At 46.9% G+C, this 71,068-nt stretch overlaps 2 protein-coding genes, 2 long non-coding RNA genes and 1 other non-coding gene across 6 annotated transcripts; 2 read left to right on the top strand and 3 right to left on the bottom strand.

Annotated features, from left to right (window-relative positions):
• Window positions 1-2,786: 2,786 nt before the first annotated feature.
• trnak-uuu (transfer RNA lysine (anticodon UUU)) lies at window positions 2,787-2,859 on the bottom strand. The gene has a single exon. It is a non-coding gene; the product is annotated as a tRNA-Lys (tRNA).
• Window positions 2,860-25,468: 22,609 nt separating this feature from the next.
• LOC115384921 (uncharacterized) lies at window positions 25,469-26,591 on the bottom strand. The gene is made up of 3 exons (XR_003931001.1): window positions 26,512-26,591; window positions 26,109-26,191; window positions 25,469-26,025 (listed from the first exon to the last, which is right to left on the bottom strand). It is a non-coding gene; the product is annotated as an uncharacterized LOC115384921 (long non-coding RNA).
• A 296-nt stretch (window positions 26,592-26,887) lies between these two features.
• Window positions 26,888-28,389, bottom strand: LOC115384890 (scavenger receptor cysteine-rich type 1 protein M130-like; the record flags this gene model as incomplete). Its single annotated transcript, XM_030087063.1, has 3 exons — window positions 26,888-27,237; window positions 27,313-27,627; window positions 28,278-28,389. Coding segments are annotated over 3 exons (777 nt in total), but the record flags the coding sequence as incomplete, so codon positions are not given.
• Window positions 28,390-38,154: 9,765 nt separating this feature from the next.
• Window positions 38,155-70,626, top strand: LOC115384903 (NLR family CARD domain-containing protein 3-like). 2 transcript variants are annotated; one of them, XM_030087076.1, is made up of 5 exons: window positions 38,155-38,203; window positions 55,332-55,436; window positions 68,245-68,349; window positions 68,506-68,555; window positions 68,694-70,626. In XM_030087076.1, the coding sequence occupies exons 1-5, from the start codon at window positions 38,157-38,159 to the stop codon at window positions 70,508-70,510; spliced, it is 2,124 nt and encodes a 707-aa protein (XP_029942936.1). In that variant the 5' UTR covers window positions 38,155-38,156; the 3' UTR covers window positions 70,511-70,626. The 2 variants fall into 2 exon arrangements, 1 of the variants encoding a protein (XP_029942936.1); XR_003930974.1 differs by lacking the exons at window positions 38,155-38,203; window positions 68,245-68,349; window positions 68,694-70,626 and having other exon boundaries at window positions 55,302-55,436; window positions 68,506-68,628.
• On the top strand, window positions 63,220-66,867 carry LOC115384926 (uncharacterized). Its single transcript, XR_003931006.1, has 3 exons — window positions 63,220-63,333; window positions 64,984-64,985; window positions 66,857-66,867. It is a non-coding gene; the product is annotated as an uncharacterized LOC115384926 (long non-coding RNA).
• Window positions 70,627-71,068: the final 442 nt, after the last annotated feature.

Genomic DNA, 71,068 nt, shown 5'->3' with positions numbered 1-71,068 from the left:
TCTATCTATCTATCTATCTATCTATCTATCTATCTATCTATCTATCTATCTATCTATCTATCTATCTGTGTCTTTCTGTCTTGTCTTCATTTTAAAACAGTCTGCTTCTATATGACATTATATTATATTTTGATAGTTGTATATAAATAGATAAATAGATATGTAAAATTTAACTAAAAAAATAATTAAAAGTATTAATTTAGCCTATTAAAACCGCCAGTTATTAATAATTATTGAGACATAGCAGAAACCGAGCTCTAAACATAGATATATCCATGATTAATTATTATACTATGGCATACAGCATCTTCTAAAATATTATTTTACTCATTATAAACATTGGAAAACGCCAAAAATTGTGGCCTCTATCATGCCTCTTTGAATGACATTTGCAGATTTAAAAAAATGCTTAGTATTGAGCGAACTATGATTCATTTAATGCGCTGAGACTTCACTGCTCCGGTCAAACAGCGGAGCAGAGCGAGGCGGACGACCGGACCAAGATGGCGGCCGCATTTCTCGACAGCGCCCAATCGCGGGAGCGGCCAATGCGGGGTCTACTCTTCATTATGTCTATGGCTGAGAGATAAAATCCCTCTCTGAACATCCCAGAGGATCCGTCCAGTAAGACAGAACGTAGAACTGCTGCCAGCGAAGCTCGTGGGGAAATCCTTCTGTCGTTGGCATAAAGAGTTTCTGAGAGATCACCAAGTGTCTGAAGTGGTTTATTAAAGGATTCTCTCAGGCCCTGTCCACACGGAGCCGAGCTCAGACAAATCCGCACAAATATTTGTACTAAGTCCCCCATCATCCACACGGAGCCAGCGTCTCAGGGCTCTGAAAACCACAAAGTTTGAAGCCGGGTCCCAGAGTGGAAAAATCTAAAGACGCGCCTGAGACGTCTCTGCTGTTACGCCTTTGCCGCGCATATTTATTGAGACGATTGCGTCATCGCCCCGCCTCTACAACAGGAGTGTGGCGGAAGTCCGACAGAACCACAACAATGGCGCTTCAAAATGTCTTTTCAATATCTGTGCAAAATAATAATTGTACCTCGTCGTCTGTCCACACCAAACTTTCCTTAACTTTCGCTCCGGAGGTCGTCGTCTTTGCGTTTGTTTGCAATACAACCTGAATACAACGCGTTTTTATACGCATGCGCACTACCCAACTATTACTGCACTGCAGCGCCGCCAGTGGGCGTGGTTATGTATTACAGCGTTTACATGCGTCTTCAGTTCACGAATGGACGCTTTTTTTTTTTTTTTGCTGACTCTGTCTTTATGCAATTCGTTCTGTAAAATATGAGCGTTTTGGCTCCGTGTGGACAGGGCCTCAGAGAGGGAAGAACAGACGAGAAAGCTGTCGCTCACAGACCTTCTCTGAGTCTCTTCCTCCCAGTCGGGGTTCAGACCAGATACTGACACAAAGCCCTGATAACAGATGGAGTCAGCCAGTCCAAGTTAAACACAACAAAAACACTTAACAATGTCTGAAAAAAACCTTCAGACGACTCCTGCGAAAAGCCACAAGGCTGGTCGAGGCAACCAGAAAGAGAGAGAAATAGTAGCTGTAAAATGTTGGGGTAAAAAAACAATAAAATCATCTGGTAAAACTCATATTTCCCTCAACATTGTAGAAGTTGTTGAAACTCCTTCTCCTCGTCTTCTCTGCCATGATTGAGAGTAAAACTCCAGCGATCAGCAGCTCATTGAGATCAAACCTTCCTGAGGTACTGTGACCATTCCTGGTAGAAAGTGTGTGTGTGGAGGGTGATATGAGGTGAATCCACCTGCACAGCCTTCCAGCTGGACTGGATTTATAAAGGGAAAGAGCTGCATGCTTTATAAACCAGAGGATGTTTCTGCTTTTGGTGCTGGTAGACTATTAGTGTGGATCCTCCACAGTGTGTGATCAGCGAGGCCCCTGGCCTGCAGAGTCCAACATCTGGTTCTTCCTCCTCTGAGTGAGCAGCATGGAGCCGGAGCTCCTTCAGCAGCTGTGTCACGTTGGTAAAGCCAGGTGTGGCTTCGTTCAGCAGTCTGAACCTGTGCTGACGCTACGGGGTTTCCCTCCACGTCACTGGGGGCCGGTCGCTCCTCCACCAACCAGATCATCACTCTGAATCTGAGGAGGGTTTCCACACTCGTTCCCCTCACTTTTAACTGGAATATATCAAAGTAATCACATTGCTACAGTCTGGTGCACAGACTTCTTCTGGACGAAACCTAAAAACCATTGGTAGGAGAGAGCAGTGATAATTGAAGGACTCGTCCGGGAATTGAACCCTGGATCTCTCACACCCTAAGTGAGAATCATACTCCTAGACCAACGAGCCGACACGCTGAATTAAAACGATTCAAGTGATCGTCATGAATCAGTCAGGTGATCAAGACTCCTGACGACATCCTGGCAAAATGAAACGAAAAAAATTAGTCATCAATGACTTGAATGATGGTCAGTTTGACCTCAACCACTTCAAAAAGTCCTCCTGGACATAAACAGGCCCTAAGTGAGCCCAACAGCATGCTGGGAGAGCTGAAGAAGCCACAGTCCTGGGGACTGAGTTCCAGCAGGGGAACAGTTCACCTTCCAGCAGCCACGTCTCTGTCAGGAGCATCACATCCAGCTCATGGGAGTAAAAGAAGTCACAGAGGAAGACTCTCTCAGGAGAATCTCAGAGACTTCTCATACTTGGCAACATCAAGATGAAGCACAGTATTTCACCACGACCTCTGCTATGAGGATTTGTTAGAGAGAACTCAATCAAGTATCTGTCCTGAAAGCACCTGGACAGGGATTTGAACCCTGGACCCTCAGATTAAAAGTCTGATGCTCTACCATCTGAGCTCCCCAGGCCTGACAGCAGGGTCTTGGGTGTCTCTATACCTCTCACTTATGAGTGAGACAGAGCAGACAGCTTTCCTGTCCTCCATGGCGGACAAAGAGGAGCCTTGTCTGACCGACTGACTCTTTTGACCAGAAATGTTTCAGGTTTCTGCCATAAGTTTAATAAGATGATGTACAAGAAGCACTGTCAGAAAAAAATATTTCTCAGCTTTTATTTACATTGAACAAAAAGTGGCATGTGAAATGCCACTGCTGTGGAATCCCTTCAATATCAGATGATGTTCAAACTTTCTGGGTTGAAGCCCGGAGCAGAATGTTAGGAAACTGAGGTCTCAGTCAGAAAGGAGTGTTTTACTGATCCAGACAGTTTGAAGCAGGATCCTGGGTTGACGACCCTCACTGTGGACGGATTGACAGACATTTACTCTTATCTGGTGGAAACACCGGGACACTTTACTCTCCATAGTTTGAAGGTTCTCCTGAAGAACGCTGAAGTGCTTCACGCTCTAGAACACTCTTCTCTTTTACCTGTTATTGCATGTTGTTTTGGGCCACACGGTGGTGCAGTGGTTAGTGCTGGAGCATCACAACAAGAAGGTCCTGGGTTCAAACCCCAGCCAGGGCTCAGGGTCTTTCTGTGTGGAGTTTGCATGATCTCCCTGTGTGTGTGTGTGTGGGTTCTCTCCGGGTACTCCAGCTTCCTCCTGCGGTCCAAAAACATGCATGTCAGGTTAATTGGTCACTCTGAATTGCCCCAAGGTCTGAGTGGATGGTTTCGTCTGTATGTGTCAGCCCCTGCGATAGACTGACAACCTGCCTTCGCCCATCGCAGCTGGGATTGGCTACAGCCCGGAGAAGCAGTACAAAATGAATGTCGTCTTCTTGTATGTGTTTACTGTGAGGTGATCTAACTGTGTTTACTGTGAAGTACTTTGAGCTTTTTAAGTTGTAAATGTGCTGTACATTTGACATTGACACACACACACATACATACTTGTGGTTCTGAAGTATCAATGCAGTGACTTTGTATAATAGTTTATCTATCGCTGTAACCATCTGTCTGTCTATCTATCTATCTATCTATCCATTATGTTCCTGAAAAGCTGTTTTAAACACACATGTGTCAGAACTCGGGCTGTCAGTATCGACGTGTTAATCACGATTAGATTAATTCAGAACACATTAAAAATTTGACTTGCAATTTGATTGCAAGTCTTTTTGTCCCTTCTCTGCACCCGTAGTCGGCTGCTGAAAAGATCTTGTAAATCCAGTTGCACATGAACCATTGTAGTGACTTACTTTGTGCTGATGGCCACACCTCCTCCTAACTTGCTGTGCTCATCATTAGGCCAAGCCTGTGTGACCATCTGTTGGCTTCTCCTCATGAGTCTCTCAGACATTATTTATCTTTTATTTTTATTTTGTGTTTAAATGAGTCAGCTTTCTCATGATAAAGAGCTTTTATAGTTTTCTCATTACAGTTCACAGTAGCAACAGTCCAGCTTGGTGGTCTGTCCATACGAATGTCAAATCCTCCCATTGTTAACAGTGAACCCAGAGCCTTCCACCAACACACACCTACAGCAACCAGACACACAACACAATCAAAGCTTTGACAGTGAATGGAGAAGATCTGCTTCTCAGGAGTTTTGCTCACTGGTTGAGTATACAGGTAGATGGAGCTTCCTGCTGAGCATTGCTGCTTGTCGCACCTCCTCCAGTGCCCATGGGACAGCTGCCGGGTCAGCTGCAGGGTCATCAGCCAGGGACCACCATTCACCAACGTTTCGCCCCTTTAAATCTGGAACGTCTCCTGGTGGCGGGGCGGTGACAGGGACGTCTCCCTGCCACCCCCTGCAGCTGACAGATGGTATCCCCGGCAGCTGCTGTCGGGGTTAGGTGTTCTTTCCCCAGCTCTTGTCTCTCCTCCTCAGCCAGAGCCAAAAACTGCCTTTTTCGGCCTCCTCCGACAGGTCTTTGACCGCCTTCCTCAGTTTCGCTCCAGTTACCCCAGCGTGTCTCAGGAGGCGTGTCATTGATGTCCCCACGAAGCCTCGACATCCGACCTCCACAGGGTAGATGGTGGTCTTCCATTCAGCCTCCTGGCATTCAGCAGCCAGCTCAGAATACTTGGCTCTCTTACGCTCAAAGGCGGCCTCGATCTCTTCTTCTGATGGTACTGTTAGTTCGATGAGGTGCACAACCCTTGCTTCCGTGGACCACACAACTATGTCAGGGCGCAGCGATGTGGTTGTGATCTCGGTGGGAAACTGGAGCTGTGTGTTCAGGTCCACTCTCATATCCCACTCCTGGTCAGGGGAGAAAGGCCTTGGTGTCTCTTTTGGCCTAATATATTTCCCTCCCCCTTCCTTGACAAAGCTGGGGTGGTTCTCTGCTGGTGACGGTTGCCTGCCGCCTTGCCTACACTCTTCCATCACTTCCGCCAGCTTCCTCAGGACCTGGTCGTGGCGCCATCTACAATGGGGGAAATAAGTATTGAAGGCATTAACTGTTTTGTCATTACATTTATTTCCAAAGATGCAATTCATGTGACATTTCTTCCAGACACTGGTATTAACTCAAATAATCCACACATGAAAAGAAATCACAACATTCAAATCCATAAATAGTGATTATGTGGAATTAAGTGCAATAACACAGGAAAAAAGTATTGAACACACCATGGGAAAGCTGTATAGTTTGTCAAGGAAAGGCACCATACCATCTCACACCTGAAAGTAATTAGTCTTTGTACTTCCTATAAGTGCAAACCAACATCAGCTGGGTTAGTGCTAATTGATGGCCCTATAAACAGGTTGTTTTTTCACCAAGTAGTCAAACAAGACACATCTCATGATGGGTAAAAGCAAGGAGCTCTCTCAAGACCTTCGCAGCCTGATTGTTGCTCAGCATCAGAATGGAACTGGTTACAGACTTACCTCAAAGAATCTGAGTATTCCAGTAAGCACCGTTGGGGCCATTATCCGCAAGTGGAAGAAGCATGACCTTATCATCAACAGGCCGCGCACAGGAGCTCCTCGCAAGATTTCTGACCAGGGAGTCAGAAAGATGGTCAGAAGAGTTCTCAAAGAGCCAAGGACCACCCGGAAAGCACTCCAGCAAGACATGGAGGCAGCAGGTACAAGTGTTACAGAGAAAACGATAGGCAATGCACTCCACCGCCATGGCCTCTATGGATGCTCAGCCCGCAAGACTCCGTTCCTCAAAAAACATGTTGAAGCTCGTCTAAAGTTTGCTAAACAGCATCTGGATAAGCCTGTGGAATACTGGGAGAATGTTGTCTGGTCAGATGAGACCAAAATTGAACTTTTTGGCTGTCATACTACACACCATGTTTGGAGGAGAAATGGCACTGCACATCACCCAAATAACACTATACCAACAGTGAAGTTTGGTGGTGGAAACATCATGGCATGGGGTTGTTTCTCATCTCGTGGTACTGGCAGACTTCATATAATTGAAGGAGCAATGAATGGAAACATCTATCGGCAAATTCTTGAGATGAACCTCCTGCCATCCACCAGGATGATGAAGATGAGACGGGGCTGGACCTTTCAACAGGACAACGATCCGAAGCACACGGCAAAGTTGACTCTCGAATGGTTTAAAAAAAAGAAAATCAATGTGTTAGAATGGCCCAGTCAATCACCTGACTTAAATCCGATCGAACATTTGTGGAAAGAACTAAAGATAAGGGTTCACCAGAGGGCACCAAAGAATATTCAGGATTTGAAGACAATCTGTGCGGAGGAATGGGCAAAAATCACACCTGAGCAGTGTGGGCGATTAGTTCATACATACAACAAGCGTCTGGAAGCAGTCATTGCAAACAAAGGCTTCTCCACAAAGTATTAAACGAGTCTCAGATAGTGTGTTCAATACTTTTTTCCTGTGTTATTGCACTTAATTCCACATAATCACTATTTATGGATTTGAATGTTGTGATTTCTTTTCATGTGTGGATTATTTGAGTTAATACCAGTGTCTGGAAGAAATGTCACATGAATTGCATCTTTGGAAATAAATGTAATGACAAAACAGTTAATGCCTTCAATACTTATTTCCCCCATTGTATATCGGCCCTGAGAGAGTGCCACCTTACAGCCTGATAAGATGTGCAACGGGTGTGTTGGGTGTGTTGCAGAGTGGGCAAGCTTCCTCGTTCCCAAACCATTGATGGAGGTTTTGTGGGCAGGGGAGTGTGTCATAAGTTGAGCGAATAAGGAAGCTGAGCCTTGCCTGTGGCATCTTCCACAGATCGGACCAACTGATGTTTCGGCTGACAACTTCCTCCCAAGTTGTCCAGCTTCCTTGTCGGCCAGTGGTAGAGCACATGCTTAGCATGTATGAGGTCCTGGGATCAATCCCCAGCATCTCCAAGCTTTATGTCAGTGTCTGACTGTAAAACCTCAGCAGAGGAACTCACTCCAGCTCAGCATCAACTCTTCCAGCTCTCCACTGACAGTCATTCAGCAGCAGAGCTCTGGAGAAGATCAGTCTTCATTCTGGTTCTCAGGAAGCAGGAACCCAGGTCAACAGTGACTTCAGTCTGGACACTGGGGGACAGTCCCCCCACAGCCGGTCTTCACCCAGCAGCAAATAGTTAATGATGTCTGGAGCTCTGCAGATACAGAGGCCTTGAAAATGACTCAGGTTTAGTGATGTTGGCTAAAAACTTCCTGGTCACAATGTAAAGACTCCTGAGGACACTTTAAAACAGCTCCAAAAGAGGACTGGAGCGGGACTTTAAAGAGCTTTCAGGCATCGGCTTCATTCATTTTCTTTAAAGAGGATATTTCTGTCTGGGCTGAACTCGCCATTAGATCAGGCAGTTGTAAAGTTTCTTCTTCCCCCAACCTCTCAGTATGAACAGTGACCAGGTGGGGGCAGCATTCCGCTGATCCAGCGTCCAGCCTGCCGGAAGTCAGTAGAAGAAGAAGCTGCAGCTGCAGTTGATGCCAGTCCTGGTCTGACACGTGCTGGTCCAACAAGGATCCAGACTCAGTAAAGGTCCAACTCTTTAAACTTTGTGTTCAGAGCGGTTAAAGTGAGTTTTCCAGGAAGCTCCGGATTGATTCCTGTCGGTTTTTAACATCTGCTTTTAGCAGCAGCAGAGACGCTACAGGAAGTGGGGCACCAGTTAACACGGAGACCAGTTAATCCGAAACCCCCGCGAGCAGCGTCCTGCTGCCAGAGGAAGAAAGTGAAGCTCTTGGATTGGAGGAGAAAATAAGTCCTGATAAGGTGGAAATATTGCTGGAAGCTGCTGGAGAAGCTGAACCACAGCCACGGAGCTGCAGCTCCTTCAAAGCCACGTTTCTGGAGGACTTCCGGTGAGCTAGCTGCATGCTAACAGCTAATTAGCACGTGTTGACCTTGAGAATGAAAGCAGTGAGCTGGTGAAGCTGTTTCCAGCCTTAAATCAGGCTGCAGGGAGGTTAAAGTGAAGCAGTGTTGTATATTTAGTGTGTTGATGCTGCTGCTGGCCTCAGTAAACTGCTTTATCAGGATCTACAGACTAGATTCAGTCAGGATGAAGAGAAATGTGAAGAAATGCTGTGAAAATGTGAAATGGTTTGATATGAGCTTCATATGTTGGTGCCGAGAGAAATGTGAGAGTGAATCAGTAGATGTGGAGCAGGGAGTGAATCTTGTTGAGACTGTTCCTCCAGTCAGTCCTGCTCTTCATCATCATCCTCCTCTCCTCAGGCCCTGGATCTCCACTGCCTCCATCCTGGTCTTCATGTCCTCCAGCCCCTTGGTCTCCTCCGTCCTGCTGGGATCCAGGGTGCTGGTAGGAACTTGATGCTCTCAGCAACTGTTCAGATCAGCCTCCTCAATAGAAAGAGCGTCCAGGAGGAAGCAGGGAGTCTCTACCTGGTTCCTGTCTTCTTCTGATCAGCAGCTCTCATTGTGTCTGGAGGATCAGGTCTGGGTCCTCTGTCCATATCAGAGCTCTTTATGTTGACATTAGGGGAGTAAATCCCAGCTTCATCAGCAGATGATATGATGTCCATATTTCTGGATCACCACACCATGTTTGCCCAGATCACAAAGTCTGTCACCAGACGAATTCCACTGGATTCTCCAGCCTGCAGTCGATACGATGCTCATCTCACCATCATTTACATTGATATGAACTCACTGAAAACACTGAAATACCATTGAACCATTTTATTTCTAAGGTCTTTATGGTGTCAGGAGTTAAACAGAGCAAACAGGATTCTTCTGGAGTTAAAAAGAAATGAATCAAATGAAAATAGAGCACTATGGTCTCACATTTCTGATGTTTCAGAGCATTTTTTCTCAGTGAGCTTAAAGAGCCTTGATGAGCTTTCAGTCCTACAGAACAATTCCCATCCTGGAAAACCAGACTCAAAGAGCTTCAAGTCCTCTTTCCATCAATGAAAGCAGGATTTTAGTGGAAAGCTTCACTCATGTTTTAGTGTGTCAAACAGAAGAGTGTTGAGAGAAGTGAGCGGAGATCCCTCCTCACCCTGTTCTTCCAGATGCAGTTCACTCATCCTGCATCAGAGCTACTAGATCCAGGAGCCTCTTCTTCTGGAGGAACTTTTGATTTAGTTCTCAGTCCAAACAAAGTGAGACATTTCAGCTGAGAAGCAGTTGAACAAAGGTAAATCCTTCAGCAGATCCTTTGCAGGTGATGATCAGCAGCTCTTTGGCTTTTACTCTACAGCTGTCTTGTAGTTTTCTTCTCTGGAAGGTTTTTCTTCCAAAAAGCAGCTGATCAACATGTTGAGGAGACAAAACTCTGCTCTGAAGGCACAGTGTCTCCTGGTGCTGAATCCAGGCTCAGAGGGTCCACTGGGACCAGGTTTAGCCAGGAGGGAGCCTCCAGCAGCCTCCCTCCAGGACCAGAGATGCTGAGCTGATAGACTTGGCAGCCTCAGTGTGGGCCAGCTCTCTGGAGGTCTGGACAGTCCGGCTGGGTCCACAGTGAAGGAGGACCAGAGATCCTCAAGGGCCGGAGACTTTTAGAAAGCAGGACATCATCTGACATGACAGAGAAGACAATGTTTTAATCTTTCAGAGGGAAATCTCTGGTTTGTTCACTCCTCACACTGATCAGCTGATTGTTCATGAACTCATTCACTGCTCTCTAACACTGAATCACACACTTCCCACAGAAGGGAAACACACACCTGGTCCAGGGTTTGAACCTGAGACGCCGTCACCAGGTCAGGCTGATCAGCAGCAGAGTGAAGAGCTGGTTCTCAAGCTGTGGCTCTGGGCCCTTCTGCAGGTCATTAAAACAAATGTCAGTATTTTAATCATAAAGCAGCAGCTGATCTGTTCTTCATGAACAACAGTATTTCTAGCAGCAATCCTGAAGCAGAATGTGATCTTAGTGTCTGGTCCCACAGCTCTCAGCCTCGTGTTGGACACTCTGGAAAGTTGATCTCTCTCCTCATCGCTGAGGAACGGCAGCTTCTTGAAGCTGGTGTCTGAGGCAGAGGCTCTCTGCAGGACATATGGCTGCTGGAGCTCCTGGGACATGGTCTGCTTCATCTCTCTGACTGAACCGGAGTCTTCCTCTGAGATCATGCAGCGCTCCAATCACTGAGCTGTGAGAGGAGCAGTCATAGACACTGTGGCTGCTCTTCCTCACATGATGGTCGTGGCTCTTTCCACTGGTCCAGGAGTTGAACCGAGTCTTCAGCTGCTGATGTCTTCTTCACATCGTCTGTCTGGAGGGATTTTATCTGGCGGTCCAGAGGATGTAGCAGCTGGAGAAAGCCGTCATTCTGGACCACACTGTGAGCTCTCATATCTTTACAGATGGAATCTGAAACGGCGTCTGTTCTCCTCAGCGCTCTTTCTGAGGCTCTGCTCAGTGTTTGTGGAGAGAAACTGGTTAAAGCTGGCGTGACGTCGGAGCCAGCATGGGGGTGGAGTCCCTGCTGCTGCTTCAGTTTGTTGTTTCCCGAGTATTTGAACTCCCACTGGCTCTGTTTGCTGACGGCTGAGTTTTGTCTGTGAAGCGTCTTTCCTTCCAAATCCCAAATATTTCCTCACCGCCGCTTTCTCTCACATCCTCCTCATTTGTGTGGACTTGGGGTTGGAGCAGGGCCCCCAGACTGCAGCTGCTGCTCAGAGCCTTGTAGCAGAGCAGCACACTGCTCCACCGGGTCGCCACATGGTAGAGAGCTGCTGGTTCTTCAGCTTCTCTTTGAGGACACTGCTGGCTGTGGTCCTGATGCCATGTGCTTCACTCTCCCAGGAGGCGTGTGACCATCAGGAGCTTCAGACCGGCTGCTGAGGCCAGGTGGACCGTGTGTGTGAAGCAGCAGGTGTGTGTTGAGCTGCTCCAGGACATTGAGCAGGCTGTCAGTCACCAGGACTGGTCTCTGCTCCTCTGAAGCCTCGGTCAGCATCTCCTCCAGACTGACAGCCCTGCTGGAGCTGCAGAGCTTCCTGGAGGCTCTTCTGTTGGTCCGCTGGTCTTGGACAGGATCTCTTGGTGGTGTGGCTGCATGTGGTTCCTCAGGTTGGTCCTGTGTTCCTGTTCCAGGCTCCTTCCTGTCTGCTCCTTTCTGAAGCTGAAATAGTTTCTGATCTCTGCTCTGAGCCACTCTGGCCTTTTCACATCTGGAGCTCTGCTGGTTTCACCGCTACCGCCAGACGCCATGTTGTTCTGAGAGCTGACAGGATCTTCACACTGCGCCTGAGAGAGCTCATGGAGCTGGAGGGGTCAAAGGTCACCCAGAAGAAAAAAAATCAAGATAATATAGCTATGTGTATGGTAAAGCATTAGCAGCTCAGCAGTGTGTGTGTGTGGCTGGTTGGAAGCAGTGGAGGATAGGCTCCGCCCCTCTGACCCCGTGTTGTGTGTGAGCAGGTTCAGAGTGAAAGGCCGGTGTTTCCCACAGTTCCTGTCTCAGACTGGAGGACTTGTGTAGGTGTGTGTCCTGCTGAGGAGGTTGTTTCCTGCTCTGCTGACTGGCTGAGGGCTGTTAGTCCATTGGGAACCATCTTCCTGCAGGTTCCAGCAATGAGGGCCACTAATGTCCACATAATAATAATAATAATAATAATAATAATAATAATAATAATAATAATAAACTATTTGTATAGCACCTTTCAAAATAATTGAGTCACAAAGTGCTTTACACATCATAAACAACAAAGGATAAAAAACAGAACAAAAAAAACACACAACAGGAAAAGAAACAACAGAATCACAGAAAAGCCAGACTGTAGAGATGCGTCTTGAGCTGCTTTTTAAAGGAGTCGACAGTGTCCGCTGATCTTAGATTAACTGGGAGGGAGTTCCAGAGAGTGGGAGCCACTACCTCAAACGCGCCGTCACCTTTAGTTTTTAGTCTTGAGCGAGGGACTCCCAGCAGGCCCTGGTCAGAGGACCTCAGGGACCTGCTGGTAACGTAAGGCTGTAACAGATCTGTGATGTAGAGCGGTGCCTGGCCGTGCAGAGCTCTGTGCGTGACCACAACGATTTTAGATTGTATTCAAGACTTAATGGGGAGCCAGTGAAGAGCAGATAAGATTGGAGTTATGTGGGACCTCCTGGGGTCCTGGTCAGCAGTCTGGCAGCGGCGTTTTGGACCACTTGCAGGCGATCCAGAGACGCTTTGCTGACACAGGTAAACGGCGAGTTGCAGTAATCCAGGCGTGAGGATACAAACGCATGGATTAGCATCTCCATCTCAGCTTGAGACACATTGGGCCTCAGTTTGTCTGTTCCTCAACTGGAAAAAGCAAGAACGAACCAGAAGTTTCACATGTTGATCCAGAGTCAGAGCCTGGTCTGCAGTGACACCTAGAATTTTAACGGAGGGTTTAATCATGGAGGTATGGAGACATAAACCATCTTTGATCCTGGGCACAAGACTGGGAGGAGCAGAGATAAGAAATTCAGTTTTATCAGAGTTTAGCTGCAGAAAGTTATTCGCCATCCAGTTTTTTATCGCTGTCACACAGTCACTTAGAGCTGACAGGGAGGCATTGTGGGGTGTGAAGGAAAAATAAAGCTGATATCATCAGCATAACAATGATAAGAGACACCTTTAAACTGATTATTTGCCCAAGAGGAAGCAAATACAAGGCAAATAGAACTGGACCAAGGACTGAGCCTTGGGGCACACCACAACGGAGAGGTTCAGATGAGGAGGCGAAGTTACCAACTGAGACAGCACAGCTCCTGTCAGAGAGGCAGGAGGAGAACCACTGCAGGGCTGTCCCCGTCACCCCCACCCACTGACCACGTCTCTCTATCAGTATGCCGTGGTCCACTGTGTCAAATGCTGAGCTGAGATCCAACAGCACCACCACCGAACAGCCTCCGGCGTCACTGCGCATCAGGAGGTCATTTGAGACTCTAAGAAGGGCCGTTTCAGCAGAGTGCAGCCTTCGAAAACCTGACTGAAACTTATCACAGATACCGTGATCATCTAGAGCAGTTGTGAGCTGGATCGCGACCACTTTCTCCAAGATTTTTGACAAAAAAGGCAGCTTGGAGATAGGCCTGTAGTTTTGAGGCAGAGAAGAGTCCAGGTTTGATTTCTTGAGCAGAGGCTGAATGACTGCATGTTTGAAACTAGCAGGAACACAACCAGATAACAGAGAGATGTTGATTATAGAGAGCACCGCAGGACCAACTGACCCAAGAACATCTTTAAACAGAGATGTTGGAAGGACATGGAGAGAGCAAGAAGAGGTTTTAGTGTGATTAACCACGTCAGAGAGTTGATGCAGGGTTATAGGGGACAAACTCTCCAGGATGGACCGCCGAGAGAAACAACAGCCAGAGGGGGCTGGAGGGGGGACAATATTTGATCTAATATCATTAATCTGGCCCAAGAAGAAAGAAAGAAAATTGTCACAATCCTTATCAGAGAATATTGGTACTGAGGGTAGAGCTGGGTAACAATATTACCAATAGTCTCAAATAACTTTGGAATTACGCCAGTTATTTGACAGAAGTCTGGAGAAATACGCAGCTCTGGCTTCCTTCACAGCATTATTAAAAGACATTAAAAGTTCTTTTAGAGAAAGATAGTGAACATGCAGTTGAGTGGATTTCCATAGGCGCTCATCCCTTCGACAGTTTCTCCTCAGCGAGCGAATACTGTCATTAATCCAGGGGGCGGGCTTGGTTGCGGGGCGTCTTGTTTTGAATGGGGCCACATCATCCAGAACAATACGGCAATATACATTAAAAGAGTGTACCAAGGTGTCAGCATCACAATTCACATCCGGATCAAAACAAAATGCAGCAGTAAATGTTCCTGCAGAGGGGTGGTTAAGGATGCGAGAGCGTATGGTAGGTCGGCAGGGTAAGGAACCCAGATTAAAAGACAGATGAAATAAAATACAGCTATGACCAGTAATAAAAAGTCCCTCAAGAAATAAAGAATCGATATTCAAACCCAAAGTAAAAACAAGATCCAGAGTGTGCCCTGCATTATGTGTAGGGCCTAATACATGCTGTGTAAGGTTAAAAGACTCTGTGATGTTAATAAAACTAGTGGCAAAATTATTTGAGACATCATCAACATGTATGTTAAAATCACCGACAATGAGAACTCTGGATAGTTTAAGAATGGAAGATAAAAAGTCAGGAAACTCAGACAGAAAAAGTGCATTTGAGCCTGGAGGACGGTACATTAAAACGCAGTAAAATGGATTTTTTACGACCAATTTTAGTCATTTGAAGCTCAAAGGAAGAGAATGATGCAGTGCTCACCGCGCGGCAAACGAAGCGGCTCCTAAACACGGCAGCAAGTCCTCCACCGCGACCGGAGAGTCTGGGCCAGCTGATGAAAGTGTAGCCATTTGGGCAAAGCTCGATGAGGGGGGCAAGATCCATATTCCTCTGCCAGGTCTCCGTCAGGAAAAGAAAGTCCAGATTTTTCACCAGAACAAAGTCATTTAGCACGAAGGATTTGTTTGCTACGGAGCGCGCATTAAGTAGCGCCATTTGAAGACGTGAAAACTCAGCGAGGGAATCCCGAGTCAGAGGGCGCAGATGACGTGGACTCACTCTGCAGCGGCGGGGTAATCCAGACACCGGAGGAGCTGGGTTCAGCTCCCAGGACGTGTCAGGAACCACCGGTCGGAGAACGGAGAATCTGACTGACGCAGCCAGCGGTGACGGGAGATTATTCCACGGAGTGACAGGGGGCATCAGGCCACGGCTCGCTAGAAGTGAACGCCGGTGTTTTCCAGCGACACCTCGCCTCCAGAGCCATCACAGCCTCACCTGAACTCCGGCCCTTCTCCCTCTCCTTCTTCCGTACTTGCGGAAACATTGCTGCTGCAGACCGCTGCTCGGAGCGCCGTCAGCTGACACGAATGGATCAGGTGCCGCGGTTTGCGGATAGCAAGCCCAGGGAGTGGAAACGCCATAATCCACCATGGAAGCCCTGATGAACAGGAGAGTCTGGCGATCGTACACCCGAGCAGCAAATCCGTTGTCGACAAACAGCAGGACGAGCAGGACAATACAAAGAACAGGGAGGAGCTGGAGCTCACGGGAAAGCATGTCTCCATGCTCGGTGTCCAGAGATCATGTCTGCTGGTTCTGATGTTCAGAGGGTCGAACGGCGTCAGTCTGCTCTGCTTCAGCTTCTCCTGCTGGTTACTGTGATTTTAAACAGGAGTTGGTGGAGTCGTAGTGCAGCGTCTTAAAGGGACATGAACACAGCCCGCCTACACAGCTAAAGCGGACTTTTTTTTTTTTTTTTTAAATTACCGAATTTACCGACATGGGCAAAATGACGTCGGTTATCGTAGTAAACTTCAGTCACGATAAATTCTCGGTTTATCGCCCAGGCCTAATTCAGGTGTTGTCTTACTTTGAAGACATGTATTTTCACTTTTGTTTAAAATGTGTATAGAGAAAATTCAGGTAAGGGATACTTACAAAGTTTATTAAACTCAAGTTATGTTTGTCATTTCAGTTTTGAAGACTTCCAAGTGTTTCATACCATCAAGTACCCAAGGATCCAAAACAAAGGTTCATTTCAAAAGACCAGGGAGGTAGTTTTGTTATTTACCTGACAGTTTCGGCAGCTGTCAGCTGTCTTCTTCAGAGAGTCACGTGATGTTGTGGTGACGTATCTTGTCAGCTGATTTATACAGGTTTTGGCGCTATTCTCCCACTCTGAAGAAGACAGCTGACAGCTGCCGAAACTGTCAGGTAAATAACAAAATACCTCCCTGGTCTTTTGAAATGAACCTTTGTTTTGGATTATAACTTGGAAGACCAATGAACCTTTTTGGACTAAGTACCCAAGGAATTAATTAATTTTATTTCAGTTGTTTTAATGGTAGTATTTTCCTATTAACCATCAGGTTTTATCGCTCCTCCGAAAGAATAACAGGCAGTTACTCTTACCAGTTGAAATCAGTAACATAGAAACATAACAGACCAGTTTTAATAAAAGATCTCAGCCTTTATATCAGTACAGACATTATCAAAATAGCTTGAAAGTATCAGCAAAACTCCTATTAGTCCCCTCATTCTGTCTGGCAGAGCTCATATAAGCACTGCATTGAGTTTGCAAAGTATCAAACTAGTCCAGTTTATTATTTGATATTCAAAGACATCAGTGTGTTCTGCTGGTTTTGTGCCATTTAAGTATATTTTATTATGTTTGTTTGGTTTACAATTTCCTTTGTCTGTGTTTTTCCTCATGTATGGTTTAAGCCTAAAACTGGACTAAAACCTGTTTGGTTTTCGTCGACTAAAACTAGACTAAAACTATGAAGTGTAGAAATGACTAAAATGTGACTTAAACTAATAAGCATTTCGTCCAAAAGACTAAGACTAAAACTAAATCAAAATAAGTTGCCAAAAACAACACTGTAGTGGTCAAAATGAGTATTGCATCTGTACTGTAAGACTCTCCATTGACTCCCTGTCCATCATGTGTTATTGCATTCGATTATATTGTGTATTTGTATCCATTCTGTGATTTCTGTTGTATCCATTGCATTTATTCCATATCAATTGTTAAATTCTTTTAAGATTAAAAACACAGTCAGGGATTTGGTTTATAAAGGGCCTCGTGGTGTTATTGATGAGCTGAAAACCAGGTAAATACAGCGTGTTTTCCACGTCAGACACAGGTGTTTCCCCCGTCCAAGGTACGCTTGGCTTGTTTAGGCAAAGAAGACAGCACATCGGTCCTGACTGATCCTTCTTTCAGACTCTCTCTCTCACTGAGTTGCAATTCAACAGCACTATGAGGTATCCACAGGGACACACGTCTGTATTGGATGCCCTCACTGCCTTTACACCAGTTTGGATCATAGGATGACATTTAAAACGTTAATGCAATGGTTAAAGGTGGAAATGAACACGGGTAAAGAAATAATAATATGCATTCCCCACTGGATTTGAACCCACCACCTTGGGTTGCTCGGCCACTGGAGTAGCTGTGCCACCTGGGTCTGAATCCTGGACAGCAGGAAACAAGGGTGATCTGGCGACATCTGCTGGACATTGGATAGAATGCATGTGTACACTGAAAAGAAGGATAACCGAAATACAAGATATCATCACTACATTAAAGACAATTACTCTTAGAAACAGTTAAATTATCTGCCCATGCAGCAAGTGATTTTTACTTCAAAAGGGATCTGAAAATATTATCAAATCAAGAAATAAGTCTCTGTATTTTCAATATATATTAAATCAAGTGAGATGACACATTCTGACTGAAAACAAGGCTTTTGAACTTGGTTAGATTTTGAATTTTTGCTGTTTCTGCAGTGTAATGCAGGAAGAGGCCACCAAGTGTTGTTTGGCCTCCTATTAGACCCTCCAGAAAAACGCAAGCAAAAATTCTTGATTATGCGTACTTAAATCCCAGATTATGTGAGCGAAAATGCTTGATTATGCAAATGAATATACGGGGTTTCTATGCCATTTTATGCGGTAAAATTGCGGACAGTTGTGAAGTATGCTGTGAAATATGCGAAAGGATGCCAGATATGTAGGTTACCCACACACACTCTCTCTCTCTCTCTCTCACACTCGCACGCACGCACGCACCACTAAATCACACTCATTTTATATTAGTTTGTTATTTATTTATCTTAAATTGTTACTCACCAATGCTCATCAATGGAGCGTGTGTGTGTGTGTGTGTGTGTGTGTGTGTGTGTGTGTGCGCATGCGCAACTGCTAAAACCTTTATAAAGCCGTCAATACGGTGTTTCAAATGAACTGGTTTCCTTGCTAACTGGTGACTGACTTCCTTTAGTATTTCCTGCTGCTGCTGCTGCTACAAACCAGTTCTTCCAAAACCCCGGCTCCTCTCCGGTTTCTGGACACTCCTCCTCCGCTAGTTAACTGCTGCGTTCAGGTGACTGGAGCGAGCTGCGGAAAACTGAAACTCCGTCATTCACGTGAAGGCAGCGGTGACAGCTGGACTCAGGAGACACTCAGGAGACACTCAGGAGACACGTGAAGGAAGCGTGGACAATTTGCACAAAGGAGCGGCTCTCATTGTTAACTTAAAAGAACGCTTTCAAACGAACGACTCGTTCATTGAACGTCACAGCACTTCAAGCGAGACCATTTCTCTTTTTTTCGCGGTAAATGTGAGATTATTGCGGGAATTATGCGCCCTTTTGGAATATATGTGGCCCCTGCATAATCAGCGGCAAAAGGGTGATTTATGCGTGAATTCATGCGATCGCATAATCGCGTTTTTCTGGAGGGTCTAACATCCATCCATCCATTTTCTTCTGCTTATCCGGGGCCGGGTCGCAGGGCCAGCAGTCTCAGCAGTGATGCCCAGACTTCCCTGTCCCCAGACTCTTCCTCCAGCTCCTCTGGGAGGATCCCAAGGCGTTCCCAGGCCAGCCGAGAGACATAGTCTCTCCAGAGTGTCCTGAGTCTTCCCCGGGGTCTCCTCCCAGTGGGACATGCCCGGAACACTTCCCGAGGGAGGCGTCCAGGAGGCATCCTAACCAGATGCCCGAGCCACCTCAGCTGGCCCCTCTCGATGCGGAGAAGTAGCGGCTCTACTCTGAGCTCCTCCCTGGTGACTGAGCTCCTCCCCCTGTCTCTAAGGGAGCGCCCAGCCAAGGGAGCCAAGGAAGCGTCTCCGGTGGGCTCACCACCCACCGAGGGAACCGTAGGGGCTGGGTGCAATGTGGATTGGGTGGCAGCCGACAGCTGGGTCTAACATATGGTGGGCAAATGGAAGGATGCTTTGATCCGCGATGAAAGAATTAGGGCACACATTACAGAGTTTGGAAAGACCAAGAAAATAGTCTTTTAATGATTTAAATTACAAGCAAAATAAAACTGCTGAATTCAGACAAAAAGACTGTTAACACAAAACAACCTCTTTACTAAGTCACAACCCAACAAGACTCAACAGCAGCAACAGCTGAGGGTGGGGCCCAGGGGACGGCGCTGCGGGTGGCGTATCCGGTCGGGCCGATAGGGCGGGTCTGTCCAGCCCTGGGAGGATGCTCCTCCACGCCGGTCGTTTTCCGGGCAGTCGCCCAACGGGAGACCAGGAGGAGGAGGAGGAGGAAGGAGGGGGAGGAGGAGGAGGAGGAGGAGGACTCCCGTCCACGTTGGCGGGGGGCTTCCGCGTCGTTGACCGAGTCTTCCTCCTCACCGCTGGAGGCCGGGGTGGTGGAGCGGCTGGAGGAGCTGGCCGATGGGCGCAGCCGACGACCACACGCCTTGCACTTTCCGGCGCCGCGGCTGGCCTTGGCCCCCTGCTGGTGTGCCCTCAGCACCAGGAGCCACACCTGCTGCGGCTCCTGTAGGGGGTTTACTGCTTGTCCTGCTGGAAGTCATCCAGCAGTTTTCCTGCAAAATGAGAAAAGAATGCATGCATCTCATTTCAGTGTAATTCCATTCCAGTACTACGTGTCATTGATGATTGTTCGTCTTGTAGCCTATGTTCTCTGTTTATCCATGAAATGTATGTAGATATGAGAAACTGTCTGTCCTATCTCCTCTTTCTGTCCCCTCGCCTCAACCGGAATAGCAGAAAGCCGCCACCTCTGAGCCTGGTTCTGCAAAGGTTTCTTCCTGTTAAATTCCGTGGCAGCTGTCACCCCCGCTGGGTCTGAAGCTGCTCGTCTGCGTCCCGCTGGTGCTCCTGCTGTCGCTGCTGCTGCTGTCGCTGCATCCACTGCTCCAGCAGCTGCCACTCAGGCAGGAGCTGCTCCAGCTGCTGGTCCCGCTGCTGTCGCTGTGGACAGCTGATTGGAATGGTGAAATGCACCTCAGTGTGTAAGAGAGTCAGAAAGAAGGATCACTGAGGACCGATGTGCTTTTTACTGTGCCTAACCAAGCCACGTGTAATGATGATGGGGGAAATGTGTCTTGTGTGTAAAACACAGTGGCCCTCATTTATCAAACGATCTTTCAAACGGGTGTATATCTGAGCGGTGAGCTCATCGTATGACGGGGCTCGTGCAAGGTTATTATCGTTAACTAAAACTAACTAAGGCCTGACTCACACATCCGCGGTCACTGCGCGGGCACGGGCCGGACGCGTAGATGGCGCGGCGCTGGCGCGGCGCTGGCGCGGCGTGTTCAGGCGTCCCTTTCTCACCAGCGCGGTCTGCGTGAGCGGGTTGTCCGCGGCAACGGGCTACTAATATGTTTGAAGTAATTCCAGAGGCGTTTCGGGAGCGAAAGGATGTTTCTTCCCAAGAGCAGCATCCAGAATCGTGCATCAGCATCGGCAGTCAAAAACACTCAACACAATGCGGCTTCCGTAGCTCCGGCTTAGACCTATAGATATAGATCTCTAGATATGTGTATCTAGACACGCACGCTCCTCTCAACTGCGCCGAATAGTAAATTCAAACGGAACATATATCTGCATATATGACAACGAGGCCCTGTCTTCATTGTTTTCAATGGGACCCGCTCCAAGCCACGGAAAAACAGACGGAGCAGAACACTGGAAAGCCTCTTGTGTAGATCAGTTTGTGAGCAGACATGAGCTCAATACATGCACAGAAAGCCTTGTTGACACGAGATGTGTGTTTATGCCATTGGTTTCAACAGGACGCTGCGCACAGCCCAAGTCCGCGCAGAAAAATAGATTTGATTTCTATTTAGAAACCGCCGCACGGATTTGAACGGGCCACTCGCGGAGCCCACACGTTGTGTGAAAGGACTGATCTGTTTGCATGCAGTTCTGACTTTTCCGCGCAGACACCGTGCAAACCCGGACAGATCCACGCCCGCACAGCCGCGTATGTGTGAATCAGGCCTAAAAAACGAAAACTAAAACTGAAAAAACATTTAACGAAAACTAAATAAAAACTAAAAAGCAAACAAAAAATGATAACTAACTAAAACTTTATTGTGAGTTTACAAAACTACCGTATTGGCCCGAATACAAGACAACTCCGATTATAACACGACCCCTATTTTTCAAAAATCATTTTGGGAAAAACAAAAATAAAAAATGCTGAAGACAATAAGGTCACAAATAAAACAACTTTTTATTATACAATTATTCTAAACTCAAAAACTCACAACTGAGATAACATTTCACGAGATATAAAATGAAAAAATATATTCTCTTTCTCAAAATAAGAAACAATAAGCAACAAATAAGAACCTCAAGGGGTCAAAACTGCATAAGTGATGTTAATAACTTTCCAGGTCCTTCAGCTGAATCAGGCTCTGGTGGTGGACATTCCGTCTTTTTGTCTTTCAGAGACGTATTCACTCACCCTTCTATCAGTCTCTCTGAAGCGTCTCTCAGGACCACGGAAAGCTTTTCTCATAGTGTTAGCATCTGTAGTGTTTTTTCTGTGCTCTCCAATAAGAACGAGGCTCTGCTCCACCAGACCTCCTGGCGGCTTGGCAGTAGTTTGATGACTCTGCTGCGTTGATCACCATCAGTTTAAAGTTGGTATCATAACTTCTCCTCTGCTGTTTGCTCAGTTGTCCAGCGTTCAGCCCCTTTGTTCCAGAGGATCCGCCATTTTTCATCAGATCATTTGATCTCATTTCATCGCTCCACTCGCTCTCTGGTCAGTGATACTTTGGCTCCATCTAGCGGCGCGGATGCGTATTGACCATCTACCGTAAGTCCGTGATTATAACACGACCCCACTTTTGAGGATGCAATTTCTGGAAAAAACATCGTCTTATATTCGGGCCAATACGGTAACTAAAACTAACTTAAAATCTAGACAAAATGCCCTTCGTTTTCGTTTTTCTGAATGTGTTTGTGCAAAAGCCTTTCGGGCTTAAATATAAGTTTAAAGGTATATTCGAGAATTCATACAACATGGCCTATTTGCCATCTTTGGAGCACTGCCATGCGCGGCTCCCTGCATGAGGACTGTGGGAGCACGCACGTCAGCCGCATGTCAGTTTGTTTGTTTACATTCGCGCAACTGGAGCATCGAAGAATGAAAACTGGAATTAAAGGAGAATAGAAAAACACTGTCCAGGTGGAGCATGGATAGGGAGTAGACGCGTCCTGACCAGCTCCTGCACATTGTGTTAAAACACATTTGAGAACTACTTTTGTTGCTTCTTATATGCTCTGAACTTGGTCGGTAAGGTTCACGGCATGACTGGGAAAGGCAGTAAACGCCAGGATCGAGCAGAGAGGGCTCGGCAGACACGGACTACAGAGATGGCTAAAGCTAACCCGCGATCACCACCTGGTAGCAGCGACGACAACGCGGAGGAAGGCGAGCCGTCCCTCTCATCTGTGGTGAGGTTGATTGAAACATTTCGAAACGACTCGTTCCTCTATGGACACTCTCCAGTCCTCCGTTGATTCATTTGGCTCTCGTCTCACGGATGTTGAATCCTCACTTCAAGATATAGATAACAGGGTCAGTGAGCTTGAGGCCAAATGTGAAGCGCTGGGGAAAAGCAACGCCATGCTCCTCTAAAACTGAAGACCTGGAGTCTAGAAGCAGATGCCAAAATCTGAGGATTTTAGGCATCCCAGAAAATATTGAGGGGACTCAGATAACGTCATTCATGTCTGACTTTTTTTCTGAGCTGCTGGGGATCAAAAGCTCCGGGGCCGTGCCAATGTTGGATATTGCCCACCGCTCCCTGGCTGCCAAGCCCAAGGCGGGAGCCCCTCCGCGCCCACTGATCGTCAAGGTGCATCATTTTCACATTAAGCAACAGATCCTCCACCTTGCAAGGGAGAAAGCCCCCCTGCTTTTCCGTGGCCATCAGATGCGCATCTATCCGGATTTTACTGTGGGTGTTGCTAAGCAGAGAGCCGTTTTTCAGTTTCAAAGTATCAGACGAGCAACAGAGTCACGTTATATGAAGGGAGTGCTATAAACAAGATACAGGCAAGGGTGGAAGCACTACAAATCTTTTCACCACCTAAAACAGCGGCGCAAACTGCAGCAGGGAGTTTATAAAGCTGCGCGCATTACTGTCTGTCAGAGTAGAAAAAGAGTGAGAAAATGTATATTGAGTTGATATACTGTTTTCTTGTGCAGGTGGTTGAGGCTGTTCAGAAAAGAAATTGCTACAGGAACAAAAGGAGAGGGTATGTAAAGCTGATGTTTGTATTTGTTTCTTAATCTAAGCACTTTATTTCGTTCTTTCTTTGTTCTTATATAAATGCTGCTCTTACAAGGGGTTGTCATATTTTGTTCTTTGGTAATGTTTCTGTGGATTTGTTAGAAAGGGGAAGAAAATCTGTATTTGCAAATCATGTAGGATTGCTGGCTGTGGAACCTTATCAAGCAACAATTAACTATGCGAAATATCCTGTTTGTGTTAAAACAGTAGCCCTGATCAATGGAAAAAGAAATGGTGATCAGACCAGTTGCTGAAACATGGAGTGCCATGTGTGTCTCCAAACAACACACCAATAAATCCCATTTTGAAACCAGGAACAAAGAAGTACAGATTTGCACAGGATCCGAGGAATAAAAAAAAAAGACAGCGTCATTCCTTTAACTCCGGTTGTACCAGATGTTAATGCTATTTTAGTATCAATAGCAGCCAGAGTGAAATGGTACACAGTTGTGGATTTGTGTTCTGCTGTACACAGGAATACATAGGATTTGTTTAGTTTCACCTTCTGTGACCAACAATATCGCTTTACAAGATTAACGCTTGGGTTTTTTTTCTTTTTTGGACAGTCCGACTGTCTAAGCTGCAGCTGTGAGACAGCAGCTTTCAAAGCTGACATTACCTGCTGACTCGGTTTTGTTTGGCGTACATCAGCAACATCATCATTATTGTCTCTTATACAGAAAATTGAATTTGAGTTTATAAAAATTGTTAACCTGATATTCTGATTTTATTGCAGGCTGTGTCTACGCTTCCTGATTAAGTTTGTGTGACTTTATTTTGAATATTTAGAATGAGACTCTGTCTTTGAATGATTTTACTATTCATTCATACCTTTTCTTGTATTTTATACACTTTATAAAAACCTTCGCTCCTTTTGAGTTTTTTTTATATCAATATATTAGAATTTGGGTGGATGTGAAGGTTTTCCACTGATCACGTTAACTGGGAAATATTAGAGAATTTCACAATGCTTATCACAAAGGACACGACATGTTTCAAAGTTTTGAGAGCAGTAACTTACAATTTCAAGTTAGGAGCAGATTTGGTTATCTTCAGGTCACAAACCGCACAAATGCGCGGTGGACAAACGGTGGACAAATGGCAAGGGGAGGGGTTTATTGGGGCCATAAATCTTACAGTTTGACATATAATATCGAACTAGGTTTTTTTACGAGGAAGGAAGAAAGCTATTCTTCTTTTTATAAAGCGGCAGCTCTCAGAGTCTGAACTGAGCCCTCACCTCATTAATCTGCCTCCTGCAGCGATCACAGGTCAATGGACAATCGTCTGGTGTCTGGTGGGCGACCGTGGGCCCCTCTGTCCAGAGCTCTGGGTTTATTTTAGGTGGCTCAGGCAGGAGGAAGGGGAGAGGAGAGCAGCTGTTGAGTTGCCTTAAAAGATTGAACATTATACATTAAAAAAAGAAAAAGTAAACTTCAATTACCTCTCAGGGGTGAAGAAATGTCTCTCACTTCTGAAGAAGGAACGTTATTCCGCGTACATTTTTTGGTCTCATTCAGAGAAATAACACCACTCCACCGGAGGTTTAACATTTTCACATGGTTTTTATTCACTCAGAGGATTACAGGTTATAACTCAAAACTGATAAAAAGGTAAATTATTTAAAAAAAGAAGAAATCAAAGAGAACTGATTTTGGGTTGGTTCTTCCTGTCTCAAATTTCAGACATGTATTATTTGAACACTGTCAATTTAAGTGAGTGGTTTTTAGTTTTGCTGCTCATAATAATCTGTTGTTAGATTAAAGTTGGTGTCTGGATGACATCTACCTCGGAGGTCAACTCTCTCCAGATTTCAGAAGCTTATCACCCAAAGAGCTCCGAATGGTTCTCTGAGTGAGAGCGAGCACCACCCACCAGAAAACAGGGTCTACTGATAGACTCCGCTCCCACGGACATGTCCTCTGATGCTGTGCACCTGTTTCGTTACCACGGAAACCAACCACAGCCTCAGGTCTCAAAAAAAAAAAAAAAAAAAAAAAGAGAGAGAAGAGAGAAGGAAAAAAACATTGTCAAGAAAAAAACAACACATGCAAGCAGCCCATGTGAGAGCAAGTGAGTTCTTCAGGTCCAGATCAACCACTCAGGACGAAATACAACCTGGTGAGGTTCCATACGGTTCAACTCCTGCTGCAAACCACATCCTGCCTCACCTTGGTGCTGAAAAAGCTAACTTTTGCAAAAGCTATTAAGCTGGATTACAATCACAAAAAAAATATCTCAACAGTTAAACACAGTCAGCCTGAGTGGAGCAGATGATAACATATGATTAAATGAGCACACATGATATGACTTAAAAAATAAATGAAAAAGGAGTAAAAAGGGTAAAAAGGGAGATTAAAAAAAGGACATCCACCGTGGTCCAGTATACGGCAAAACACTTTTTTTTTCTCCACGGTCTTCAGAAGGAAAAGGAACCTTGTTCCACTGTCTGTAGGAACGTGATCAGATTCATCATTTCTGGAAAAAGCTCATAAAAAACCATCTGGTCTTCACAGCAGGAAGGTTCAGAGGACCGACTTCATCCCTCCACTGCACTCCGCTCAGCGTCCGCCCGGTCTGCCGGTCTGCCCCCTGCTGGCCTGCAGAGACATGACGACACAGGAGTGAGGAGAGTCTGGCTCCACCCAGAGCTCCAGAGCATCAGCAGAGAGGAGAACAGTACCTTACAGTACAGCCACAGCGCCCCCTGCAGCAGCAGCAGAGACAGCGGCACCACCACCCATCTGACCACCACAGCTGTTGGATCTGAACACACAGAGAACAATCAGCGTCTGTCTGAGGACTGCTGGGAGTGAGACCATCAGAGTCCTCCATCTGGGCTCCCTCTTGGTCTGGATCAGGTCTGGGTGGCGCTATAGAGACCAAACCCCTCCAGACATGTCTGTCCCTTCCATCTTCCTCCAGCTCTGCTGGCTGGACTCCAAGTCTCTCCCAGACCAAAGCAGAGAGTCCTGGACCCCTCGGGGCCTCCTCCCAGTGGGACCTCCTGCTGGACCTCTAAAGGGGGGAAAACCCACACATGTTCTCTGAAGGGTGGAGTAAAGGAGGAGTCAGCTTCTTCTTACCGAACACAGACAGAGACAGCAGGCGGCTCTCTGAGGAGAAGTTGTGTCCAAAAACATGGAGGTGATAAACACAGCTGTAGTTTCCCCGGTGGGCGGGCTCTGCGGCAGGAAACAGGAAGTGTGCAGAGTGATTGACGGCCGGCTGGGTGGAGTTGTAGGAGGTGTTGGAGGAGGTGAAGGTGAGCTGGAAGGAGCCTCCTGGGTACTGTGGCTGGATGGAGCAGCTGATGGTGAAGGTGGAGCCCCAGACCACCTGGAGCCCCTGCTGCTGGGCCTCAGAGACCCCGAGCATGGGGGAGGAGGACGACACGGAGAGGACTGGATGGAGCAGCAGGTCTGGAACACACACACACACACACACACACACACACACGCGTCATTCACAGAACTTTAACTCTGATTGTGGTGAGTGAGGAACACCACTGATGAACTTACCTGAGCAGGTCAGATTACTGCTGGAGTAACTTTCATAGAGATATGAACACTTCATGAAATCAGACCCAGACTGAAAGCAGTCCTCCATGATCACCACTGTAAGTGTGGAGTTGACTGGAAATGTCTGATCTGCAGACACGGCAGAGCCGCAGTGAAGTTGTGAACAAAAAACAGCTGCTTTCTCCAAAGACCACCACTGGATATATGTTGGTCTCCAAACTCCAGAGCTTATGATCTGCAGAGAACCTGCACAGCGACTGTTTTCTCCCACCAGCCTGGTTTCAGGAAACCCTGAACGAAGAGAAGAGAGAGAGGATGGAGTGAGAGTGAAGAGAAGAGCAGTGGAAGCTGCAGCTCCTCTTCTACCTGAGCAGGTGAGTCCAGCAGCTTTACCAGGTGAGCAGCTGCTTCTAGCTGAGCCTGAACTTCTACAGTCCAGCAGAGCAGACTCATGGCCTCCACACTGGAACTCTGGGCTCCACCTGGGAGTCTGCACGTCTCCATAGAGCGCCCCCTGCAGGACCGAAGGAGCCCCGCAGCCCAGCTCCCGACACACCACCTGTGCATCCTGCAGGTCCAGGTCTGCTTCACACACTGAGGACCAGGTCTGGTCAGACGGGTTAGTCTTCACCTGCAGTCTGCCTGAACAACGACTGGATCCATTCAGCAGCCGCACCCCGTCTGAACACAGGACAGGAGGTCACTGCAGCTACAGCCTCAGAAAACACTGTATCTACAACCAGAAACACTGTAGCTACACTCTCACAGGACAGAAGACAGGATCACAACACAAAACATGTTTTCACAACAGTTTTTTTTCCTGACAGTGAAACTGAGGACAACTGGGATGGAAACATCACACACACACACACACACACACACACACACACTTTCATCTGGTCCTCTTGTTGTTTTGTGTCTATTCTTTATTTCTCTCCTGCTGAGTCTTTATTTAATTCTCCTTTTGATAAATGAATCTGTTTTTTTAACTTGACTCCACAGAAACATGACAGCCTGTGTGTCTGAGCTGCTGGTTTATGTGAACAGATGGAAAATAAAAACCTTGACTCTTTCCTGACTGATCCATCCTGATGTCATGCTAGAAGCTTTCTGTCTGAACTCACCATGTGGAGAACATGCAGTTCATGAAACCTCACTGGTCTTACCTGAGCAGCTGAGATTAATGGAAGAGGAAGAATCAGAGGAGAAGAAGCAATTCTTCAAATCTGACAGAGGCTGGGAACATCGAGGGTTGACCCTCCACACAGCTCTGCCTGATGACTCAGATGTTGTATTGATGGAAACAGCAGAGCCACAGTCCAGACGTTCACAGACTGCAGTTAATAACTTCAGGTTCCAGCGATAGTCGTCCACTGGTCTCCATTCTCCGAGGCGTTTCAGCTCCAGTCCACCTGAACAGCCAGAGCTTCCTCCCACCAACCTGACCTCACCATCAGCCTCTGAGCAAAGAGCACAAAGTCAGCAAGAACAAGGTTCTCTTTCTGTCTTCATCTCTGAGGACTGTCTTTACCAGCTGGACGGTTTCTGTCTTCCAGATGGACTCCTGAGGGGAGACAGAGACAGAGTTCAGGACTCATCAGGTTTCAGTGATTCTCACTTCCCATCATGCAGCTTGAGTTCAGAGTCGACATTCCAGTGAAATATGTTTGATCTGAAGATGAGCTGAAAGTAAGAAGAGTCCAGCTCAGGTCAGGAGCATCCAGACTGGGCCAGCAGAGGTCAAAGGTCGAGAATTAGATTATTTCTAAAAGCAAATCTAACAAACCGAGTCTGACCTGAAGTCTTAAAGTGTGGGACAGAAAACTCCACATTTCAGTTTGGAATTGACACCGAGGCTCCGTTTTCACCACTTTTCAGGAGGAAACTCATCGCTGTTTGTGTTTGTTGTTGTCGTCCGTCTCCTGAGCAGAGCAGAAGCCCTGTCCACCCGGCCGTGCTGTGCATGTGCAGCAGCAGAGTTTCCCCAGTCCACCAGGAGACGCTGTCTCCTTTCCTGTCCTCTACCAGGAGACACAGCCCAGTGTTTTCAACAACTTCCACCCTGGAAGCCATTTCCAAAAACTGCTGTTTTCAGAGACTCTGAGCATCGTTGTCATGGAAACAGAAACCCCAAAACACAACTAGACTAGTGTTTTATTCATGAATGCAAAACTTTTCCAAAACTAAAACTCCAGAACGATTTGTGTCCTCTTGAAACGTTGTTGTATAAACGGGACCAGAGAAACTAGATCTGGGAATAAGTCTGAAAACCATGACGTGGTTCAGCTCTTAGGCAGGTTTTGGAGTCACAGCAGGTTCGTTTTGTGCTGGTTTGGGGTTTTTCTCAGGACTGGGATGGTATCGACATGACGATCAGCTGTCTGTCTCTGCTAATTGGTAAATTCCCAAAAGAGATGAAAACGGCTGGAGTCATTCCACTGGACAGAACTGGAGACACCAGATCAATAAAACAGGCCCGTTTCTTTACTCCCAGTTTTCCAGAACCACAGAAAAAGTTTTCACTGGATGAATCTACTGACAAACACAAGCTGCTGTGTGGAAGTCACCATGGATCCAGATCACAGAGATCCACATCACTGCATGAACAGAGTCCATGGAGAGAACCAGCAGCTCCACACACACAGAGAATGAAGCAGTTCTAGAATTAGGGCGACCAGATGTCCCGCTTTGTGCCAGACAATCCCACATTTTAAATACTTAAATACTAACTGTATTTAGGGCAAGTAAGGACAATCTTCCAAAACATATACAACTTTTATTTTCTAAAAGAGTAGGAGTCGGGCATAATTTACCACATAGACATACTTTTAAAGTTAGATGGGCAAATAATAAACAGAAAAGATTCTGTCCTTCTGTTCAAGGGGTAAAATTGTGGAACAAACTGGGAAGACACCTCAAGGAATGTCCAAATAGGAAATTATTTAAAAAGGTAATGAAACAAACGATGTTTGAAAAATACACTAAGGAGAATGATTTTAGTTTATCAAAAAGGAAGTGTGTTATTAACTGTACTGAGAATATAACTGTGTTATAATGAAGGCTGTAATAACTTTAAAGAGTTTCAGTGAGGAGGGGTGGGAGACAATAAGTTTTACTTCATCCCACTCCCTTTCCAGCTGATATAAATGTGCTTTGTTCTTGTATTGTGTTGATTTGGATTGTAATGAATTTTTGTTTACTGCTGAGCACTTCCAATGAAATTCTGCTCGAAACAAAACCAACAAACAAACAATACTTTTCACACGTCCCGCATATTGAGATAATGTCCCTCATTGACAGCGGCACTTGATTTTTTGAAACGCAGTCTCACTGAGGCTATAATGTGGCGCTGATCAAACAGCTGTGGTCTGTGGTCGGGACAGAGCCGTCCTCAGGGGGCGGGGCTAGCTCTGGGGTCATCTGTCAATCAAGCCAGACGTGGGTGCATGCCCGCTGCCCGACCCGCCCCGGTGCCTGACCCCCCCCCCCCCGCTGCCCACCCCCGCCCAGCTGCCCCGACTCCAGCCCGCTGCCTGACCCCTCCCCGCTGCCCCGACCCCGCCCCACTGCCTGACCCCGCCCCGCTGATCGACCCCGCCCCGCCCCCCGACCCCGCCCCGCCACAAACAACAACAGCGTGGCTTCGGCTGCAGCAGCAGACATGGAGGAAAAAGATAATGCAGCTACAACAAAGAGTGGGAAACCATTCAGTCCTCCTGGTCAGACCAGTGCAGGGCCACTGCACCAGAGTGTTCTGTGATGCTCGTCAGAGCAATGTTTCTCTTGGAGGTCAATATGATGTGAGACACCAACAGTCCGAGATGCACTAAAAACGTGTGGCTCAAAAGAGCAGTTCCCATTCCATGAATACGTTCCTGCTGAAACCCAAACAACTGGAACAGATAAAGTGACAGCAGCTGAACTAACGAGCGTCTGACAGGATGTACAACACTCCGTCCATACAGGTCAGAACACTGGCAGTGAGCTGCAGGACGTCTTATCTGAATATGAGCTTCAGTATTGTTCTGTCAGAACAAACACTTTAATAGTGTGGTGTTTGTGTTTTATATCTTTTTGTGCCTTCAGTACCACAATGTGGCGCTGCACAGAAAATAACAGGTTAGTACATCATTTAAAATCCATTTGGTAGAGCTCTAACTAGACTGCTGTTCTGAACTGCAGGAGTGAGGTGAGCTCCTTGCAGCATTGTTTTGTTCAGATTGTTGGGTTTGATTTGTTGAGCCTGGAGGTGAATGGAGCTTCTTCAGGAGCCTCATCTTGTACTGGAATATGTGGTTCATTATTGTTCAGAACAAACACTTTAATGTTGTGGTGTTTGGAGTTGAGCGAAGGTTTTGTTGTGATCTTACATGAACCTGGGAAAGTTGCATTAAAAAATGCATCATATACTTGAGCAGAATACAGTTAGGTTTTTTTTAAATGAATTACTGAAGACAACCACGACATCTCGGTGTCCCACATCGTCCCACTCAGATATCGTCTCTGTCCCACATGTGGTAAACTGGGATCTGGTCACCCTCGAGTTCACTGATCTGAAAAAAAGCATTGGACTCAATAAATCATGAAATATTCATCAATAAACTGGAGTTCTGCTGTCGGGGGCGTGGCTTCACACTGGAGGAAAAGTTACTGAAGCAACAGACAACAGTTTGTCAGAACGGGGGATTTTCAGTCTTCATGCTTGGACACTGCTTGTGGTGTCCACCAGGGGTCAGTATTGGGACCAAAACTCTTTATTCCAGACATGACAGTTGTTCTCAGTCACTCTGGTTCATTCCTCACATCACTTTTTAATTTTGCACAGCAGTTAACGCATTTCTCAAAACGAGTAAAAAAAGTTAAACCGAGTAGAAAACCTGCCAAAACGTGTTTCTTGCTCCAAGCGGACAGTTCATTCCTCAAAAGCAGGTTTTCCTGCTGCTTATCAGAGCACATCAGCCTTCACAGGGCCCAGCCACCTTCACTGCTTCACCCTGCAGACTCCATTACCCATACTGCCCTGGGCTTCATGCCTGCTTCAAGCTGCCTGCAGTAAACATGGCAGTCCAGCCACAGCGTGTGGAACCGGAGCTCTTCAGCTCAGAAAATACAATGAAAGCAGCTGAGGACTGTCCACAAGCAGTGGACACTTGTTAGAAGGAAGAGAAACTGCTGCTGTGATGAGAACAAATGACTGAATGTTGAGGAGGCTGAACTGACTGCTGAGCAGCAGGAAACAGTCCTGAGAGAAATGCTCCAAAGCCACTGAGAGAAGCTGTCATGAAGGAGCTAAAACCTGTAAAATACTGCAGTTTATCTAGTTTTCTGATGACACAGATATTTTCTGTCCTGGGAGAATTTAGAGCAGCTCTCAGAGGAAATCAACTCAGAACTGAACACATTCAAGAAGAGCTTTGATTCAAACAAACTCTCAGTAAATTCTGCTGTTTGGAAGTCATGAGGGGAATTACATTCAGACTGCAGGGCTTGATGCTCAATTCAGAATTTTTTGTGAAATCCAATTTTTTTGCGAGTTTGTTCACATTTACAATAAAAAGCGACTTGTATGTGATCTCCTGTCTGAACTGAAATACCACCCAAAAGTGTCCCGCATGCGCAGAAGAGGACAGAACGTCACACAGGAACCCACAAACAACATACAGAGTCTGCAGCTTTTCAAGTGTCGATTAGTTATTTAAGAACTGATCAAACATGCATTTTTACAACTGAACAAACTGAACATTGAGCAATCATTTGAGCACGGAGAGAGAGAGAGAGAGAGAGAGGAGAGAGAGAGAGAGAGGGAGAGAGAGAGAGAGAGAGGAAGAGAGAGGGAGAGAGAGAGAGACAGAGGGAGAGAGAGAGACAGAGAGAGAGGGAGAGAGAGGGAGGGAGAGAGGGAGGGAGAGAGAGAGAGTGAGAGGGAGAGAGTGAGAGAGAGATTTTTTTTAATTTTTAAAGGGGAACGGTCGTTTTTACAATCTGGACCTTATTTCACATTCGTCACAACAACATTTACTCACCCGTTTGACTTTCGTGTGATTTGCAGTTGGTTCGGAGATAATTAGATGCTCCCATATCCATATAACGGCAGTGGGCAGGGCACCGACATGCAAGCCGTTACAGACCGCTCTTTTCTCTTGTGGGGTGGTAGATGCATGTAAATTTATTAAGACAGCATCACTTAGCGCTATTGGGAAGTCTGTAAACCGGCTAGATTGAGCAACTCTCCGGGAGCGCTGAAGCGATGATGTCATCACACTGCGCCATGGCGCACATTCATTCTGTTTGTTTACATGGAAGCAGCGTCTCTGCTCTGCAGTCAGACCACGGCATCTCGATCGGCTTTTTTAGTCAGTCAGAGTTTATTTTCAGCTGGTTGTAACTTTGGTACAATGGTTCCAGTGTGCATATATCCTGCTGTGAAAGTAAAATGACCAGCTGGACGTCACTGAGCTCACAGGCTCCCACTTCGTAACCGGGATTTATTGAAGCTATGGCTAATAGCGCTCAACACGGACCCCAGCATCAAAGTTCCAACTTTACCACATTTGGATTATCGGGGGTGTAGTGCCCACTTCACATCGGAGGACTTCTTCCCAGTTCAGGAAAGAAATGAAGGCCAGAAGATCCAGAGAATGAACCTCAAAAATAATGCCATTCCAGTGGCTGCAGGAGGAGAACAGGTCGAGGTAACAAGATGCTAACGCTATTCATTTTTTTCTTTACTAATGTCTGGAGGCTGGGATGTTTACTGTTTAGTTCATTTGAGCAACAACAAAGGATGATACAAGTATATCTGTCAATGACAAGAGTTGTACATAAACAGTAAAATATTCTGTACACTGTTGCTCAAAAGGAGTAGGAACAAGTTTATAACATTCTAGACAACTCCAGACATTAGTAAAGAAAAAAATGAATAGCGTTAGCATCACGTTACCTCGACCTGTCCTCCTCCTGCAGCCGCTGGATGGCATTCTTTTTGAGGTTCATTCTCTGGATCTTCTGGCCTTCATTTCTTTCCTGAACTGGGAAGAAGTCCTCCGATGTGAAGTGGGCACGACACACCCGATAATCCAAATGTGGTTAAGTTGGAACTTTGATGCTGGGGTCCGTGTTGAGCGCTATTAGCCTTAGCTTCAATGAATCCCGGTCACGTAGTGGGAGCCTGTGAGCTCAGTGACGTCCAGCTGGTCATTTTACTTTCACAGCAGGATATATGCACACTGGAACCATTGTACCAAAGTTACAACCAGCTGAAAATAAACTCTGACTGACTAAAAAAGCCGATCGAGATGCCGTGGTCTGATGCAGAGCAGAGACGCTACTTCCATGTAAACAAACACAACTGCAAATCACACGAAAGTCAAACGGGTGAGTAAATGTTGTTGTGACGAATGTGAAATAAGGTCCAGATTGTAAAAACGACCGTTCTCCTTTAAACCACACTTTTATTGACACAGTTTACAGTGATACAGTGTGTGTCAGACTCTTAAAAACCATTCATGCTTTCAAATTAAAAAATGTGCAAAATGAAGTTCATTGTTTTCCAAACAGCACAGAATGTCCTTAAAACACCAGACCTCTTTAAAAGCGTTTCAATCATTGTTTTGTTTAAAAAACCGGTATTGGAGCCAGAGTCTGGATTTGACGTTGACCTGCCACACTTCTTTGACGTCCTGTCCTTCTCTGCCCTCAACCTTGTTCCTCCTGCTGACATAAATCGCCATCTTGGCTTCTCCTGAGATAAAATTGAGGAGCTGCCACTTGTTTTTTCCTTTTTGGCTGTAGCCAGCTCCAATGATAAAAGTTCTCTCAGTAAAAGCAACACTAAAAGACTAAAATCGCCGTTAAAAGAGTGAAGAAGCCTGTGAGCCTCTTCACTCAGTAAAAACATGATAAATAGTCTCTCTCTGATGGCAGAAGGGGCATGTGTTTAAAACAGCAGGGTTGAGGACAGAGATAAAAGCATTGGAGGCGATGGCACCGTGTAAAATCCTCCACTGGAGGTCTCCAGTCTGTTTTCTCAAGGGGGGCTTGTATAAAATCCTCCACTGTGGGCCGGGTCCAGGTCCAGCCTGTCCCAGTCTCTGTGACCACACAGTGGGGGGCCTGTTGCTCAGTCCACCCTTGTGGATGCTCTTCACACAGTTCCTGTAAAAAATCCTTTTGTCTGCCTTGTGTAAGGATAGTCTCTCAGGCTGTGTGGTCTTCAGGAGGGGGCCGGACAGATCCCCCAGCTCCAGGCTCAGCAGGACCTCGGGGAAGGGGTCGTCAGCATCCGGGGAGAGTTCTCCTTGGCTGTACCTCTTCAGCAGGCTCCTGTCTCTGGGCGTCAGTGCACTCCTCCACTTCTCCAGGAGCCCCTGGGACACCCGGATGGACTGCATCCCCAGCAGAGAGCCCAGAGCCTGGGCGTCGCTCAGGTCCGGCCCCACAGCATCCACAAGCTGACCCACGGTGAGGGTCCCAGACTGGATCAGCCTTCCGGTCAGGCCGGGGGTCGAGGCTCCGCTGATGTCCCGTCTGGATCCGTGGATCAGGGGTTCTTTCAACAGCCAGTGCAGAGAGTCGGCTTTCAGGCACCTTCTGCGTGAAAACAAGGCCCAGCATTTAAATAAACTCTGGTAAAACGGAGGCAGCCCCTTGAGATTTAGAAATTTGGGATCAGTCAAAAACAGAACATTATCCAACCCCAACGTATCGGCCCGCCTCAGGATGCAGCTGGCCACGCCTCTCCACACCAGATCCGCCGGTCCTGCCAGGTACCTCTGCAGGAACTGGAGTCTAAAAGTGGCGGTCCGGCTGGCCAAGTGGACCAGGCCCTGGCCCCCCTCCTCTCTGTCTAAAAACAGCACCCCCTGTGGCACCCAGTGCAGACCATCCCAGAAGAAATCGATCATTTTCTTTTTAATTTGAGCCAGGAGACCTGGAGGAGGGTCTGCACTGGTGAGCCGATGCCACAGCTGGGATGCAACCAGATTATTTAAAACCAAGACTCTGCCCCGAAGTGACATTTGTGGGAGGAGCCACCTCCACTTGGAGAGCTTAGCCTCCACCTTTTACACACCCTAAAAGGAGCACACAGACTGCCGTTGATCTTCAGCACACTCTCAATGTCCCTGTACAGCACCTGGACCTGGGCTATGAAACCAGCGCTGAACCCAAAACTTTCCATGACCCTCCACAGGAAGCTGTGTTCAACTCGGTCAAAAGCCTTTTCCTGGTCTACTGAAATCAGACCAGCATCGTTGTCCAAAGAACTAGAGACTTCCAAAACGTCCCGAATCAGGTGGACGTTGTCCACCATGGACCTGCCGGGGACACAGTAGGTCTGATCCCGGTGGATGACCTGCTCCATAGCCCTCCCCAGCCTGGAGGCCAAGACCTTGGACAGGAGTTTGTAATCCACACAGAGCAGGACACGGGGCGCCAGTTCTTGATGTCCTGCAGGTTTCCCTTCTTGGGGAGCAGAGTGAGCACTGCTCTCCTGCAGGACACTGGCAAGGAACCAGAGGCCAGACACTCGTTGTGGACGTCCAGGACATCCGTACCCAGGATGTCCCAGAACGCCTTGTAGAACTCGGCGGTGAGCCCGTCGATCCCAGGAGACCTGCCCGTTGGCATCGCCTGCAGCGCTGCCCGCAGCTCCTGCATGTCCAGGCAGGCCTCCAGTTCTGTGTTGGTCTCCTCAGAGACACGAGGCAGTCCCCTCAGGAACCCCTCCAGGAGCTCCAGTCCCCTCAGGAACCCCTCCAGGAGCTCCTGCTCCTCCTTGAACTCACTCCCGTACAGGGAGGAGTAGAAGCCCACCGCCGTCCTCCGTATCTGGCATGGTTCGGTGATCTCCTCCCCCGTGTCTGAGAGCAGTGCATGGATCACTCTCCCCTGTCCGGCCTTTTTCTCCAGGCTAAAGAAGAAGCTAGAGGGAGCATCCATCCCTGTGATGGTCTGGTACCGGGACCGAACCAGTGCGCCCTGCACTTTAACGTTCAGCAGATTTCCTGTGGACTCACTGAAATGCTCCAGTTCCACTATCTCGGTCTCTAGATCCTTCATAGATCTGGTGATATCACTTGTGACATTGAGGGTGTGCTGCTGACACAGGAGTTTGATCTGCATCTTACCGTGGTCCCACCACTGCCTAAGACTGCTAAAATCTCCCTTCCTCTGTCTAAAAACCTGCCAAAAAAAAACACTAAAGCCTCCCTAAAACTTCTATCAAAGGTTAAAACAGAGTTAAAATGCCAGTAAGCCTCCCTGGCCGGACATCCCTGATAAAAATACTGCTTAAAAGTAGACAATGATCAGAGTCTCATCTTTACGGTTCACACAGACAGATGGTCTATTCCAGCCGGTCAGAGGGAAAGAGAAGCTCCTGGGTTGAAAGGAGCCCCGCCCCTCTCTCTCTCCTCACTTCAGCTGCTTTTCCTTCAATGGAGGGAAAATTTCATTCAGACAAAAGTTTTACTGAACAGATTAAACTGAGTGAGGCGGAAACCAAGCCTTGTAAAAATCCATGTTTTAAAGCTGCTAACTGCTAATTCAGAGGTAGAATTCCTGACTGTCAGGAGGCTGTGGTTAGACTCCCCATCAGGACGGAGGATTGTTTATCAGTGTTGTTTGTTGTTGTTTTGATGGTGTGTTTCCCAGTGGCTGTTCAGCCTTTTCAGTCGGTGCTGTCAGCTGATTCCTGCTGGAAAGAGTCCGTTTCCAGAAAGCCAGACTGGTCCTATGGAGGAACTCTCTGCTGCTGAAGCTCAGTTCTCTGGAAATGTCAGGCGGGTCGAGGACACAGGCAGCATGGAAACCTCCAGGAACTCAGTCCAGTAGTTCTCTGTGTGTTTCCTGCCTGAAGCCCAGACTGTTCTCTGATCAGACTCTGGACCTGACGGATTACTGTGAAGCTCCATCATAAAACCTGATCAGTCTTCAATCCAACCAGTCATAACTGAACCTTATCACACATTTCAGATCATAAAGGAGGAGGAGCAGCTGAGCTCAGGTGATCCAGGTCCAAGAGTCCAACCAGGAAACCAGCAAGTCCAGAGTCCAGCTGACAGTCAGAGGAGGAGAACCGCTGAGGGTCTGAACAGCTTCTGTCTTCTAACGTCAAAGAGGGACTGAGCTTTGTCTCTGTGGACGTCAAAAGAAACGCTGTGTGTGACTGTTGGACAGGTTTGTCCTGATTCTGTCTCAGCTGACTGAAGATGAGTGACGTGGACAAAGAGGAGGACAGACCAGAGTCTGTGGACAGGTAAGAGACGAAGCTGCTCCTGCAGAGTCCAGCAGCACAGTCCACACAGAGAGACATGTTGAGAGGAGAAACGCTGAGGGAGAACATGAAGACAACACAGTGAGAGAGAGAGAAACACTGAGGGAGAACATGAAGACAACACAGTGAGAGAGAGAGACACTGAGGGAGAACATGAAGACAACACAGTGAGAGAGAGAGAGAAACACTGAGGGAGAACATGAAGACAACACAGTGAGAGAGAGAGACACTGAGGGAGAACATGAAGACAACACAGTGAGAGAGAGAGACACTGAGGGAGAACATGAAGACAACACAGTGAGTGAGAGAGACACTGAGGGAGAACATGAAGACAACACAGTGAGAGAGAGAGACACTGAGGGAGAACATGAAGACAACACAGTGAGTGAGAGAGAAACACTGAGGGAGAACATGAAGACAACACAGTGAGAGAGAGAGAAACGCTGAGGGAGAACATGAAGACAACACAGTGAGAGAGAGAGAAACGCTGAGGGAGAACGTGAAGACAACACAGTGAGAGAGAGAGGAACGCTGAGGGAGAACATGAAGACAACACAGTGAGAGAGAGAGACACTGAGGGAGAACATGAAGACAACACAGTGAGTGAGAGAGAAACACTGAGGGAGAACATGAAGACAACACAGTGAGAGAGAGAGAAACGCTGAGGGAGAACATGAAGACAACACAGTGAGAGAGAGAGAAACGCTGAGGGAGAACGTGAAGACAACACAGTGAGAGAGAGAGGAACGCTGAGGGAGAACATGAAGACAACACAGTGAGAGAGAGAGGAACGCTGAGGGAGAACATGAAGACAACACAGTGAGAGAGAGAGAGAAACACTGAGGGAGAACATGAAGACAACACAGAGAGAGAGAGACACTGAGGGAGAACATGAAGACAACACAGTGAGAGAGAGACACTGAGGGAGAACATGAAGACAACACAGTGAGAGAGAGAGACACTGAGGGAGAACATGAAGACAACACAGTGAGTGAGAGAGAAACACTGAGGGAGAACATGAAGACAACACAGTGAGAGAGAGAGAAACGCTGAGGGAGAACGTGAAGACAACACAGTGAGAGAGAGAGGAACGCTGAGGGAGAACATGAAGACAACACAGTGAGAGAGAGAGAAACGCTGAGGGAGAACATGAAGACAACACAGTGAGAGAGAGAGAGAGACACTGAGGGAGAACATGAAGACAACACAGTGAGAGAGAGAGAGATTCTGTTCCTCAGCTCAGATATTCAGGACTGGGAGTATATCTGTTGTTTTGGTTCAACCAGTTCTAATATTTCTATTTTATTCATTTGACTTTTGTCGTCTGCTTACGAGCTCTGTGTGTTTGTGTGTGTGTGTGTGCAGACACACAGCAGAGTCTTCAGGATCCAGCAGGTTGTCCCTGAGGAGTGACCAGTCCAGAGGTCATGTACCAGACTTCAGTTCTGAACCTGGACCTTCAGACACAAAGTAAGAAACTCTTAGTTTCTTTGATTTCCTCCAAACCAGAGTGAGAGATGTTGAGCTCCCTTTCAGATTCAGCTCCAGGATTGTGAAGCAGTGTGAGAGTTGAAGCTGGATCTGTGTGTTGTGTAATGGCCGCCAGATGTGGTGTTTTGATACATTTTTGACTCCAGTTACTCACTGATGGATCAAAGCTCCAAATGACCAGTTCTGTAATTTTTTATCATGAGTGATGAGAAAGTAAAAATTAGAGGTGTGAAATTATTGCATTAATTGTGATCAATTCATTACTCATATTTATCGCAATATGTTTTTAATCAGATTATTCTAGTTTTCAAACTCTAAAGTGATTCTGTTGGAGAGTTTACTTTTCATAAGGTAACTTTTGATGCTCTGAGCGTCTTGTGCTCCAGCTGTTTGGGCTTGTTGGGCATCAGCTGATTGGCTCCCAGCTGGGAGGAGCAGCAGCTCTGTGAAGGGTGGAGTAGAGGAGGAGCAGGGAGGTGCAGGTCATTGTTCAGTAAAGTGTTACTCTGCAAATCAAATCAATCCTTATTCTGAAGCATTTTTCATTTTAAAAACCAACAAGCGTTTTAGAGGAATACAAGCAAAAATCGGTGTATAATAGAAATAAAAGTAGCCACACCTTCACTGTAATTGCACCCCCCCCCCCCTTGCTTGCGCGCGCGCACGCACACACACACACACACACACACACACACACACACACACACACACACACACACACACACACACACACACACACACAAAGTGATGTGTGAATCTTAAAGGCAGGTTGTTTTCTCTCCTTGGAGCAGTCTGGACCCAGAGTCCTCCATCCAGCAGCTGAAAACTCTCCAGAGTTTCCTCACACAGTTCAGACACTTCAGCTGTTTTTAATGTCTTCATTTGCAGCACTTTCTGTGGACCTGATTTTTTATTTTCTTATTTTCTAATTGTGAACGCTGGCTGAAACTAAAGGTTTCTGAGACTGTATTCAAGTCTGGTAAAAACAATAAATGACTTTATTAAGTCACTTTTCTGTTCTATATCAATCTCTTCATCTGAGACAGTAATATAATGAATTTCAATGAAAATACCTCAAGTTGAGGGCTTTTTGTTTCCTAGCAATTTCTCTGTGAAATTAAAAAGGAGATTATTTAGTTACAGACCAAAATCGAACAGTGACTCAAGTGAAAATTGCCCTCAAGTTTCTGGTTGTAGAAATGTTGACATGTTCAGCTGAGCTGAGGAGTGAAGTTTGGCCCTGCAGTATTCTGACTGACACTGACTGACATTGTGTAATCTGAGTGAGCTGAAGTCAAATCCGGTTGGGTTTTGAAGTCCTCAAATTGTTTTGATGCTCAGGTCTGCTCTGAAATCTACAAACATTGCTTTGATTTCATTTAAAAGTTTATGGGTCATGTTTCTATTTCTATGAGATCCTGTGGTCCTGAACTCCACATGAGAAGTTCTGAACTAGATGTAACAATGAGCTCCAGAGAGAGTCCATCCAGCCCCGTCACTCTGGCTCCAGCTCAGCTGAAGGACGATACTGTGTGGTCCAGCGAGCAGCGCCCCCCTCAGGCCACCGCCGCTGCTGCTCAGACCTGCAGCTCTGCTGTGACGGGGGATTCCTCTTCATTTAGAACCGTCACATTTTCAGTGTTTTGAAGTCCTGCTCCAACAGGAGGAGCAAAGCTAAACACCTTTAAACACTGAGTGGACCTGAGAGCCTGTTCAGAGTCACAGTGAGACTCCGTCTGAGACTTCTAGACATGATCAGTCCTGCTTCACCTTCAGGTTTCTGGGGTTTGTCTTTTCCAGGGGACAGACTGAAGCTTTCCAGGTGTTGAGTGATATCTCTGGAACAATCAGACAACATAGCAGAAGAGGACATCCTGAACAGGACATCAGTGAAACATTAGAACAACAGAAGTTTAACTTTACATCCTGAGTGGCAGACGCCATGGCTGTTGTTGACATGAAATAAATGGGTTGCAGATGTTACCATCAAATAACTCTGTGAAAACATCACAGTGATTCCTAGGAAGGCAGACATTTTGGTATTGGGTAGAACTTACTAGAAATGTTTCTACTGTGTCATGATTAGTCACAGTAGTTTTCTACATATGGAGCCTCTGGTCATGGTGAAGCTCTCAGATTTTCACCTTTATGAACATTTCAGAGAGAGTTACACACTAAATTGGTTTAAATCTAAACAAGAGAAAACTTATCAACACTTCATCCAGTGGTTAGAAATATTATTTTACTGTGAATTTCAATGTGTGACATTTCCTGGTTTCAGTCACGTCTACATTTTGACCCAGGATTCTGGGTTAGAGACCTCATCTTTCAAAAACTAGTCTATAGGGTCAAATGAGCCAATCAGTCAAGTTTCATTTACATCCATCATGACCCTCGTTCTGCTCCTGAGGGATTTTCTCAGACAGTAAATTCACAGCGACAGAATACCAAGCTGGAATGTTATTACACCAACTGTCAACTGGAAAACTATCAAGTCCAGCAGAATCTGGACCGAGACCAGGACCAGGAGAATGTGGACTGGGAGTCATGACTCTCTGGAGGAAAACATTGTTCTTCTTGTTGATCTACTGAACTTGAGCAGAACTACTATTTACTGTGAGCGTGGAGTTCAGGACCAGTAGCAGCGTTTCCTCCTTCTACAAGGAGAGAGAATCAGAGAGTTTCCAGAAAGTCTTGTTTTCACTTATTGAAATGACGATGAAGAAAGCTTGTTTTCAAAAAGTTCCACAGTGGCAGCTGTTCTTCAAAAGTTGTGTTTAGAACATATTTGAGCCCCGTTGTGGTGTAAACGGACCCTAAAACGTGGCCTCCTCACCACAGTCTAGAGGAGATGCGTCAGAGTGATTATACGAGGGTGAACCCAAAAAAAAACAGAATTTGGTTGTAACTTTTTATTTCTTACATTTCAAAATAAAACAACACCGTCGCCTTCAAAATAATCTCCATCCGCATTAATGCAGCGCTCCAGCCGTGTCTCCCACTTCACCAATGCGTCGTCAGACTCGTGCGTAATTGTGCCATTCTGAGCCGGCTGCAATTTGTCTGTCACCTCCTCCACATCTGCAAACCGCTGTCCCTTCAGCTCCTTCTTCAACTTGGGGAACAAGAAAAATTCACTCGAGGCTTCATCTGGAGAATCAGGCGGATGGGAGAGGAGATTCATCTCATTCTTCTCCAGAAACTGCGTGAGGCGCAGCGCCGTGTCCGCTGGCGCTCTGTGGTGGTGGATCAACCGGCTCCACTCCGCCACGACGCTCTGCTTCCTCCTCACATCCTCACGGAGCGTCTGAGGACTTCCTGCAGTAGTCCTGGTTTACAGTCTGACCTGGAGGGACAGACTCGCCGTGGACGATACCCTGGACAGAGAAAAAGCAGCTCAGCATTGTTTTCACGGCTGAGCAGACCTGATGCGCCGCCATCTGACCCTTCTCAAACCACCTGAACCGCTCATGGACCTGATTCTTCCCCAGAGCATCATCCTTGTAGGCTTGCTGCAACAAGCTGAGTGTTTCTACTGCTGTTTTCCCAGCAAAAAGCAGAATTTAAATGTTTGCGCTGCTCTGGCTTCACAGTCAATGTCGCCATTTTGGAGAAATCGCAGAGCGCTGCTGCACTCTGTTACTATAAATAGCGCCTGACAGGCGTCAGTGTCACTCTGGGAGCTCAGATTTTTCACAGATATGCACGAGGCTTATCTGTAGCACATCTGGCAGCCAGAAGTCGAAACTGTCACGGGTGCGGGGTGGAAGGACCCAGGCGCAGGCAGCAGGCAGAGTTGAAAAGGGTCTTTATTTCTGAAAACTCAGGTGGTCAGGAACTCAGGAAACTCAAAAAGGCAAACAGAGCTGAGGTTCACGCAGGGACACGGACGCATGCAGACAGACCCACAAGGAGCCGACAAGACACACCAGGAGCACGGGACTTAAATATAGGGTAGGGCAGGTGAGGCACATTAGGGAGTTAACGAGATGGAAGACCAGACAGGAGAACAAGAGGAGCAGGCAGGTGACCAGGCAGGAGAACATGAGGGCAGACAAACACAGAACAGGATCCCATCGCCTCCACGAGGTTGCAGGGGCACAGGGCGTGACAGAAACTCATTATTATTAGTATTTTATGGCCAAATTCCGGTTTCTTTTGGGTCGACCCTCGTATATAGTTTATTTTTGACTCAGCTCATTTATAGAATAAATGTACTTGCTTACTTAGTGCTCCAGCAAGGGTCAAGGTATCCCGTCCCAGTGCGTTGAGCCGACCAGATGGACTAGGTTTTTCCATTGCTGACGATCTTGTGCCAGCTGCTTTGCATCCTCCACAGTAACTCCGTTTATTGGAGGTCGCCCGCAACATGGCAAAGCCAGTGGGTGTGGCGTTGTGCGATCAAGGAAGATGCTCGGGGCTGGCCTGTGCAGCTCTAAGCACTTCATTGGAAACTTGCTGGGGCCACCTGATGTTCTCCATGGTTCTGTGAGCCCTGCTATCAAAGCCATCGATTCTTGCGGCCAAAGTGTCATTCAGGGGCCACGTTTCTGAACCATAAATCAGGATGGAGAGTACGGCTAGGTTGTAAATTTGGAGCTTTGTCTTGCGTGAAATGGTCTGGTGCCGCCAGAGTGGTTTTGAGTGACTGCAGAGCAGATGCTGCCAGGACTCGTCTGCGATCAATCTCTGGTTTTAGGTCCCTGCTGTCTGTCACCATGGACCCCAGATACACAAAGTTCTTGACAGGCTCTACGATGTCGCTACCAATTTGCATGGGAGGTGGATCTGGTCCATGACCGACATACATGTACTTGGTTTTAGTCCAGCTCACTTGGAGGCCAAGCTGTGCTGCCTCCTCACTGTAAATGCCCAGAGCGTCTCTCAGCTGACTGTAGGTCTTGCTGAGCAGGATGGTATCATCAGCGTATTCCGGTGATGGCTAGGGATGAGAATCGAGAACTGGTTCTTTTATAGAACCGGTTCTTTATGTCTAGATTCCAAGGAATTGTTTGTCTGTCTCCTTAACGATTGCGCTTATCGGTTCCGCTGTGTGCGTGACGACGTATCATGCGCTCCATGCATTGACTCACAGCAGCCATGCTGTGGCTGCTGTGAGCACTTTCAGCAAGGATCCTATATTTCCTCACTCCGGAGACAGAAACAAGTCGGGTGCCAGATGGAAAGTAGATACATGTTCCAAAATCTGTGATTTCAAAATAAAATCTGTTTGTGTTTTTGCCTTCACATTGTTTTTTGTAATTCTTCTGGTAGATTATATAACAAACAACGCGATCTAATCATTATACGCATTAGAAGAATGAACGATGTTGTACTTACTCATTGTAGGAAAATCAAATGACACCAAAATTGCACAAAGCAAAGCTCTATGACTGGAGCGGCTGTGTTGCCAGATTAGACGGGTTTGTGCACAATCAAGCTTCTTTTGAGCCCGAGCCTACAGAGATGGAGGTTCAGACTGATTTCTATTGATGGATGGTTTTAATGTTATATTTGGGGCAGATCTGGCAACCTCCATCAGCTGACAGCAGACACACGAGACTGTGTGAGTGACAGTGCTGCAGAACTGGACCGGACACGCAAGGGCATCCAATGTGAGGCCAGTGTAATTTGGTTTTGAGCTTTCCAACCTGGCGTCAGGAAGAAGCTCCAGAGTTTGGCTGTATTTCACACCAAAAGATGAAACTGGGGCTACTTGCAGCTTGCAAAGTTTTCATGACATGGATATGTTTTTCTTCTGTTCAGGATGAAGATATTAAAGAGTTAAAGTGGACCTATTATGCTATTTTTCAGTCACGTCATATCGGTCACAGACACCTAAAAACATAGTATATAAGTTTTTTTGCCCCAAATTTGTCCTGTGGTCGGAGTTTGAGCGTTCTAAAAGTGCTCTGAGGAGCCTTCTTCAGAACAGCCTGTTTTTGACAGCCTATTTTCCGTGATGAACTTGAACGCATCTGGCCACGCCCACCTCGTAAATTCACTGTCTTAAGAAAGCACCTTACAGGAAGTTACACCGGAAGTTTCAAAATAAAACACAATGCACGACCTCACGGGCATAAACTTTTTCCTATATGTTGTTATTCCGCCACCTCGGGAGGAGAGAATCAGCTGAACAGGGTCCCAGACAATAGCGAACGCGGAAATTACCGTTTTTATATAGAATGAACCAAACAAAAGGAACTATTGGATAAAGAAAAGCACTCATTTGAGATCAAAACATAAACCATGTACTCATCCTTTCTGGAAGTCTATAAATTACAGATCAGTGTGGCTGGACGAGCAGAGCGACCTGCAGAAGCGAAATGAGGTGTTTTTTTATTTTCTGTTTATATCATGTGTTGTTCGTATGATATCGGGAGCAGAGAGCCTCTCAGAGGAGCAGCCCTCTTCATCCGGACGGCGCTGCCGGTGTGTGTTGACTTTGCGCCCGGCGCACAGTGCAACCTCCGCTGAGCTCCGCAGCTTCACAGCCTCCCGGCGAGGAGAGGAGCGGTCCAGTGGCCGCGCGAGAGCCGTGCATCTCCGCCGGCTTTGGGACCAGCTTCCGTGGAGCAGCTCCGGGCCGTTTACCCAATCGGCCCCAACTCGGCCCCTGGAAGTCAGACGCCCGGGCGCCGTCACAGCCGCGGCCGACTCAAAGTGCCTCTCTGCTGGGGAGAGGAGCTCCGCTACGTTCCCATCCGAGCTAATTGTGGCTAAGTTAGCGAAAACTGTCAGCTCATCAGCTGACCCACCCAAAGGGATGAGCGAACTTTATGAAAACACTGGCGATGGTTGAAAAAATACAGCCGAAATGAGCGACCTATCCGGGGGCCGGCCAAAGGCTGGATTCTCTTCCGGGGGGGGAGTGGCGTTCCACTTCATGACGTCGAGAAGAGGAAGATTTCAGAACCGTGTGTTTGAGTGTATATTTTCTTAAAAGTGGAGCGCACAATTGAGGGAGGTGACTAAATTTTTCACTTCTGGGGGATCATACAGAGGCTCTGGGAGGCAATATGACTGTAAAGACACCTTTTTAAAGTGAATTTTGCATAATATGACTCCTTTAATGCAAACACCCCATTTGTATTGTTTCATTTCTCACTCAATAAGAATCGATAAGAGAATTGTCGAGGAATCGTATCGATAAGCAGTATCGATACTGGAATCGGAATCGCTAAATTCTCAGCAATTCCCATCCCTAGTGATGGCACAGGTGCTGGGGTCTTTCCTGATGTTCAGTTTCTTCAGGGCAGCTCTCCCTTCCCCGGGTGTTATAGGGTCTGTGCAGCAGGCATCGCTAGGGTGTGCAGCGTTTGCAGCCTCTAGGAGGGTGGGATCAGCCGGGATGGTGCTGTGCTGCAGGAGGAGGCTAAAGTGTTCCTTCCAGTGCTCGAGGCAGTTGGCTTCAGTTGTAATGAGATTATCATCAGGATCTTTCACCAAGGCTGTCTTTATGTGTGGACCGCTACGGGCTTGGCGCAGTAGACTGAATGCATGGCTCAAATTATTGTTGTTGGCCACGGACTCAAGCTGTGGGCCTTCTGCTTCCCAGAACCTCTCCCTATCCTCAGCGATGGCCGCACTGCGCAGGCAGTTCAGTCGCCGATACTCTGTGAGATCGCCTCGGAGCCGGGCCTCACGCCGCTGGTCAATGATGTTTAGTGTCGAGGATATCCAGGGCTTTCTCGGGGATGATCGTTAGCGTCCGAGGACATTGTGAGCAGACTGGAGGACACTTTCCTTGAAGATCGCCCACTCTGTCACTTTGTCGGGAGGCAGGGCATCAAGAGTGCGGTGGATGGAGCGACTGAAGTCTGTGGCGATGTTAGGGTCGTTGAGTCGGGGCGAGGCAGAGTCTTGTGCTGGTTGGCTCTGAGCTTTAGCTTAGGCTGGGCCACCAGCAGACGATGGTCTGTGTTGCCAAGCTGTGCTCCTCTGTACACCCAACAGTTGGTGACAAATGACTTCCAGCGTCGAGAAATGAGGATGTGGTCCACCGCCTTCCTGGTTCTACCATCTGGGCTGTATCACGTCCAGTGATGGATTTGTTTCCGAGGAAACCAGGTGTCAGCAACGCAGAGGCTGTTATGGTGACAGAGGCGAAGAAGACGGTTGCCATTGTCATTTGTTTTCCTGTCGATGAAGGTGGTGCCGAAAGGTGAGCCAGGGGACCGATCGCTGCTGGACAGAGCGCCGTTGGCGTCAGTGAGGAAGACGGTGACTTCATGTCGTGGTGCTCGGCTGACAGCCTGGTGGAGTTGGCCGAAGAACACGTCCTTCACATCCTCACCAGCGACATCCGTGGGGGCATAGGTGACAACCACTGTCATCTTGCCCTGGTGGTGGAGGAAGCGAGCAGACAGTAGTCTGTCGCTAACGGGTGTCCAGCTGATGAGGGACCTCCGGAGGGCTTTTGTGGCAAGAGCCACACCATAAAGGCCGGCTCTCGGGGCCACTCCAGATGAAGCAATGGTTGCCTGCTGTTGTTTCACTATTACCTTGCCATCTGACCTCACAGAGTCCTGCCAGGGAGATGTTGTAGTGACAGAGCTCTCGGGACGGCAGAGTGGCAGCTCTGGGGCGGAGGAGTGTCTGCACATTCCATGTGGCAACACGGGTCCTACGACGAATGTCGATCCGTACTCGCTGGTGAGGGGCAGGCTGGGGTTTGTCACCATGTGGGTCAGTCCGGCTTCTTTCTCTGGTCAGTTTCATAACAAGTGAGGTTTCTCCTGGGTGGGTTGTTGGCCCTCTGCAGGATAGCCGGTTGGTGGGACTGCCACCTCACAGCGTGCTGCGGTTTGTAATCAGAGTTGCCCTTCTCCTAGACAGACTGCTTACCAAGGCAAACGAGCTCTGTCTACCCGGGTTTGGAGTCAGAGTTGTCCCTCTCCTAGGCTATGTTGGTCCACGGCACCCTATTCTGTTTTATTCAGGTGCAACTCCCCCGAAGGAGGGCACCCCTATCCGCCATCCAGGGGACAAACCTCTACGCCGTACAGCCCCAGCATGAGGAGAATAAATGTAAATGTACATTTTTTGAGTCGTCTGAGTCTCTCTTGATTCTTCTCCTTTCTCATGTCTCAGTTTCTCTGAATCCTCTCAGACTGGGCCAGTGTTTCCTGCTCCCTTCTCCCTCCATGAACACACACCACCTGGCTCTAATGCTGCCCTGGAGCCACAGCTGGAGGTCAGGGTGGGGTCAGTACTCCCCCTGTCCTTGTTCACTGACCCAGAGCTAAAACCCACACTGTCTGTCAGCTGATGAGAACAAGAACATGAACCAGGAGTGTTTGGTGAGGCTGGTCTGTAACCAAATAGCTGCTCTCCCATCAGCCACTGCTGCTCTGAGTTGTGTTCTGTGGTGCAGAGAGACGACTGAAGACAAGACCTGCTGGAACTACAGAGACTGGTTGATCAGTTATTGAGACACATCTGTTGAAATAAAACAATAAAGTCAGTCCTTTGTAACACAGCAGGGTGAAAGTTCACTGATAGCAGGTAAACAGACACTAAACCATCAAAGTTTGAAACTGTTCACTCTTTATCTGCATGTTGAAAAGGTGAGGTTCAACATTTACAACTGTACACTGCTGGATCTGCAGGTCATAAAACATGGAAGAAATACTTATCTATGGATCTGATCTACTATCTGATAGTAGATCTATTGATCTACTTTCTAGATCTCTTTCCTCTTGTGTCCGTTCTCTTGCTGAAATGACTCCTGTCTCCATGTCGTCAGTCAGTCCATCATATTCTGTCCAATAGCAGGTCTTCTTGACTTCATCCTCTTCCTCTATCTGGTGGAGCTACATGCCATGTAGGAGCCTGTCTCTCCGTGTTCCCTGCTCCTCCTCACTCTCATCACCAGCGACATATTTAATTCTAGATTTGTGAACAAGTGTGTGTGTGTGTGTGTGTGTGTGTGTGTGTGTGTGTGTGTGTGTGTGTGTGTGTGTGTGTGTGTACACGTTTGTCCATCCTTGTGGGGACCAAATGTCCCCACAAGGATAGGAAATTCCGGCACGACCTGCCTCGTGGGGACATTTCTTGGGTCCCCATGAGGGAAAACAGTGCTTTCTTGACCATGTTGTTGTTACTGAAAAAAGTAAAAGTGCAAAAACATTTCTTTAGGGTTAGGCTTTGTTTTGGTGTGGGTTAGGGTTAGGGTAAGGGTCAGGGTTAGGGGCTAGACATGAATGGGAGTCAATGGAAGGTCCCCACAAGGATAGAAATACGAACCTGTGTGTGTGTGTGTGTGTGTGTGTGTGTGTGTGTGTGTGTGTGTGTGTGTGTGTGTGTGTGTGTGTGTGTGTGTGTGTGTGATTCTAAAGGAAAAATGAAAGAAATAAACAATTAACAAGCTGACATGATGGTGATTAATGTACACAATAAACACCAAGGTACACCATCCACAGCACCACAGGAAATACAATGGTACAAATAAACTGGCGCTCATGATTACAAAGGCACGGTGCTTTACTCTGAAAGGCCACCGGATGTCAGATACCGCCGTTAGTCCGTAGCTTGTCAGTCAGCTACAGATGATAGTGAATGACTACAGACCAGTGGCAGTTCTAGACCAGTTTTACTGTGGGGGCCTGGCTGGGGTCGGGGGTTTTGTCAGAGGGGCACATTCAACCCAGGCCAAAAAAGACCAAGATTCAAAATCTTATTTGGTGTATTTTTATTTCATAAAACTAGTGTTTAACCATTGCAGCCAAAGTGAAAGGTTCAAAATATCACATTTCAGAGGAATATACAAAGATGATAACATTTTACAGAAATATAACAACACTATATACAAATATCGGCTTCTCTTTTACAGCAACTGTATTCTGCAGTTTTGATGATTTCTGGCAAACTGATCAACAAATGAGTCGAGATTCAAAGCCTTTTATTTACCCTCCTAGACTCGATGCTCAGTAAACCCAGATTGCTTCATCTCTCATCATTCATGGTGGATCTGAGGTATGTTTTCACAAGCTTTAACGCAGAAAAACTCTGCTCACATGAAGCAGGACTCACTGGGATGGCAACTGCTACTTAACACAGTCTGTAGAGCTAAAGAAACACTTCTTTATATGGCTCAATGAACTGTACTAGCTCTACTGTACTGGAGGGTCTCTGCATCCCAGTCTGTATTTTCCTCTCTAAGATCCTTTTGAACTGATGTAGCTCATGCCCCAGGTCATCAATAATTGAAATAAGGCGTTAGAGTTTTTTGTCGTTTTGCAGCTTGTGGTGTTACCTCACAATGTCCAAAAACATTCAACACTTCTTCCCACACATCATCAGAAAAGACTCCTGCCTGAAATGATTCAATGTCTGAACTAAAGCTTCAGCTCGATCTACAGCCTTTGTAATGTCAAACGTTGGAGACTGCAGCATATCAGACAGACGTTTTGTTTCTCCAAACACTTTACGGAGTGTAACAAGATGCTCTGTGAATTCAAAATCGATCAGTGCCAGCAGACCTCGAGCCTCAACAGATCTTTCACCACCTTCTTGGGCTACCTCTTGCAGCGGTTGCTTTAGAACAGGCAGTCTGTCCATGATGTCACGTAGAGCTATAAATCGACATGATCAACGAGTGTCACTGAAACGCTGGAGCTCTCTTGGTGCACCTTTGTACATCTCTCTCTGTTTAGCCAGCCATTTAGGATGGACAGCAGGTCCAGATGTAAACACATACAGTTTTTCTAGAAAGTAGAAGAACTCCTCCACCTCCGGAACAGCTTTGACTGTGTCTACTAAAACTAGATTTAGACAGTGGGCGCTGCAGTGGATGTAAAAGGCGTATTTTTCTTCCTCTGTGATTCTTGCCTGGACCCCAGAACGCTGACCACTCATGACAGAAACCCCATCGTAAGCTTGGCCTACAAGGTTGTTTTTGTACTCTAGACCATGATTTTCCAGTATGTGGACTATTTTCTCACTGAGCCCTGCAGCATTGAGCTTCTCTGCAGATTCAAAATGGAGAAAAGGTTCCAGGATAGCTCCATTGTAGTGGTACCTTCGTACGAGAGAGATCTGTTTTTTTTCCTTCCATCTTTTGTTTAATTTGCTATGATGCTGAAGACTTCACTGTGTTTCACTTCATCTGTAATTTCCGTTCGAACCATATCTGCTAAGCAACCCAGAACCTCATTCTGAATGGTTTTGCTTGTGTACTTTGCATTATGAATGGAAGACAACCTTCTTTTAACAGCTTTGTCGAGGTTAGCAATGGTGTCGAGAATTGCCCTGAAGTTCCCTTTATTATCTGAGTCTGCAGACTCGTTGAGACCTCTTTGGTCTATGTTTTGAGTGGCAGTAAGTAACACTCCTAATGTTTTTATGTACGAGGGCGTACCCAAAAGAAACCGGCATTTGGTTGTAACTTTTTATTTCTTACATTTCAAAATAAAACACCACCGTCACCTTCAAAATAATCTCCATCCGCATTAATGCAGTGCTCCAGCCGTGTCTCCCACTCAGGGCCGGCCCGGGCTTCAGAGGCGCCCTAGGCGAGACCGAGACGAGCGCCCCTTGGGAGCGTGTTTTTCGAGCGGTCCCGACATTTGTTGAGCGGGGGGGGGGGGGTGCGCTGAGGACCGATGCCGAACAATACCGATCAGTGCCGGGCAGCGCGTCGTGGCGCCCCTTGTACGACCGCGGCGCCCCCCTCGGGACGTGGCGCCCTAGGCGGCCGTCTAGTTCGCCTATGCCTAGAGCCGGCCCTGCTCACACTTCACCAATGCGTCGTTAAACTCATGCGTAATTGTGCCTTTAAGGACCGGCTGCACTTTTTTATGCACCTCCTCAACATCTGCAAACCGCTGTCCCTTCAGCTGCTTCTTCAACTTGGGGAACAAGAAAAAGTCATTCGGGGCCAGATCCGGCAAATAATTCGGATCGGGGAGGAGGGTCATCCCATTCTTCGTCAGAAACTGCGAGACGCGCAGCGCCGTGTGGGCACCATTTTGGCAGAGACGCGGTGGGGCCTCAAATCCTGGCTTATGATCCTCTGGCAGGACCTCCAGGAGACCCCCGTCAGAGCAGCCGCCTCTCCAACGCCCCGGCGTCGATCTTCCATCACAGCCGCTTCAATTTCCCCGAGGATTTGGGCTGTGCGGGAGGTGGAGGGTCGTCCTGATGTGGGCTGATCCTCAATGGACATCTGACCATTTTTAAACCACCCGAACCACTCATGGACCTGATTCTTCCCCAGAGCTTCATCCTTGTAGGCTTGCTGCAACAAGCTGAGTGTTTCTGCTGCTGTTTTTTTCCCAGCAAAAAGCAGAATTTAATGTTTGTGAATTGAATGTTTGGCTTCCCAGTCGATGTCGCCATTGTGGAAAAATCGAAGACGCAGCAGCACTCTGTTACTATAAATAGCACCTGACAGGCGTCAGCTTCACTCTGGGAGCTCAGATTTCTCACAGATATGTACGAGGCTTACCTGTAACACATCTGACGGCCAGAAGTCAAAACTCATTATTATTAGTATTTTATGACCAAATTCCAGTTATTTTTGGGTAACCCCTCGTATTCCAGATTTTCTTTGATCTGTCTGTGGTGCTCCTTGTTTAAGGCATTGACCAGTGTTGCATTAGCAGCTGCAGCTCTCTGATAGTCCCTCCATGTGAGTGGTAGGGGTCTGATTGTAGGTGGCGCTGTTGAGCCAGTGTTGATCTGTCACTGTGGAGGTATACATTTTATCAAATTTTTCTCCAGGCCGGTCGCGTAGATACCAAAAAGCCCCACATTCAGCTATGTTCAGGGGGTCATAAATGCATTTTTGTGGGACAAAGAATAATAATAATACAGAAGAAACTGAGCAAGAACAATACCCATCACCGTTACACTACGTGTTACGGCGATGGCTAAAAATAATGATCTGAGTCCACACAGCAGTCCAGGTGTCAGGCTGATTACATCAGACCTCCTACTTCACCACTGTTCCAGCAGCTCTTGTTTAGTTTCAGAGGAGATGTTTAGTGACCTGGCTCAGTCCCAGATCATGGGTTGATTCAATGTAAGTCAGTCGGAGAAACCTGTTAGAACCTTCTGATTGGACCACATCTGCTGCTTTAAATCCTTTGAAAACCTTGACAAAAGGAATGTCCACAGTTTACCTGATAGCTGAAAGTTCTACCTCCTGTTCTACTTTTAGAGAACCTGGGAACCTCCAGACCAGCACTCTGAGAACGAAGTGTTCTCCTGGGACAGTATGGGACTAATAGCTGTTTAAGATCTGATGGTTCCTGGTTGTTCAGGGCTTTATAGGTTAAGAGGAGGATTTTAACTTCTATTCTAGATTTAACAGGAAGCAGTGAAGGGAACCTACTCCCAGGTTCCTCACAGTGTTACTGGGGGTTAAGGCAATGCCATCTATTTAACCATCTATTTGTTTAGATCATTTTTCTCTCAAGTGTTTTGGGCCAACTAAAATAACTTCTGTTTTATCTGAATTTAGGAGGAGAAAATTATGACTCATCCAGGTTTTTATGTCGTTAAGACAAGCTTCTAATTTGACAAGTTGATCGTTGTCAACTGGTTTGAGGGCTAGGTAGATCTGTGTTTCATCTGCATAACAGTGGAAGTTAATGGAGTGTTTCCTGATGATGTTCCTACAGGAAGGATGTTTAATGTGAAGAGTGCAGGTCCTAAAGCAGAACCCTGTGGAACCCCATATAGGAACCCTTTGATCCTGGCTGAAGAGTCATCATTAACATTAACAAAGTGGAACCAGTCTGTTAAATATGACTGAAACCAGTTTAATGCTGAACCTTTAATCCCAATAATATATTCTCGTCTCTGTAGTAGGATATCATGATCAACAGTGTCGAATCTAATCAGATAAAATTGCAACAAGAAAAACAAACTGGGTTACCAGCTTCAGAGGGAAAATAAATAAAACCTACAATTAGAAAAAAAGTATAAAACCCTTTGCCTTCTCTATCAGACGTCGCCCTATTATTAACAGAATTCAAATTGCAATTGTAGAGTACTGCATAGCCTTATTTGCAAACGATGCATTAGTTTTTTTCTGATGAACTTGGAGCAGTCTGTGGTTCCAACCAAACAGGAGCACATCAGACTCCACTCATTTCCTCACGTGAGTCCACCTGTAGACTCGGTGAAATAGGTGGAGTCTAGTTTCCTCTTGCATGGTTGGAACAAAAACCAGCTGCTACAGCGGCTCATTCTGGACTGGTTTGAGGACCGCTGATCTAAATGCTTCTCCCTCCTCTTCCTGTGTTTGGACTGCTGGGTTTGAGTCTGAGGAGCCGAGCTCCTGTGGTCCGGGTCTCAACGGCCACCTGCCGTACGCCCTGATGCTGGGTTATATAAGAAGCTATTTGTCATTGAAAATTGATTAAATGAATCAATAAATGAGTAAATAAATAAATAGAAATACGACATCAGTGTTTGAGCACTGATGTTGCATCAAGCGCAGCTGTTCTCAGCCTTGTGTCCCGGCCTCAGCTGGGGTGTGAGATGATTTCTTGGAGTCGCCAAATAATTTAGGAAAACCATAGATGCACATAAATAATTTTTAAGTATTATTTCTGACAGGAAGTTGTTTTGTGTGTGTGTGTGTGTGTGTGTGTGTGTGTGTGTGCAGACACACAGCAGAGTCTTCAGGATCCAGCACGTTGTCTCTGAGGAGTGACCAGTCCAATGATCTTCCACCAGACTTCAGTTCTGAACCTGGACCTTCAGACACAAAGTAAGAAACTTGTAGTTTCTTTGATTTCCTCCAAACCAGAGTGAGAGATGTTGAGCTCCCTTTCAGATTCAGCTCCAGGATTGTGAAGCAGTGTGAGAGTTGAAGCTGGATCTTTGTGTTGTGTTGCTCAGAGTAAATGTTGCTTGGTGTCCACAGAAAGAGGAAGAGGACTGATGTGTGTGAGGAGCAGCCAGAAAGATCCAGAAGCGCCGCTGCACTAAGTAAGAGTGGACATGTGTCTGCTGAGGGACTGGTCTGTCTTCACTGGACTGGTTGTTGTGTTGTAGAGACATGAAAGCTGGTTGTTTGTGTGCAGTGTGATTGTTGTTGTTGTCTGTGAGCAGGTGTTGGTCTGCAGCAGCTTCTAGAAGAACATAAGAAGAGTGTGAGGAGGAGATGTGAACGTGTGACTGAAGGAAGTGATGAAGCAGGAGGAGGAAGCCTCCTCAACAGGATCTACACTGAGCTCCACATCACAGAGGGACTCAGTGAGGAGCTTCAGAGGGAACCTGAGCTGCAGCAGCTGGAGACAGCTTCCAGGAAGGAGAGCCTCCATCACACTGCCATCAGGGTTCAGGACATCTTCAGAGCCTGGGCCCAGCAGCACAGACACATCCGAGTGGTTGTGACCAGCGGCGTGGCCGGCAGCGGAAAAACCTTCTCGGTGCACAAGTTCAGTCTGGACTGGGCCGAGGGCCTGGAGAACCAGGATGTGGGGGTGCTGGTGGTGCTCTCCTTCAGGGAGCTGAACATGCTGGGAGAGCGGCCGTACAGCCTCCTCTCGCTGCTGGCTGTTTTCCATCCCACGCTCCAGAAGCTGACGGCAGAGGAGCTGGCCGTCTGCAAGCTGCTCTTCATCTTTGACGGTCTGGATGAAAGCAGACTTTCTCTGGACTTCAGTGGCGGCCGGCGGCTGCTCGACATCTCCCAGCAGTCTTCGGTGGGCGAGCTGCTCACTAACCTCATCCGGGGGGATCTGCTGCCCTCGGCTCGGGTCTGGATCACTTCCCGACCGGCGGCGGCCCATCAGATCCCTCCAACATGTGTGGACAGACTGACAGAAGTGCGAGGCTTCACTGACGCCCAGAAGGAGGAGTACTTCAGGAGGAGGCTGAGTGATGAGGAGCTGAGCAGCAGAATCATCTCCCACATCCAGACCTCCAGGAGCCTCCACATCATGTGTGGAATCCCAGTCTTCTGCTGGATCACTGCTACAGTTCTGGAGCACATGTTGAGCAGCGAGCAGAGAGGAGAGCTGCCCCAGACCCTGACTGACATGTACTCCCACTTTGTGCTGGTTCAGACACACAGGAAGAAGCTCAAGTACCATGAAGGACCTGAGACGGGTCCACAGGAGCTGACGGAGGCTGACAGGGAGCTTCTTCTGAAGCTGGGCAGGATGGCCTTGGAACATCTGGACAAAGGAAACATCCTGTTCTACCAAGAAGACCTGGAGCAGTGTGGTCTGGATGTGACTGAGGCCTCGCTGTACTCTGGAATCTGTACTCAGATCTTCAAGAGAGAGTCTGTGATCTTCCAGAAAGCCGTCTACAGCTTCGTCCATCTGAGTGTTCAGGAGTTTCTGGCTGCAGTCTGCATGTTCCACTGTTTCACCAAGGCAAATGTCCTGAAAACGTTCACAGGAGAGGATAACACTTTCACATCTCTGGACAACTTCCTGGAGGTCGTCCTGCAGAAAGCCCTCAGCAGTCAGAACGGCCACCTGGACCTGTTTGTCCGCTTCCTTCATGGCCTCTCTCTGGAATCCAACCAGAGACTCTTAAAAGGTCTACTGGGTTGGACAGAGATCAGTCCAGAAACCACCCAGAGAGTCATCAAGAACCTGAAGAAGATCAACACTGAGGAGATATCGCCTGACAGAAGCATCAACATCTTCCACTGTCTGATGGAGATGAAGGACCTCTCAGTACATCAGGACATCCAAGAGTTCCTGAAGTCAGAGAACAGATCAGAGAAGGAACTCTCTGAGATCCACTGCTCAGCTCTGGCCTACATGCTGCAGATGTCAGACCAGGTCCTGGAGGAGTTGGACCTGAAGAAGTACAAGACATCAGAGGAGGGACGACGGAGACTGATCCCAGCTGTGAAGAACTGCAGGAAGGCTGAGTGAGTCCACATGTCCTCATGATCAATGTCTCAGTGATGTTTGTAGAAAGTAGTTCCTGTAGTTCCTCTGTGGAGATGATCCTCAATGATCTGTCCTGAAGAACCCATCAGTCCACTGTCTGATCCACTGCCTCAGACGATGACTGATTATTATTCAGCTGTTAACGGCTCCATTCTGCTGCAGAGACCTTCAGTTCATTATTCAATCAATCAAAAAATGTACATTTTGATGTTTTCAATATTAGTATCATCAAACCTGCTGCTGTTCCTAAAAGTCTCCTCTACCCTCCAGAGAGACTCAGTTTTCAGAGTTGGTTCAAACTTGGACTGTCAGTCTTCCTTCATGTTCTGATTCACATTTCATCTCTTATTGTCTGTAATATTCTAATGAGACTGAAATGTTTCCAGCTGCCTCCTGGAATCCATCTGATCAGCCCTCATAGCAGCTGGAAATCAAATGTCCATGTTGTGGAAGTCAGCAGATCTTCTCTTGGTCTTCTTCACACTGTAAACATGTGATGAAAGAAGTGATGTGAGGCTCAGCAGCAACCAGACTGAAGCCTGAGAGGAAATGTGTTGAATGATGTTAAAGTGAGAGCAGAACTCTGAACTGGGTCCAGAATGAAGAGCTGCTGATCTGAAACTCTTTCATTTTTTTCCCCAAGATAAAAACAAAGTGGGACTGAAAGAATGGATTCAACAACATGAACATATAGGGCTGATGATCAGTTGCAATCAAATTGTCGATTCGTTCTGAGCCAGTTCCTTGTGATGATCTTTTGGCAGCAATTATTTGAATTTCAATGATGTATTTATCCCCTTTTTTAATCACTCCTCTGCCTCAGTAGGGTTAGGGTTAGGATCCTTGGGGATGGCAAGGGCCAAAATGTCTTCTGTTACTTCAAATGTAATGTCCCGAAATGGCTTCAATTTTGGACATGTCCATGAAATATGAATGATTGATCTGAGAGTGACTACAATGTCTCCAACATTGTTGAAGAGGCCCCTGATATTTGGACTGTGAGGAATTCTGAAATATCTGATAAGGCCTTCCACCGAAAATCTGTCCATCCTGTTGAACGAGTTACTTGTTGTGTGTTGCACATTTTAAGCCAATCGCTCGTAATCTCCAGATGAGACCTCATGAACCACTGTCTTTATTTTCTGAAGCCATTAGGTGGTGCTATCTGTTTCAGAAATGTTTGAAAGCACACGTCATTGTCAGTCCTTCAATCTCTATTTTAAAACCAAGAGTGACATCGAGTGGCTTCAGAAAATAAAGACAGTGGTTCATGAGGGCTCATTTGCCCATCACTACTAATCACTCTTGGACAATACAATGCTCAGCTTCTTTTTTCATGTTGATTTCACATGTAGCATGCTGTTTCTGCAATCCTCAAAAAAGATTAGACTTAGTTTTAGTAGGCAGACTTTTATCAGCATTCATGAATATTTTGACAAGTTCACAAGTCCGTCATCCGGGCAGGAATCCATCCATCCTTCCATGTTTCATCACTTTTCCAGGACTGGGATACCTAGACTTCCCTGTCCAAAGTCACTTCCTCTAGCTCTTCTGCGAGGATCCCAAGGTGGTCCCAGGCCAGCTGAGAGACATATACCCCTTTCCCACTGGCCAAAAAACCCGTTTAAACCCGCTAAGTCATGGCAGTGGGAAAAGGTTTGACCTGGGATTTCGACCCGGATCGTTGACCCTGCAATCGACCCGGTAAATTCCCGGGTCAGCTTTCTACCGGCTTTTAGTGGGAGGGACACATCCGGGAACTTACATGATGACATCGACGCAGCGCGGCTAAGTTAGCGCGCTAGTTGTTGTTTCTGGACACAGCATGAGATTTCCTTCGTCAACATGACCCAGTACTGGCAAGATAGTGAGACCAGAGAGCTTCCCCTGATCTGTGGGGAAGAGGAGATTCGTCTACAGGTAACAGGGACTGTTTTCCGCTGCATTGTTTACTTTTGTTTTGCTCTGTCGTGCTGATGATGTCATCAACGTGGGACACCATCAGTGCGGGAAAACGCAGCGACGCTGCTCGCCAGCAGGAGGTGAGACCCGGGTCTGCAGGCGGTGGGAAAGGAGTCTAAAAAGGCGATAGTTAGCGGGTTGCAGACACGGGTCGACCCGCTAGTTGCAGTGGGAAAGGGGTAATAGTCTCTCCAACGTCCCCTGGGTCTTCCCCGGGGTCTCCTCCCAGTGGGACATGCCCAGAACACCTCCCCAGGGAGACATCCAGGAGACATCCCAAAGAGGTGCCCGAGCCACCTCAGCTGGCCCCTCTCGATGTGGAGGAGTAGCGGCTCTACTCCAAGCTCCTCCCTGGTGACTGAGCTCCTCACCCTATCTCTAAGGGAGCGCCCAGCCACCCTACGGAGGAAGTTCATTTGGCTTGTATCCAGGATCTTGTCCACTCAGTCATGATCCACAGCTCATGACCATAGATGAGAGTAGGAACATAGATTTACCAGTAAATCGAGAGCTTTGCCTTTCGGCTCATCTCCCTCTTCACCACAACGGACCGATACAACGACTGCATTGATGCAGATGCTGCACCGATCCGTTTCTCAATCTCACGTTCCATCCTTTCCTCACCTGTGAACAAGACCTCAAGATACTTTAACTCTTTCACTTTGGCCAAGGTCTGTCCACTGACCTGGAGAGGACAGACCACCTTCTTCCGGTCGAGGACCATGGCCTCGGATTTGGAGGTGCTGATCCTCATCCCTGTCGCTTCACACTCGGCTGCGAACCACCCCAGTGCATGCTGTAGGTCCGGGTTCGATGAAGCCAACAGGACAACATCATCTGTAAAAAGCAGAGATGAAATCCTGTGGTTCCCGAACCGGACCCCCTCCGGCCCCTGGCTGCACCTAGAAATTCTGTCCATAAAGATTATAAACAGAACCGGTGACAAAGAGCAGCCCGGCCGGAGTCCAACATGCACCGGGAACAGGTCCGACTTACTGCCGGCAATGCGGACCAGACTCCTACTCCGGTCATACAAAGAACGGACGGCCCTTAACAAGGGGCCCCGGACTCCGTATTCCTGGAGCCCCCCCCCACAAGACACCACGAGGGACGCGGTTGAACGCCTTCTCCAAGTCCACAAAACACATATGAACTGGTTGTGCGAACTCCCACAAACCCTCGAGCCCCTATGGAGGGTCTAGAGCTGGTCCACTGTTCCGCGACCAGGATGAAAACTGCATTGTTCCTCCTGAATCCGAGGTTCGACTATCGGTCGAATCCTCCTCTCCAGTACCCTGGAATAGACTTTCCCAGGGAGGCTGAGGAGTGTGATCCCCCTTCAGTTGGAGCACACCCTCCAGTCCCCCAGAAAGGGGGACCACCACCCCAGGTTGACAATCCAGAGGCACTGTCCCCGACCGCCATGTTGCAGAGACGAGTAAACCAAGACAGTCCTTGCACATCCAGAGACTTAAGATACTCAGGGCGGATCTCATCCACTCCCTGTGCCTTGCCACCGAGGAGCTTACCAACCACCTCGGTGACTTCAGCTTTTATTTCTTGTTCTTTTACTTTTTAATCTGTACTGAATATGTGCTGCTTGTGCTTTATGACATGTTTGAGGTTTGCTTTATATATATTTTCACGCTCCACCAGGTTTTTCTGCGCTGCACTGCAAATTCACACTGACTCAAACTTGCTACACGGTGTCAGACCTGTTGAGAGATTTCATCTTTCCGTACGATCATGATCATACTGATTAATGCTGATCCTGTCTTTCATATGGTCGTATGACGGCCGTACGCCCGTATACCATCGTATGACCGTGTGATAAATGAGGGCCAATGTGAGCAAAGTGCAGGGGCAACCGGGCAACAGGTAACTTTGGAGGATCTGAACAGAGGGGCAATGGGAAAAGTTGATTATTTGTACAGTGGGGCAGATTGAGGTACTGTATCTGGACATCCAGCTTTACTTAAACATGTGGAACTCAGGAGTTGACCTCAACATGTGGAACCCCATGTTCTCTTCTTCATGTGGAACTCAGTGTTCTCTCCTCCAGGTGGACATGAAGCCAAAGTCAAACCAGAGGAGAAGATGTGAAGCTCTGATGTCAAATAGTCTATCAAAGTGTCCTCTCTCATAACGTCCTGTCCTCTCTGGTCTCATTACAGTCTTTCTTTCTGTGGACTCTCTGATTCTCACTGTGAAGTGATCTCCTCTGCTCTGACCTCTGACCCCTCCCATCTGAAACATCTGGACCTGAGTGAGAACAAGCTGCAGGATTCCTCAGTGAAGATTCTGTGTTCTGGACTGGAGAGTCCAAACTGTAACCTGGAGACTCTGAGGTCAGTTCACTGTCTGAAGGGAGAATCTGTTGGACTGAGAGGAGTTTAGAAGGATTCCAGATGTTGTTTGGACAGAGAGTGGACTGAGCTCTGCAGCATGTCAGTGATTAGCATGTTCTGAGCAAAAAGTAGTCCAAAACACATCTATAAGATGTTATCCCTGAACATCCAGGAGACATCCTCAGGGGAGTCAGAATGGCAGTTTTTTTATACGTCTTTTTTGGCCGTTGTATTGATGTCTTGTCAGGACATGGTATGGATGCATTGTTAGGATGAATGTTTTGATGTCAAAGAAAAAAACGTTTAATTGTCACAGTTATTTGACATCCAAAAGACATCCTCAAAGGAACCAGAACAAACCCACAGCACAAAGACACGTCCCAAAGATGTCTTTTCAAAGTCATTTTTCACAGCCAATTTTGGTCCCATTAAGGTCCAGACTGTAACGCCAGTTCACGTCTTTTTTCCGATGTCTGATGGCCCGAATATAGGACGACTCTGATTATAAGATGACCCCTATTTTTCCAATATCATTTTGTGAAAATAAAAATATCTCGAAGACAATAAAGTTACTCATAAAACAACTTTTTATTGTACAATTATTCTGAACTCAAAAACTCACAATAGAGATAACATGTCATGTTTTAAGATCAAAAAATGTTACTGCAGTATCAGATAAAAAATATATTCTTTCTCCAAATAAGCACCAACAAGCAACAATTAAGTACCCTCAAAGGTTCAATTACTGCATTAATGATGTAAATAACTTTATAACCATCAAATTCAAGTTCTATTCAAATTCATGAACATTAACAATTCAGTCTAATATATCTTGGTGGCTTGAGGGTTGTTTGTTGACTCTGCTGTGTTGAACCATCAGTTTAAAGTTGGCATCAAACCTTCTCCTCTGTTGTTTGCTCACTGGTCTAGCGTTCGAGCCCCTTCATTCCAGATAGTCATATTCCTCCATTTTTCATCAGATCACTGTACTATGACTTTGAAGCTCCATTCGCTTCCTGGTCACTGGTACTTTGGCTCCATCTAGTGGTGCGGATGTGTAACGACAATCTAGTCCTTGATTATAGTACAACCCCATTTCTGAGAATACAATTTCAGGAAAAAAATATCGTCCTATATTTGGGCCTATACGGTATAATTTTAGACCTGGTTTTTATGATAATAATAAATAGTTGTTTTTCATCGTGTAGTTTTTTCAGGGACCTCAGGGTCACTTTCAAATGCATTAACTTCATACATGATGGTGGTAAGCTACGTATGTAGCCACAGCTGTCCATCAGCCCATCTGACCACACACTCACTCACTGTGCATCCACCCAGGCTTCCTGATGTTCCCTTTCAGTTTCCCATCCAGGTACTGACAAGGCCCTACCCCACTGAGCTTCCAAGATCTGATGGGATCAGACATCCTCAAGACAGTGTCTGCAGAAGAACTTCTGTTTTCTAGAGTAAACAAAAGAAGTAAAAATCCACATCTCTCCAGTTGGGAGAACTTTCTTTGAAGTAATCGTTAGTGGTCGACAAATGAGGCCTCATGAACCATTGTCTTTGTGTTCTGGAGCCTCTAGATGGTGCTGTCTGTTCAAGAAATGTTTGACAACACACTTCATTATCAGTCCTTCACCATCTGTTTAAAACCAAGAGTGCCATCTAGTGGCTTCAGAAAGTGAAGACAGTGGTTCATGAGTCCATTTGTCCATCACTAGTAATCGTTACATATAGACATAAAATAAACATAATTAGAAGAGAAGGTGTGTCTGGTTGAACTGTCCACCGTTTTTCAAGCAAGGTGAGTTTACTGTTTTTCTCATATTAAGTAATCATGGTGAAAATAGCAATGTTGATGTTCATGTTACAGTCTGCAAATTCATGGAACCAAATTGTACATATAAAAAAATATACACTGAAAAGACATCTTTGGGACATGTCATCCAAGAAAGATGAATAAAAAACCTTGTATTCAGGCTCCCTGAAGAACTTCAGAGATAATACCTTATGGACTTGCTTTGGACCACTTTTTTTAATCAGCATGTTGATGAGAGCTCTTCTCCTCCTGGAGGCTTCAGCTGTTTGGACTTTACATTTCTAAACTCTTCCAGTCTGAACCTTCTTCAGCTCTCAGTCACTTCACCATCAAACTCTGTCCTCTAATCTCACTTCTTTCTCTCTTTATTCAGGTTGATTAACTGCAGTTTGTCAGAGATCAGTTGTTCTTCTGTGGCCTCAGCTCTGAAGTCCAACCCCTCCCTCCAGAAACATCTGGAACATCTGGACCTGAGTGAGAACCCTCTGCAGGATTCAGGAGTTTCTCAGCTGTGTGGTTTTCTGCAGAGTCCACTCTGTGGTCTGCAGACTCTGAGGTCAGTTGACTGTCTGTTCCTGTTGTAGAAGGAGAAATGTTTGTCAGCAGCTGTGATCTGAGACTCTGATCCTGCAGTGAGAGAGTGGACTGAGCTCAGCAGCAGCTGACTGCTGTGTGTGGACATGAGGAGGAGTGTGAATGTTGTGTGTGATGAAGATCCACAACAACAGAACAGCTCATTGATCAGGACTCAGTAATGTGGAGCTGCTCATTTCTCCATCAATACATCTGATTGGTTCCTCCTCATTGATTCTGCTGCTTTCTCTCTTTATTCAGGTTGGAGGACTGCAGTTTGTCAGAGATCAGCTGTTCTTCTCTGGTCTCAGCTCTGAAGTCCAACCCCTCCCTCCAGAAACATCTGGAACATCTGGACCTGAGTGGGAACAATCTGCAGGATTCAGGAGTTTCTCAGCTGTGTGGTTTTCTGCAGAGTCCACTCTGTGGTCTGCAGACTCTGAGGTCAGTTGACTGTCTGTTCCTGTTGTAGAAGGAGAAATGTTTGTCAGCAGCTGTGATCTGAGACTCTGATCCTGCAGTGAGAGATCTGATTGGTTCCTCCTCATTGATTCTGCTGTTTTCTCTCTTTATTCAGGTTGAGGGACTGTAAGTTGACAAAGATCAGCTGTTCTTCTGTGGCCTCAGCTCTGAAGTCCAACCCCTCCCACCTGAAAAAGCTTGACCTGCGTCTCAACCAGCTGCAGGCTCCAGATGTGCAGCAGCTGGTTGCTCTCCAGCAGAGTCCAGACTGCAGCCTGCAGACTCTGAGGTCAGTAGATGGTTGGAGTGAGTCCAGACAGCTCCCTCCAGACACCGAGCTCCCACTGAAGATCAACAGTCAGAGGACTCTCTTCTCAGGGTCTGGATCAGCTGTCAGGTGAGGAAACTGGTGGTGGTGATGGCCAAATGAGCCTCATGAACCACTGTCTTTATTTTCTGAAGCCAGTCGATGGTACTTTTGTTTTTAAAATAAAGCTGAAGGACTGACACAGTGAAGTGTGCTTTCAGACATCTCTTGAACAGATAGCATCATCTAGCGACTACAAAAAATAAATTAAAGCCGCGCATTAGTGCTTCAGTCCCTGTCATTGCCGTCGACGTCTCGCTAAATTGACATTAACACCACACACTGCGGCGTCCAAAACATTACCACCGACTTTATTTGCTGTCAGTCAATCATGCACAAAATCACATGAATTTATGGAGTCATAATCTATCATGTCTGTCTGTGTGCTCCTGTAGGTGGCGCTGTAGCATCTATCACAGTCATTCATACATCAATATAATCAGCATCATGTTGTGTATCATTGATCAAAACTTCAAGACAGTCGGACAAAGTATGTGTTTGTAAGAAAGGTTTCTGTATTTTTCGGGGGGTCTTTGCGCCCCTGCTGGCCAACGGTTATAAATGCATCAAAATGGTCATATAATTTTTTGCTTGTCTTCAGGCATAGAATTTTACTGCACAGTTTGGTTACTATGGGAGAATGTTAATGTTTTAGGTCTATGGTAGGGGGCGCTATAGAGTTGAGTTGTATTAAACTTTATAATGCATTACATGAGGACCGTTATGGCACATAACTGACTGTAATCTGAGTGTTCTAGGACAATGCCTGAGCTCGTGAGGGGCTGTCCAAATAACAGGAAATGAAGACGTTTTTTCACGGCGTGCTGTGAGGAGACCGAGACTGACGTATCAAAAAAGCTGGCTGATTATTGAAAGTCAATGTGTCCAGATGCAGTGTGCTGAGTTTGGGCTCATTTGGAAGAAAGGAAGTAAGAGTTCAGTTCATTTGAAAAATTAAAAGCAAAATGGCGCAAATTTTGTATCCAAGATGGCCGCCTTCCTGTTGGTCCCACAGATTTGAGCCAAGAGAGTTTTCTGTTTGTCCCCTCATGCTCTGTCACTGGTGTGAATTTCGTGTTCCTACGTCAAAATATGCCCACTGTGTGGGCCATAGTGGTCTGATTGTAGGTGGCGCTGTTGAGCCAGTGTTGATCTGTCACTGTGGAGGTATACATTTTATCAAATTTTTCTCCAGGCCGGTCGCGTAGATACCAAAAAACCCCACATTCAGCTATGTTCAGGGGGTCATAAATGCATTTTTGTGGGACAAAGAATAATAATAATATAGAAGAAACTGAGCAAGAACAATACCCATCGCCGTTACACTACGTGTTACGGCGATGGCTAAAAATAATGATCTGAGTCCACACAGCAGTCCAGGTGTCAGGCTGATTACATCAGACCTCCTACTTCACCACTGTTCCAGCAGCTCTTGTTTAGTTTCAGAGGAGATGTTTAGTGACCTGGCTCAGTCCCAGATCATGGGTTGATTCAATGTAAGTCAGTCGGAGAAACCTGTTAGAACCTTCTGATTGGACCACATCTGCTGCTTTAAATCCTTTGAAAACCTTGACAAAAGGAATGTCCACAGTTTACCCGATAGCTGAAAGTTCTACCTCCTGTTCTACTTTTAGAGAACCTGGGAACCTCCAGACCAGCACTCTGAGAACGAAGTGTTCTCCTGGGACAGTATGGGACTAATAGCTGTTTAAGATATGATGGTTCCTGGTTGTTCAGGGCTTTATAGGTTAAGAGGAGGATTTTAACTTCTATTCTAGATTTAACAGGAAGCAGTGAAGGGAACCTACTCCCAGGTTCCTCACAGTGTTACTGGGGGTTAAGGCAATGCCATCTATTTAACCATCTATTTGTTTAGATCATTTTTCTCTCAAGTGTTTTGGGCCAACTAAAATAACTTCTGTTTTATCTGAATTTAGGAGGAGAAAATTATGACTCATCCAGGTTTTTATGTCATCAAGACAAGCTTCTAATTTGACAAGTTGATCGTTGTCAACTGGTTTCAGGGATAGGTAGATCTGTGTTTCATCTGCATAACAGTGGAAGTTAACGGAGTGTTTCCTGATGATGTTCCTACAGGAAGGATGTTTAATGTGAAGAGTGCAGGTCCTAAAGCAGAACCCTGTGGAACCCCGTATAGGAACCCTTTGATCCTGGCTGAAGAATCATCATTAACATGAACAAAGTGGAACCAGTCTGTTAAATATGACTGAAACCAGTTTAATGCTGAACCTTTAATCCCAATAATATATTCTCGTCTCTGTAGTAGGATATCATGATCAACAGTGTCGAATCTAATCAGATAAAATTGCAAAAAGAAAAACAAACTGGGTTACCAGCTTCAGAGGGAAAATAAATAAAACCTACAATTAGAAAAAAAGTATAAAACCCTTTGCCTTCTCTATCAGACATCTCATCTATTATTAACAGAATTCAAATTGCAATTGTAGAGTACTGCATAGCCTTATTTGCAAACGATGCATTAGTTTTTTTCTGATGAACTTGGAGCAGTCTGTGGTTCCAACCAAACAGGAGCACATCAGACTCCACTCATTTCCTCACGTGAGTCCACCTGTAGACTCGGTGAAATAGGTGGAGTCTAGTGTCCTCTTGCATGGTTGGAACAAAAACCAGCTGCTACAGCGGCTCATTCTGGACTGGTTTGAGGACCACTGATCTAAATGCTTCTCCCTCCTCTTCCTGTGTTTGGACTGCTGGGTTTGAGTCTGAGGAGCCGAGCTCCTGTGGTCCGGGTCTCAACGGCCACCTGCCGTACGCCCTGATGCTGGGTTATATAAGAAGCTATTTATCATTGAAAAATGATTAAATGAATCAATAAATGAGTAAATAAATAAATAGAAATACGACATCAGTGTTTGAGCACTGATGTTGAAGGTTCTCAGCCTTGTGTCCCGGCCTCAGCTGGGGTGTGAGATGATTTCTTGGAGTCGCCAAATAATTTAGGAAAACCATAGATGTACATAAATGATTTTTAAGTATTATTTCTGACAGGGAGTTGTTTTGTGTGTGTGTGTGTGTGTGTGTGTGTGTCTGTGTGTGTGTGTGTGTGTGTGTGTGTGTGTGTGTGTGTGTGTGTGTGTGTGCAGACACACAGCAGAGTCTTCAGGATCCAGCACGTTGTCTCTGAGGAGTGACCAGTCCAATGGTCTTCCACCACTCTTCAGTGCTGAACCTGGACCTTCAGACACAAAGTAAGAAACTCTTAGTTTCTTTGATTTCCTCCAAACCAGAGTGAGAGATGTTGAGCTCCCTTTCAGATTCAGCTCCAGGATTGTGAAGCAGTGTGAGAGTTGAAGCTGGATCTTTGTGTTGTGTTGCTCAGACTAAATGTTGCTTGGTGTCCACAGAGAGAAGAAGAGGACTGATGTGTGTGAGGAGCAGCCAGAAAGATCCAGAAGCACCGCTGCACTAAGTAAGAGTGGACATGTGTCTGCTGAGGGACTGGTCTGTCCTCACTGGACTTGTTGTTGTGTTGTAGAGACATGAAAGCTTGTTGTTTGTGTGCAGTGTGATTGTTGTTGTTGTCTGTGAGCAGGTGTTGGTCTGCAGCAGCTTCTAGAAGAACATAAGAAGAGTGTGAGGAGGAGATGTGAACGTGTGACTGAAGGAAGTGAAGAAGCAGGAGGAGGAAGCCTCCTCAACAGGATCTACACTGAGCTCCACATCACAGAGGGACTCAGTGAGGAGCTTCAGAGGGAACCTGAGCTGAAGCAGCTGGAGACAGCTTCCAGGAAGGAGAGCCTCCATCACACTGCCATCAGGGTTCAGGACATCTTCAAAGCCTGGGCCCAGCAGCACACACACATCCGAGTGGTTGTGACCAGCGGCGTGGCCGGCAGCGGAAAAACCTTCTCGGTGCACAAGTTCAGTCTGGACTGGGCCGAGGGCCTGGAGAACCAGGATGTCAGTGTGCTGGTGGTGCTCTCCTTCAGGGAGCTGAACCTGCTGGGAGAGCGGCCGTACAGCCTCCTCTCGCTGCTGGCTGTTTTCCATCCCACGCTCCAGAAGCTGACGGCAGAGGAGCTGGCCGTCTGCAAGCTGCTCTTCATCTTTGACGGTCTGGATGAAAGCAGACTTTCTCTGGACTTCAGCGGCGGCCGGCGGCTGCTCGACGTCTCCCAGCAGTCTTCGGTGGGCGAGCTGCTCACTAACCTCATCCGGGGGGATCTGCTGCCCTCGGCTCGGGTCTGGATCACTTCCCGACCGGCGGCGGCCCATCAGATCCCTCCAACATGTGTGGACAGACTGACAGAAGTGCGAGGCTTCACTGACGCCCAGAAGGAGGAGTACTTCAGGAGGAGGCTGAGTGATGAGGAGCTGAGCAGCAGGATCATCTCCCACATCCAGACCTCCAGGAGCCTCCACATCATGTGTGGAATCCCAGTCTTCTGCTGGATCACTGCTACAGTTCTGGAGGACATGTTGAGCAGCGAGCAGAGAGGAGAGCTGCCCCAGACCCTGACTGACATGTACTCCCACTTTGTGCTGGTTCAGACACACAGGAAGAAGATCAAGTACCATGAAGGACCTGAGACGGGTCCACAGGAGCTGACGGAGGCTGACAGGGAGCTTCTTCTGAAGCTGGGCAGGATGGCCTTGGAACATCTGGACAAAGGAAACATCCTGTTCTACCAAGAAGACCTGGAGCAGTGTGGTCTGGATGTGACTGAGGCCTCGCTGTACTCTGGAATCTGTCCTCAGATCTTCAAGAGAGAGTCTGTGATCTTCCAGAAAGCCGTCTACAGCTTCGTCCATCTGAGTGTTCAGGAGTTTCTGGCTGCAGTCTGCATGTTCCACTGTTTCACCAACAGGAAGACAGACGTGCTGGAGACCTTCATTGGGGAGGAGGATGAGGATTATGATGAACATGATGATGCTTTCGAATCTCTGGACACATTCTTGAAGCTCGTCCTACAGAAATCCCTCAGCAGTCAGAACGGCCACCTGGACCTGTTTGTCCGCTTCCTTCATGGTCTCTCACTGGAATCCAACCAGAGACTCTTAGAAGGTCTGCTGGGTCGAACAGAGATCAGTCCAGAAACCATCCAGAGAGTCATCCAGAACCTGAAGGAGATCATCAGTGAGGAAGTGTCTCCTGACAGAAGCATCAACATCTTCCACTGTCTGATGGAGATGAAGGACCTCTCAGTCCATCAGGACATCCAAGAGTTCCTGAAGTCAGAGAACAGATCAGAGAAGAGACTCTCTGAGATCCACTGCTCAGCTCTGGCCTACATGCTGCAGATGTCAGACCAGGTCCTGGAGGAGTTGAACCTGAAGAAGTACAAGACATCAGAGGAGGGACGACGGAGACTGATCCCAGCTGTGAAGAACTGCAGGAAGGCTGAGTGAGTCCACATGTCCTCATGATCAGTGTCTCAGTGATGTTTGTAGAAAGTAGTTCCTGTAGTTCCTCTGTGGAGATGATCCTCAATGATCTGTCCTGAAGAACCCATCGGTCCACTGTCTGATCCGCTGCCTCAGACTAGACTTGTTTCTCAAGACCGATCTTGGACTCTAGACGGGTCTCAAGACCACTTTTTTGTGGTCTTGGTCTCGTCTCGGTCTCAACAGTCTATGGTCTCGGACTGTCTGAACGGTCTCGAAGGGACTTGTAAGTTGCAGCTGGTGGTACATTTTCGATGTGGAGCTTCATCATTCTTCAGTTTCCATGCTCACCGTCCGTTCCTCTCTCATTATTATTAATGGTAAATGTTCGACACTTACATAGCGCTTTTTCATCTGCATGAGCAGAGACCAAAGCGCTTTACACTGCATCATCTCATTCACCCATTCACACGCCGGTGGAGGCGGCTGCCATGCAAGGCGCTCAGTCCATCGACCGGGAGCAAGTCAGGGTTCAGTGTCTTGCCCAAGGACACTTCGACATGCAGACAGGGGGAGACGGGA

The sequence above is a fragment of the Salarias fasciatus genome, unplaced genomic scaffold (assembly GCF_902148845.1).
Source record: "Salarias fasciatus unplaced genomic scaffold, fSalaFa1.1, whole genome shotgun sequence".
Classification (NCBI taxonomy): domain Eukaryota; kingdom Metazoa; phylum Chordata; class Actinopteri; order Blenniiformes; family Blenniidae; genus Salarias; species Salarias fasciatus.
The sequence above is the reverse complement of the archived record's forward strand: the minus strand, read 5'-3'. Positions and strand labels throughout refer to the sequence as shown.

Excerpts from the sequence above, each read along its gene's own strand:
- LOC115384903 (XM_030087076.1), top strand. The coding sequence starts at position 38,157 with ATGAGTGACGTGGACAAAGAGGAGGACAGACCAGAGTCTGTGGACAG. Across the intron at positions 68,350-68,505 it reads CCTGGACCTTCAGACACAAA|AGAGAAGAAGAGGACTGATG; the intron begins GTAAGAAACTCT and ends TGGTGTCCACAG. Across the intron at positions 68,556-68,693 it reads GCAGCCAGAAAGATCCAGAA|GTGTTGGTCTGCAGCAGCTT; the intron begins GCACCGCTGCAC and ends GTCTGTGAGCAG.